The sequence below is a fragment of the Polypterus senegalus genome, chromosome 1 (genome assembly GCF_016835505.1).
Source record: "Polypterus senegalus isolate Bchr_013 chromosome 1, ASM1683550v1, whole genome shotgun sequence".
In the NCBI taxonomy this organism is placed as follows: Eukaryota; Metazoa; Chordata; class Cladistia; order Polypteriformes; family Polypteridae; genus Polypterus; species Polypterus senegalus.
Window position 1 is genome coordinate 126154926 of NC_053154.1, and position 72089 is coordinate 126227014.

The window sequence follows — 72089 nt, forward strand, 5'->3', positions numbered from 1 at the left end:
TGATCATAGTTATGTACACCATGTATCCCATACAGAAATCTAAGCTTTTAACATATCTACTTTGCCCCCCACATCATCAGAATACAAAAGTGCGGTTGACTTATACTGACCACTACTTTTAAGTAAAAGTATAAACAGTTTCACAGCCACCGTATCCTTACCTTTACACTGTCCAGTTATAAGCTGCTTACAGCTTATGCAGAAATGCAATAGACATTTTCATCAAAACACTCTCAAAATCTAGTAATTTAGATTAAAAGAAGTGAAAATGTTCTGTGTGGATTCCTTAAATGTCTGAAATTCATGACATTGGTAACTGGTAAAAGCCTCCAAATTTTATTCAGGACCTTATTGTTAAACATCAATTTACAAAATGAATTTCTTTCATGTTATAAAGTTGCTTCAACATATTCCTTTTTTAGCAGCATCTTTCTGCAAAAATAAAAACAGAAATCTAACAATGTTTTAAATATGTCTTAGTATGGAACAGAGCAATCAGCTGAGTTGGAGCAGTTCTTAAAGGATAAGTTTGATATTTTTCAAGTCAAAATTATTTCTTCACAAACATGTTATATATGCATGTGTCATGCAAAATTTTCTAAAGTTAAGTGTTTTTCATACATTGTTGCTTTACAATGGAGGCTAATGGGGCATGGGGCACTGTGAAGAAATAACTTTTATTTGAAAAATGCCAAATGTATCTTAAAGAGTTCAAGTGTTGCAAAGTACTGTATATAAATAAGAGAGCATACTATGGCAACCATTCAGTTTAACTTTGGGACACATGCATTGTACATGCCAGCTTCAACAGAAGCCACACACAGACACTAGCTTAGTCTTTTCTTCTTCACCTTTATTAAGTTGTATGCTAAAATGAGTTGTTTTGACTAACCACATTTGATAAAAAAAAGCTGTCTCATGTTCCATCTTCAATAATGTAAAATAGGTTTTATTTGTGTAGTTATGACAAAAAAACAATTCGAATTTTTATATTTTTGCCACGCATGTGTATTTGCATACCCATCTGCCCATCTGTGTGGTAAATAAATGCTAAGGCCTTGTAAATTATTTTACATTAGTATAACACAACAAAGTGGGTGTTATCACATTGTAACTTTGATGCATAGATGAAAATAAAATTAATTAATTAAGATTAATGAGGAAAAGTGTGGCAAATATCTTAGCAGTACTTGTTTTTGCATTTCAAGCATAAAGGAATTAAAACTCCCATAATCATTTACAGTCTTTTATATATGCATATAAGTAGCACGAAAGTATGTGTAGTCTGCCTTTCAGATCAGAAATCTGTTGTCCCCAAACATCACTATTCACTTCAATCAATCAATCAACATTTATTTATATAGCACATATTCATACAAAAAAATGTAGCTCAAAGTGCTTTACAAAATGAATAGAAAAATAGAAGACACAATAAAAGATAAACATAAGTCAACATTAATTAACATAGAATAAGAGTAAGGTCCGATGGCCAGGGTGGACAGAAAAAACAAAAAAAACTCCAAGAGCTGGAGAAAAAAAATAAAATCTGTAGGGGTTCCAGACCACGAGACCACCCAGTCCCCTCTGGGCAATCTACCTAACATAAGTCAAACAGTCCTCTTTGCATTTAGGGTTTTCATGGAAGGACCTGATGATGATGGTCACGTAGACTTCTGGCTTTCAGTCCATCAATGTTGGTGCATCATGATGCTTTGAGTAGGTGGTGGTGGCGCAGGCCGCCACCACAAAGAAACTGGAAAAAGAAACAGAAGACAGAGTAGGGGTCAGTATGGATTTTGGAGCCACTGTGAATAATTATTATGAAGTATTGAACAAACAGAGTATCAGTATTAAGTTAAAGTGAAGTTATAAAAAGGCCATGTTAAAGTAATTGTAGCTCATCACACATCACTCTTTACTACTCAGTAGTCACTCAACACTTATCATTACTCACTCATCAGTCTTCATTACTTATTTTATTTTCACAACTTATTTTTTGTCATACATCACTCATCACCGTGACAAATGATGTGTGATGAGCTACAAGCAAATAGTGATGTGTGATGAGTGACTACTGAGTAGTGATGAATAATGCATGATTAGCGACTATTGAGTGGTGACGAGTGATGTGTGCTGAGTGCCTACTGACTAGTGATATGTGATGATCTATATGCGAGTAGTGATGTGGGGACAAGCGATGTTTGATGACTGGAGAAGTGAAAAATGGCAATGTCCTGAAATGGATAGAGTACACTGTCTTACATATGGTGTTCAGATGGAGTTTCAGTAATTTATCCTTACTAATGTTTGGAAAACAAAAAGTATCAAATTCTCTAGCAGACATTCTGAAATATTTTGTGAAGTAGGTTTTTTCTTGCCATGAACGAATCAATGAAGTTTACCAAGTATTTTTCATTTTTTTATTTCAATAAGAAAAATATCGTAAATTCCTTAGCATTGTCAATGTTACGAGTCAACTGATTTTTTCATGATGCCACAATTTTCTGTAAACCATTAGAATATACTAAATTTGTTTGTAGAGTATGTTGCTACTAAAATCAAAGTCCGTAGTAGCTTTTAAAGTGTTCTTTATATACATTGTTTTTATCTTGAATTCCAATGTTTGCCTCATTCTTCTCTGTTCTGTTGAACAACAATAACAGACCATAAGTCTTGTCAAAATATCATATAAATTAAGATATGATCAGCTTACTTTCCACCTGTTAGACATATCTTTTGAACATTTTTCTGAGTAACTGCATATAATGTGTCAGGATAAATTGTACAGAAAAGTTATTATTATTATTAATAATATAGTGTAGTGTTTTCCCTTTGTTTTTCATAGTGTTTTCTCTTGCATTATATATTTTGCATTACAACTTTTTGCCACACTACCACACACCTGCATGCTGCCCCTTGAGCTTAACTGCACTGTTTTTTATAAAAATTTGCACTTCGTCTCATGATGTGTGTATTCCATATACAGGAATTATGAAGTAATTACAAAAAAGGTTCCTACAAGGTTCCAACTAAGACTCAGATCAGTTTATTCCATCTTTAAAACTGTAGGTTTCATATGAGGTATTATTGTTCTAATTGTTTTGGTAATTATTCATTTATAATAATGTAAACTACGAGGAATATCTTCATGGTGAATGTGGGTGCCAGCGAATAAAGATGTGCATTAGAGGTGTACACCAGGACTGGAATCCCATGAAACTCAACATAAATGTTGTGATAAATATGATAAATTGCCTATAATGTTTAATAATATTCGACTCAAAATGATATTGCTTAAATATTAAAAGTCATTGTGATACATCTGTAATGCATTTGTGTTCATTAATAACAAGTAAGCCAAAGTGAAACTTGGCAACTGAAGCAAACTGAACACCTTAAATAAATGGAAACGTGTTTAAATCATCAACACGTATCTTCGCTAGGAATCTTATTTTTGCAATGGCTAATCCTCCATTAACAGATTTTAAGTTGCTGTGCAGCAGACAGGAGAAGTCAGAGTATCTGTGTGAACATGATTAAAAAACAATGCAGTGCACAGCTCTAACACACACAGACACACACACATATAAACATATATACAAATACATATATACATATCTACATATACACATATCTACACATATACATATCTATATATATATACATATACATACATACATACACACACATATATACATATATACATTGTCACAAAACGAGACAAAGACAGAAAAAGGTTTGGGGCAGCCACCCATGTAATTCGGTATCCCGGCTGCAACTTCGTTTTTCTTTTAAATACCAGCACTGAAGTGCTTACAACAGAGTCCAAAACAAGACTGACACAGAAGGGAAAAGGGAAGGCTTTTAAAGGGGGAGACAGGAAGTGAGGTCATAAGGGTCGGGCATGTGTTCATCGTTCATTGGTTTAGTCCCGGATGTGACATCAGGGGGGCCGGAGCTGGCAAGGTCTGTCTCCATTGGCTCGGTCCCAGAAGTGACGTCCAGAGAGACAGGTGGAACCTCCCGGGTTAGGTCTACAGGGAAGTGAGAAAGAGAGTTAGTGCGCTCTGCCACATCCCGGCATGGCTCAGAACTGCCTTCACTCGAGCCCTTTAGCTGCCTCCCATGCGCGCGTGTGTGACAACATACATACAGATAAATATACATATATATACACACATACACATACATATATATATATATACACATACATACATACACACACACACATATATATATACACACACAGACACATATATACATATATATACAGATCTACATATATATACATATCTACATATATACACACATATATATACATATCCACATATATATACACACATATATATACATATCTACATATACATAAAAATATATACACATACATACATATATATCTACATAAATATACAGTATATATATACTGTATATAGCAAAATCCCGCGCTTCGCAGAGACGAAGTACTGCTTTTAAATTTTTATTAAGAAGAAAAGAAAACCTTTTTAAACTGAGGGAAAATATACCAATAACTATCTGTTAAGGATCTCTTTGTATACCACATTGTCAGTTCAGTACTCCGGTTGTAATATGACCACGCTGTGCACTGAGCTTACTCTAGAGAATGCAACGTATAGTTGTCCAGGAGAAAAGCAATGTTGCCTCAAATCAATGGCAACCTTTTGTAGTGTCTGTCCCTGAGACTTATTAATTGTCATCGCGAAGCAGAGCCTTACTGGAAATTGGAGGCATTTGAATTGAAATGGGAGATCAGAGGGTATAACAGTGATGCGAGGAATACATTCAGAGTGTGGCGCTCTGCTGTTTTTTTGTGTAGCTGCCTTCACACAGCTTCTCCACTGCTTTATAAACGAACGCCATATAAGGCCATCGTTTCTCCTTGCTTTGCGGTTCTGTACTGTTTTATTGTTCATTTATTACGATTGTTATAGTTCTCTTTATATAGCACGTTGTCAGTTCAGCACTCCGGTTTTAATATGACGAACCTGCGCAAGCTCACTCTTGGGAATGCAACATATAGTTATCCAGGAGAAAAGCAATCTTGCCTGAAATCAATGGCAACCTTTTGTAGGGTCTGTCCCTGAGACTTATTACTTGTCATCGCGAAGCAGAGCCTTACTGGAAATTGGAGGCATTTGAATTGAAATGGGAGATCAGAGGGTATAACGGGGATGCGAGGAATACATTGAGTGTGGAGAAACCCTTAGAGACAGCGTGTGTATTAACTTGTGGATTTTTCTGTGAGTATTTGGTGGCAGCGTGATGAAGTTGCTTCCGCAAGACTGCGTTAGCTGTGGAGCTCAGCTCGAAGCTTATTCTTTTCCTACCTTGTCAATTGTGTAATGCGTTTTTTGAACAGGTTTGATGCATGGAAGTGATCACTCGTACTGCGTTCAGTCAGTTCACGTGAGCTGCTCTTTTGTGTGATGTTGTGATGTCCACGGCTTTATTTAATGTTAGCTAAGACCCAGCACTTAAAAGTTTCTCGCTGCAGCAATTTTAACTCCGTTACAAAGTGATCCAAAGTCTTGTTTATACCTCGTGTCTTCTCATTAAACTTGTATCTCGTGAATAAAGTATTCGACGAAGGCATGACAAACGGCAGCAGGAGCGTGTCCATAAACTTAATTGAAACTTACGGTTTACACCGTGCTTTGTTTCCGCAGTAGCTGCACTTTCTACGTACTGCGTTCACAGTCAGTTCACGTGATTACGTGGGAGGCGTGATGATGTGAGACCCAACTCCGCCCCCCACGGCCATTGAGCTGAAGTCCATTATAGTATAATGAGAAAAATAGGTTCCAGTTATGACCATTATGCGTAGAATTTCGAAATGAAACCTGCCCAACTTTTGTAAGTAAGCTGTAAGAAATGAGCCTGCCAAATTTCAGCCTTCTACCTACACGGGAAGTTGGAGAATTAGTGATGAGTGAGTGAGTGAGTGAGTGAGTGAGTCAGTGAGTGAGTGAGTGAGTGAGTGAGTCAGTCAGTCAGTCAGTCAGTCAGTCAGTCAGTTAGTCAGTCAGTCAGTCAGTCAGTCAGTCAGTCAGTCTGTGAGGGCTTTGCCTTTTATTAGTATAGATATATGCCTTGGTGCTACACTAGCAATTTCTCACTCCATAATTACATTTGTGCTTAAATAAGTTTAAGAGAGAGGTTGGGATCATGCACTGATACAATGTGTTGCTGCACCTACCACATCACGAACCACCTCAGGATCCCAAATTAGAATGTGAGTGCAGCCGCGCAATGGGTGACACCTCAGTACCACACTAATGGAACAGTGTGAGGTTTTTTTTCTTTTTTTACAGTGGCTGGAGTGTCATTTCTGTCACCATACCACCAAGTTATATCCTAAAAGTTGGAGGACCAGGATGAAGTTTAATGTTATACCCATGACAGAGCAATTTCAGGTTAAGAGCTTTGCTGAAAGACCCAGCGGAGTGAAATCACTTCTGGCATTTACAGGATTCGTACTGGCACCCTCTGATTGCTGGTGCAGATCCATAGCATTAGAGCCACCACTATGACTGCCTGTGATTTCATGTGGTATATTTAAACCAAACTACATGTGTAGTTGGCAAATCATTGTGTGTTTTTATTAACATGTTAGCTACTAAAACTAACTGATGTCAGGCTGGAGTTCTAGTTCTGCTTATTATCTGTCACTGAAGTACTGGGCTCATAGTTGTCAACTGCATGACTCTTATTGCGGCTCACAGCCTTGTGTAAATGTAAAAGGGTATTTGGCACTGCATTTTTTTTCTCCATGCATTTGTCAGCATACCTCTTTACTGCATGTTTAAATCTTACTACCATGAATTGTTTCACTTTTAGACTCAAAACAAAAATCATTTGCGTGTTGGTTTTTAAGAAAGATATTTGGTACATTGCATTGTTTAAAAGTCAATGATAGGGAATAGTAGAGATAAGAGATAGGAATATCATTTGTGATGAATAAATGATAAAAAAATAAACTACTGGGGTGCACATGGTGGTGCAATAGTTTATTGCAGCCACTTCATTAATCTCGTTTCTCGAGCTTCAATCCTGTCCTTGGTCAATCGTGTAGAGTGTGCACATTCCCCTCATTTGTGTGTAAGTCTACCTTTGAGTACTCCAGGAATTTACAAATTGTCCCTTATGTTAGTGGGGATGCGGGTGTGCATGTGAATGACATCTGTAATGGACTGCTGCCTTCCACTCACTGCTGCCAGGATAGCCATTGAAATTAGAAAATATTAGAGGGAGTCTTATTCCTTGAAATGTTAAGAAAATCCAAACTACTGCTAAGTGTATAAGCACAGAAATGACCACGCTGTATGAGTATGAAATTCTAAGAATCATAAACAGGACACAGCCAAGTATTGACACAATAAAGAGGAGACAGCTTAACACCATGGGTAAGACATTACATCCTAAAATAAAACCTTGGAGTGAAGCCCAGTGAGGTATCTACTATCTTTGAAACATCACTGTAACGCCTATAAAAACTTCAACAATTAGAAAGCAACGTGGAGACGCAGTGATTAAGGTTTATATAGATAATATTTTCCATTAATTTTGGATGTAAGATTTTACTGCTTGTTGTACATAAAACATTGAAATAGTAATTGAAAGACCAACATATATCTGAACTGTTTTGCTGACTAGCACAAGCAACCTACATCTTCTACGTATAATTTAACTCTGACTATTAAATGGCTGCAGTAAAAAAATGCTTCTAAGAGATGAAACAGTTACCATTTAAATACGTCTTCAGTAAACTCTTGTTGTTAGCAAAATAACAACTTATAGCATGTTAGGAGAACATAATTCTGTTAAACTGTAGCTTATGATGTATATCCATAAGCTCTTAAATGTATTATGTTGTGTAAGAAAACTTGAAACTTCTTTATATAAAGTTGGTTAAGATATTTTGAATATTTTAAAATATATGACAATTTTTAATATAAATAATTTATATATAAAACTAAAACGCAATAGTCCTGTATTAATGTTTTTTTAAATTTTTCAATATATAAGTTTTTAATATAAATAATGTACATCAAAAGAAATTTTTAAAACTTTAATATTCAATTGATATTATTCATTTGAATAAATTCTTTTATCTCTTGTTGATGTTTGAAAGACTAAAATGACTCAAATGGTGAAGATGAAGAAGAAAAATTATAGTATTTCTGAAAGATATTTTTCACATAATCATAAATAAGGAACCATTAACAAAATGAAAGTATTAAAAAATCAACAAAGTAATTAAAGTAAAATGTTTTCAGCAGAGTGTCTATAAAAAATTCTTTTAATTTCCCATGATACCTTAAGCCTAAGAAGAGTTCTTAAAACAAAGCACAGGAGCAACTGAATTAACTATATAAACTTGGTGCTCTTTCTCATTTGCAGAAACAGATCGTTAAAGTCATTTAGAAATGATTATCATTGCAGCTCTGCTACTATTTTTAAGCATAATGGCAGAGGAGAATATATGCCAGATACAAGGGAAACCAGATTTTCCACTGTTTTCAAAAGATGGCGATGTAATAATAGGTGGCATTTTTTCCTTACATACATCCTTTATTCCTATAAAGTCCTCTTTTAATGCAGTTCCAGGGTCTTTGCAATGCAAAAGGTAAATTTAACTTGGAAATGTTTGGATTTATTTCAAATGTATCCAAATATTTTGTCCGTACAACCTTACTTGTGCATTATTTAGAATAAAAAAATATTTTTATTGAAGGAACCCTTTTCTTATAATAGTTGTAAATGCTGTGTTTTGAATTTAACCAGAGGTAGATTTAATTGTAAAGGTTGTTCAATGTCAAAAGTGCCCATGTTTTTATGTACCAAACAAACCATTTGCAAAAGTTAAAAAAAAAATATGTCAAGAAAAGACATTAAATATGTAAAATGAGACTTCTATTCCAGTAATGTTGCTTCTACAAATAATGAATATTGCTTTTCTGAGATGTAATATGGAGGCAATGTTCATCTATGAAGTTATTCAAAAGAGGATACATTAACTTTTTTATTTTCCATACAGTTTAAACTTTAGGGAGTTTCAATTTGCAAAAACAGTCATCTTTGCCATTAATGAAATAAATAATAATACAAAGATCATTCCTAACTTTAAACTGGGCTATAAGATATATGACTCCTGTGGGTCAGTTCTGCAGTCTACAAGAGCAGCAATGGCTTTAGCAAACGGACAGAAAGGGTTTTTCTCTGATGAATCCTGCACCAAGCACTCTGTTCATGCAATAGTAGCACAATCTTCTTCTTCCCAAACTATTGCAGTGGCTTCAGCTATTGGACCCTTTGGAACACCTGTGGTAAGAATGACATTTTTTTCTAGTTAAAACAAATATTATAAATCTATTTTAAAAAAAATGTTTAGCAAGCTGGTTTCTTTAAAGCTGTATCGAATGCAAGCTTGTCTTACTCTGTGTTTGTAATTCTCTCTCTCACACAAACACAGCAGGTCTATTTAGTACTTCCCATGTTTTTAAGAACAGAAAAATGTCCTGGTGTTGATCCCAGAATTTCTTTCAAGATTAACATTATCACGGTAAATCTACCTTAATAGCATCATGGTTTAACTTGCTTTGGTAATCACAATGGAGATCTTTTCAGATTAGGGAAACAAAGATTTTGAAGTTCTACTTATTAATTATGGCATCTATGAGTGATAACACGTAACATGTTGATTCGCTTGTGCGAGTAAGAGTTTCACTATACACTGCACAGTAACAGCCACATACAGTATATTAATTTTAAAAATTAATTTTTTACTACTAAGGTGTTGCCAAGTCATTTGACTTGTTTTTAACAACAGACTTTGTCATGGATCACATTTAAACATGTAAGCTTGTGGTTTAAATTTCACCTACGTAAAACAACAGTGGGGTTTTATTTTTAGTTTCCACTGATTTTGACAGGTAGATGTTGAAAATTAAGTATAGGTATGTGAAAATAACGACATTTACTTACATAGCACATTTTCAATATGAAATAACAGTTAATTGTTTGTTATTTTATGTCCCAGGCAATGGATGCATTTTATAACCTTCTATTTCTCCAATTATTATTGTCTTCCTCTTCAGAAATGTGAATATTTTGTAGTTAAGCAAATAACTAATAATGGCATAGTCAAAAACAAATCAAAATACTTTGCTTTGCATACGTATTTTATGTAATGAACACTATCCCCCTTACAGGTAAAGACCTACAGTGTAATTTTTTTGATTTTTAATTTCAATTGGCAGGTTAAGCAATTTACTCAGGGCCACAGAGAGAGTGAAGACTTTTGGCTAAACGTTCATCATCCATTAGGTTATAATGCTCAGATGCACAGACAGACAGACAGACAGACAGACAGACAGACAGACAGACAGATAGATAGATAGATAGATAGATAGATAGATAGATAGATAGATAGATAGATAGATAGATAATTTCACAAACAGCAATAGTAATATCAATTAAACATGTAAGCTCTAGAAATTAAGTACAATTTTGCTATGAGTTTTCCAGTACCGGATTAATTAACTATTTGCTACACTATATCCACAGATCAGTCACCTTGCGACATGTGCATGTCTCAGCAACAGACATGAGTTTCCTACTTTTTTTCGAACTGTTCCTAGTGATTATTATCAAAGTAAAGCACTTGTTCAGCTTGTTAAATACTTTGGTTGGACTTGGGTTGGAGCAATCAGAAGTGACTCAGATTATGGCAATTTTGGAATGGCAGCATTTGCTCAAGAGGCCCAAATGGAAGGGATTTGCATTGAATACTCAGAAGCATTTTTTAGAACTGATCCTAGAGAGAAAATCCTTAAAATTGTGAACCTAATCAAAAAGTCGACTTCTAAAGTTATTGTTGCTTTTCTGGCTCATGGAGAGGCATTGACTGTGTTGCCAGAACTGCTGCAGGAGAATGTGACAGGACTCCAGTGGATTGGCAGCGAATCATGGATTGCTGATAAATATCTTGGATTTCATGAGGTCCTAGGTGGAGCACTTGGATTTGTAACAGGAAATGCTAAAATCGCTGGTCTCAAAGAGTTTTTGTTAAATGTCCATCTTTCTGATGACCCAGGAAACGGTTTTGTAAAGGAGTTCTGGGAAACAGTATTCAACTGTAGTGTCTCAAGTAAAAGTAAGACTGATCTCAACTCCTGCAAGGGCTCTGAGAGTTTAATTAATATTGATAATCAGTATACTGATGTATCAGAGCTGAGAATTTCCAATAATGTTTACAAAGCAGTTTATGCCATAGCTTGGTCTCTGCATAATCTAGTCTCTTGTGAAAATAATGGAAGACTGCAAGCCAATGTGACTTGCTCAACGAAGATGCAAATTGAGCCACAGCAGGTAAGAAACTGAAACAAGTTTATCACTCATGTTATGAAGAATGTGTTTTCCTTACATAATGAGGAATTAAAAGTAAAATATGTGTTCCATTTCCCAGTTACTTCATGAATTAAAAAATGTAAATTTTACATCATCAAATGGAGAGAGGGTCTACTTTGATGAGAATGGAGACCCTGCTGCAAGGTACGAGTTAGTTAATTGGCAGCTGAATAAACAGGGATTAATTGAGCTTGTTACAGTCGGACTATATGATGCCTCCTTATCAGCAAGACAGCAGTTGACCCTGGGTGACACCAACATCATCTGGTCAAGTGGAAGTAACAAAGTAAGACCTCTATGCATTTGAAACTTCTCTCTATACATATGATGCCACTGTGATACAGTCGTTAGCACTGCCGCTTCACATTTTCATTGACCTGGATTTAACTTCTCGTCTAGTTATTATCTGTATGGAGACTGCATATTCTTTCTGTGTCTAAAAAGATTTTCTCCAAATAGTCCAGTTTAATCCTAGACAGATGTATTTTAGGTTAATTGTAAAATCCAGCTAAGTCAATTATAAGTGGGTGCTGTTGTGTGGCTGAACATGAGTCCCATTAAAGCTACTTTGTGTTGTACACCAGATATCCACAGACAATCCTCATAACAAAAGGAAGTTCAAGAACAATACTGTTTAAAAAAATACATTAAAAATTGTTTTACAGTACAGTCAAATTTTAGACTGCTTTGATGTTACTCCAAATAACTGATATGTTCATATATAAAACAGTATTCAATTGCATTTCAACATTTTCTTTGACAAATAACAGATTTTGTGTGTCACTTTAAAAAAAAGTCTCTTTCTTTAAAAGGAGATCCTACCAATTTTATACCTGTAAATTAAATTTTATTTGGGAATCAAGTAGTATTACAGAAAAATGATTCAAAAATATACACAAAAAGTATACACTTTAAAAAAATTGTAAAAACACAGCCAACCAAAAACCTTGAAAGTGACAATCATTTACCATATTAAAAAAAGTAATTTCTATTATGTCATTCATTTGAAATGATACTCTTTGTTTTCTCAATTAAATGTCTATTAAAAACATGTTTTTCATATATTAACATGTTTTAAATATTTCAAATTGCTGCCTTACTTTTTACAATATTTTTATGAATTTTTTACACTGTATATACCATAAAGCTACAGTATATAAAGTAAAATATTTTAGCAGAGGATTTGTTTTTTTAAAAGGTTCCTAAATCAGTTTGCAGTGAAGAGTGTCCACCAGGAACTCGGAAAGCTGCTCAGAAAAGACGGCCTGTCTGCTGCTTTGACTGTATATTATGTGCTGAAGGAGAAATCAGCAATGAAACAAGTAAGGTCCATACTGTCTGGAGAGAGCTGTGTTTTTTCCTATTGCCTTACAGATATGGCAGAATGGCTTAAAATCCTTGTCTTGTCTGTGTGGAGTTTGTATGTTCTCCCCAGTCAACTATGCTTTTTCTCTGAGTGCTTTGGTTATCCTGTCAAGTTTAAAATGTGTACATGTTACAAAAGGTCAACTGAAAAATGTAAATGTAAAAGGTGTCCTTTTTTGAGAGTTTAATATTTACCTGGAGAACAACAGAAACACTTGGAGGTGCATTTTTTGGAAGAATATTGTAACATTAGAGACCAGCATATTTTGTATCAAATTAATGAATTGATATCAGATTTATTAGCAAGTCATGGATTAGAGATAACAACAACAACAGTTTATTTCTTGTACAGCCCAAAATTACTCAAGAAATGCCTCAATGAACTTTAACAGGCCATGTTTTTGACAGCCCAGTAACGTTGACTCTATAAGAAGACAAGAAAAAAAGAAAGGTTTTCTGTAAGAAAGGAATCAATAATCAGCCAAATGCTAAAGATGAGGCTCATTTTTTTTATTCTTCCTGTACAATCATGGTTGCAAAACATTATCATTTCAAGTCCATTACTTAAGTCAGTTATCAAATTTGAATACTCGTAAATGCCATAAAGTAGCATCTAAGTGATGAGGCTGTATAGTCTATTCTTAGTTCTCTAAAAGTGCAATCGCAATCTGTTATATCCTGACTGTATTTAAAATAATAACAATGCCTTTGTGCAGTAATAATTTTATTTATAGATTTATTTGTAAAACAACATTAAAAACAATAATCAAATATGTATTTATTATGCTTTTAGATTCTGCAGATTGCTTAAAATGTCCTCCCGAATATTGGCCCAATGAGGGAAGAGATCAGTGCATCTTGAAAAAAACAGAATTCCTCTCTCTGGAGGAGACAATGGGATTGTTGCTTGCGACTTTTGCATTGGTGGGTACTGCCATAACCATATCTGTGGCAGCAATCTTTTTTTATTTCAGAGATACACCCGTGGTGAAAGCAAATAATTCAGAACTAAGTTTTCTGCTTCTCTTTTCCTTGACTCTATGCTTTCTTTGCTCTCTTACTTTCATTGGCCAACCCTCGGATTGGTCCTGTATGTTGCGCCACACAACATTTGGAATAACATTTGTCATGTGCATTTCTTGTGTCCTGGGAAAAACAATTGTGGTGATAATGGCCTTCACTGCCACACTGCCGGGCAGCAATGTTATGAAATGGTTTGGGCCTGTACAACAACGGCTCACTGTTTCTGTTTCCACATTAATACAAGTGTGCATTTGTGCAGTTTGGTTGATGATTTCACCTCCTTTTTCCTCAAAGAACTCAATCTACTACAAAGACAAAATCATTCTTGAGTGCAATCCAGGATCTGTAGCAGCTTTTTATATTGTTTTGGGATACATTGGAATTCTTTCTATTCTTTGCTTTTTTCTAGCATTTTTGGCTCGTAAACTGCCAGATAATTTCAATGAAGCAAAATTTATCACTTTTAGTATGCTAATATTCTGTGCTGTATGGATCACTTTTATTCCAGTATATATCAGTTCTCCAGGAAGATTTACTGTAACTATAGAAATATTTGCAATTTTGTGTTCAAGCTATGGGTTACTTTTCTGCATTTTTGTTCCCAAATGTTACATTATATTGTTGAAACCAGAGAAAAATACAAGAAAACTGTTAATGGGTAAACGGCATTGATGGATCACTGTATCTCTCTCAGTTTTATTATCATTATAGTCATTAAAAACTAGATAGATAGATAGATAGATAGATAGATAGATAGATAGATAGATAGATAGATAGATAGACTTTACTTTTCAAGGGGAAATGAAAGGTTTAGAAAAGCTGAAGACTTCTAGCTTGAATAAGAGAGATGCTGCTGCTGTCAGTCCCAGGCTTGCAGTTGGGAGTAAGATGTGGTCAGATCTGCTCAGTTGCACTGTAGGTTTACATTTAAAGGCATTGACATTTAAATGCAGCTTGTCAATGTCTGGCTTGTTGTAATTGAAGTTTGTTTGCTCCGACATCTCTGTGATTAGGTAAAAAGCATTTCAGAATGCTTCATTCATTAGAATTTTAGCATAGAGTGAATCACTTCTGTTCCTGAGTTAACATTAATCTGAATGTAACTTATATCTCTAGGCAGCAGTCAGTATTTCAATGACTAGATAACACATGTTAGTTTTACAAAAATTGTAATGTGCTTTTTTGCCATTACTTATTCACTCATTTCTAGTCCCCCTTCTGCCTTTTCCACTCTGATCGTATCAGGTAAACACTGTCCAGCATTAAAATAGCATATGAAATATGAAGTTTAAGAGGGTTCTCTACCATAAATAACTGCCACAGTACCTGAACTCGCCATGACTCAACATGACATCTAAAAGTTTATCCAACTTATTTAAAATGATTGAACATTCCCCATTATGGAGACAGATCAGTCCTGAATACTTTCCACCTTACTTTTATCCTTGCTCTGTATTCTTTCCATTTTTGGATGATCTACTTGTGCAGTAAGGTGCAACAGGCAGCGGTGACCACAGAGCTACCAGCAGAGTACTGAAACGTTTAATATATATCCCACTTTATGTTGTCATTACATTCTCTGATGTTATAGCCATCACATTCTTCTGATCCTCTTCACTCAGTCTGTAACAATTTTCCAGCTCATTTAAAAAGCATTTGAAGACAGCTCGGGTCTGTGTCTACGATGAAAGCAGCATATCTTTGATTTAAAAATTAATATATTATTAGTAGTAACAAGCCAGAGTCCAAACCTTAATATTAATAATAATTAAATAAATTGGTTAATAATCATACATAATAAGAAAATTATATATAGTACTTAATTTTACATTTTATTGTGGAGTTAATGCTTATCTTTCAACCCTTAATAGTCATTTAAACTATAATCTGTCACAATTAGGTAATTAAATAATGTATTTACAACTGACATATGCATGTAATAATGTATCATTGTTGGTGAATGTCTTTTTATTGATTTCATGATCAGAACATTATTTAACAACAATACTTCATTAAATACTTTCAATACTTGGACTGAAATATTAATGCATTAAAGACTATATTGTAAATATATACTAGTAATAATCTGAAAACTCTGTATTATTGATGTACATAGGATCTGAAGTTAAATGTCAATTTGCCAGTTCATTCCTTATGGATCTGAAAACTAGTTTATCTGTTTTATTCAAGACAACCAAACATTTTTGCTGATAGACCACACAAGGTAATACAGAAAACCTGGTATTATGTATCTGAAGTGAATGTCAATGGAACATTTACTTTGATTTTTCTTGCCCAGAAAGCCTGTTTGGATTGATCAAGTAGCATGCATGAATGGACAAACTTATGTATGAGTCAGAATCTTTAGCTGAGATGAAAGCTGTCAGATTATAAAAGTAAAAATAACAATAACCTCATAAAAATCCATCAATAACCAGTGCAGTTAGCAAAATGTAAGTTTATAGTCTTTAACGAAAACCTCTAGTTATGAATGAACATAACATCAATGGGTATTAAAAAACAAAAGACTGTAAAGTATTAATAGATGGATGCATAGGTATGTGCTTGAAATACAAGACTTTAAGTGGAAAATAAGCTGTGTTTTTGGAGAAAACAACAGTTACTTAATGATGTAAACAATAACATATAGTACAATTGTCAAGTTTTTATAGATCCCTTGACAAAAAGTACTATTTGTACAGCAGAACCTCGGTTCACGACCACAATTTGTTCCAAAACTCGAACCGAAGCAATTTCCCCCAAAGGATTGTATGTAAATACAATTAATCTGTTCCAGACCATACGAACTTTATGTATATATATATATTTTTTTAAGCTTTTAAGCACAAATATAGTTAATTAAACCATAGAATGCACAGCGTAATAGTAAACTAAATGAATAACACTGAGAAAACCTTGAACAACAGATAAAACTAACACTATAATAGCTTGCACTATAGCGCTACCAACCGCTGGCTAAAAGCACTTTTTTAATGAGTTTTAAGCACAGGGAAAAAATGAACATTTGAAAAAATCCGTAATTTAATAAACCACCAAGAAAAATAATATTGCAACAATGCACGCTACGAACCAATCGCTGGAAACAGAATTGAAAACAAAATCAAGCCCAGTGCATTCTTTAACTGCCTTCCTACCTTAATGCGTCCAGCTCTCTCTCACACTGCCTGTGTGTGTGTGTATGTCTGCGCGCTGCCTCTGTGTGTGTGCGCTCTGTCGTGCGCTGCCTGTGTGTGTGCGCACGTGCCTCTCTCGTGCTGCCTGTGTGTATGTGCGCTGCCTGTGTGTGTGTGCTGCCTGTGTGTGTGTGTGTGTGCGTGTGCTCTCTTGCTCTCTCTTGCTCTCTCTTGCTCGCTGCACAGGAAATGCACAGGGAGAGACTAAACATGTACAAACCGAAAGGGAAACTGGCTTGTTCGTATACCGAGTGTGTGGTCGTGAAACAAGGCAAAAGTTTGGCGAACTTTTTGGTCGTAAACCGAGTTATATGTGTACCGAGACGTTCGTGAACCGAGGTTCCACTGTATTTTGTTTTAAAGTTTTAAATGGGATGTTATTTTCATTGGTAATTTCAAAAACGCAAATATAAAAACCTAACAAACAGCAGAGTGCAAACATTTCATTTGCTAAGTTTAATTTTTCAGATCAATTATGTCAATGCATTAATATTTTGTAATAAATCCAGAATCTACAATAGAGATTAGTGAATCATTATGATATGGTGATCAGAATATAAAAAATTTCATAATATTTTGTTAGAATACATTGCCAAAAAGTAAGCCTATTAAATTGAGTTTTTAAAAAGGTGTACATCAGTCAGTTAATAACACATAAAAAAACTACATTTGTATTGTTGGAGTACAATTGTATACTTCAGACCAATCAGGATTAATTCCAGGACTGAAAGCAGTAGTAATGACAAAGTATCTCTTCCATGTCCTTGTAAGGAGACATGAAGGAAATCAACACAGAGCAAGCAACTTGATAAAACATTTCAAATAAATAATAGCAACTAACACTTTATTGAACACAAAGGCAAGGGACAAAAATACTGGCTCTAATGCAACAACTAACAGGATTCTTCCAGTGTCACAGCAGTACAGTCGACACAGATATAAGCATATTAATTAAAGCAATACATAAATAAAATACTCAGTAAAAGAAAGACATAGATATTCTAATTTCATATTTTCCTGATATTTTCGCCCACTGCATAAGGGGTTCGGTATCTGTTGATGATGCTTAAAAAAACAGGAAACAAAAAAACAACAACTATACAACTTGTTAATTGGAACAGACAGAATTAATCAAACAGACAATAGCACTTATAGAAAACATTTTTTATGTTTCGTATACTACTCTAAATAAGCCCTTTATTAGGAACTGTACTTTTTATGAAATCACAATTTCCTAATGATGGAAACTTAGTCAAGGTTTTATTGTTAATTTGGCCCTTGATTTGTCCAATGCCCATAACTGAAGTTCAGTAAGCTTAATGTGCTTAACTAACAAATACATGGAAACATTTTTTAATGACAGAGTAGCCAACCAGAGGTAAGATAGATGTGTCAAAATTTTGAAAGGAAAATATCATGTTTCAATAAAATGTTTTAGTTTATAGTGCTGTATATATCAAAACCATATAATAGCTCATCTCATGAGTAGTGATGAGCGAATCCTGTATAATTTGCTTCATCCTGAGTTCAACGAAACTGTGGACATGTTCCGAAATTCCAGAGAACTCAGAGAAATGCAAGGAAATCAATGGGAATTGAGAAGTGAACTAGTTTTGAATGGATTGTAATAGTACAATTATCTTTTAAATACCCCTGAATGCTAGAGATGCATCTGCCAACTATGCTGGACTGATTATTTTGGTCAAAAATGTGACCTGAGATGTGAAGCAGGAGTGCTAACCACTGTCCCACCATGCCTCCCTGAAATAAAATTATATTCCAAATCCTATATATCTCTCTGCATGTTCCAGGTTCCTAAGTCTTTGATACAATATATCAGCATAATATACTTGCGGGAATGTCCATGTTGCCAGCTGATATTTGCGCATAGCAAGGAACATAACATGCTTAAATTTGCTTTAAAGAAACAACATACAATGAATCTATAGAACAATGAAGTAGGTTTATAATATTCTCATTATGGTCAGCAAATGTACACCTCAAGTGAATGAGTGTATATAGTTGTTATGAGCTGAAGTCCCAAAGAACATAGTCCCAAATCCTTCAAGATGTCACACTGGCCTCTCAAAGTATAATAGGATGATGGAAAAAAAAACTTTGCCAAAGTCTGCCATACAGCAAATTTTCAGGGAAATTTCAACCAACAAGGTCAGCGGCAAAACAATCAAATTTGTTGCCAAAAACATTTTGCTAAATTTCAACCAGTTAATACTACTCATGAGATTTTACAAATCAAGATATAACTGGCAGAAATTTACTGAGTAGTTTGTTGGTGGACATTGACTTAAGTACAAAAAGTGACTCCTTATGATAAAATAAACGTGTTCAGAAATACTTAATGACAAATTTGAGCTTCTCTGAAGTAAGAATTAAGACAGATGTAATTTAAAAAAATACATTTTTATAAATAATTTTTAGAAAAATAAAAATATGTCATTATTTTGTTACATTTTCACATTAAACACAGTGGACTACAATAAAACCCTCTAGCTAGTGCAAGTACCAAAATAACATTTAGATATGATTCTAGCATGTCATTTAAAGCGCATATTACAAAGTTGTCCAAATCATGTTTCTTCCATTTTAAAAATGTTGGGAAATTAAGGCGCTTTCTAAATAAACAGGATTCTGAGAAATTAATTTATGCATTTATTTCTAGTAGGATTGACTACTGAAATGTGGTGTTCACTGGATGTTCAAACTTTATGTAGCCTCCAGTTAATTCAAAATGCTGCTGCAAGAATTATTATAAGAACAAGAAAATACGAACACATAACTCCAGTTCTTAAATCCTTACACTGGCTGCCAGTTAAGTGGCCATTAAATTAAGAATTAAATGGCCAAGGTCCGGCGTACTTGTCTGAATTTATCATGGCTTACAAACCAGAGCGCACATTAAGATCTCAAGATGCTGGTCTTTTTATGATTCCAAGGATTAATAAAATAACAGTGGGAGGTCAAGCTTTTAGTTACAGAGCCCCTAAACTGTGGAATGGTCTGCCTGCTACTAAGAGAGGTGCCCCTTCGGTCTCAGCTTTTAAATCCCGGCTGAAGACTCACTACTTCATTTTAGCATATCCTAACTAGAGCTGCTGATTAACTGTACAGACTCTGAGTGTGCGAGCAAGCGAGCGAGACAGAGAGTGCGAGTGCGCGAGCAAGTGAGCGAGAGAGAGAGCGTGAGTGGGCGAGCGAGAGGGAGCGTGAGCAAGTGAGCAAGAGAGAGCGTGAGTGTGCGAGCAAGCGAGCGAGACAGAGAGTGCGAGTGCACGAGCACGTGAGCGAGAGAGAGAGAGTGCGAGTGGGCAAGCAAGCGAGCGAGCCCAAGCAGAAGAAGTTTCCTCGTGTATGACGGGCACATCTCCTCGTGTTTGACGTGCACCTGATTTTCTAATGCTAATTTTTGGGAAAAAATGTGCACGTGGTGTAAATATGGTATAATTTGTTACTAACCCTTACCTATTCTGTTTCACTTCTCGGTAGTCAAATGTGGCATTTGGTGCCACGGCCCACCTGCCAAGTTGTTTTGCCTGCCTAAGGTAAAGTCATCCCTGATGGAGGATCGCAGGGATCGTGGGAAAGAGGGGTCCTTTCATCGGATTGGCTGGCCCAGCGCTGTTTCAGCTGTGGAATGGCCAAATGGGGGAGGCAGCTTGATGGATGAGGTCTCCAGGACTCTAAACAAATCCAAATCATATTATGTGATATCATCTACTGTTAAATTCTGCTCCATACTTGTAAAATTTTCATTTGTATACTGTATTAAAGATTTGTTCTGTTTTGCGTATTGTATTGTGATGACCCCCTTCTTTTTGACACCCACTGCACGCCCAACCTACCTGGAAAGGGGTCTGTCTTTGAACTGCCTTTCCCGAGTTTCTTCCATTTTTTCCCTACAGGGGTTTTTTTTGGGAGTTTTTTCTTGTTTTCTTAAGAGAGTTAAGGCTGGGCAGTTGTCAAGAGTCAGGGCCTGTTAAAGCCCATTGCGGCATTTCTTGTATGATTTTGGGCTATACAAAAGTAAATTGTATTGTATTGTATATGGACAGCATCTCCATTGTTTTGGACTAACGTGTGAGAACCAAACAATGATGCAAAATTTTTTAAAAACTGCATGAAATCATTAATTTCTCATAACTATAATTAAAGTACACTGTTTGCCTTTAAAGTGCCGTATTTCATATTCTGAACTGCCGAATTCTGTATTTCAGCCATACCCTGCTCCTCACATGGTTTCCTGGAACATCCTGATTCAAATTTGCACAATTTCATGGACAGACTGTTATTTACTAAATGAGAGAAGCGTTTCGGCTTTCAAATGACACCACAATACACTTTCTACATTTCAGGGTTTTTTTGGTTTTTTTTTTTTGTAAAAATGCTTTTGAATCTTGTAAGTGTTAGTGTTGAAATTTGGATGCACAGTATCATTTCTTTGCCAACTATATAAACCCTGACTTGGCCTTCAATAATGAATATGTAGCTACAAACACTAATTTGAAGACAGGTGAAGCTTTAAAACACTAAAACTAAAGATATTGCTTGTAGATATTTCATCACATTTTCAGCAGTTACTATTAAATTGATTTGCTTTTGTTGATAACTATATTAGAATGCTTTGAAATGATTCCAGAAATCCAGGATTGTTATTGTATTCAAACATACTTCAAGAAAAAAATATTATATAATCACTGCATTTACAAATATAATGATCTAATGTATTTCTCAAACTTACTTTGGGAATTAGTGCCATATATCAAATTGCATTTACTTAAAACACAAGAGACGTAGCAAACTATATAAAGCATGTAATCAGAGGCTAGTTTTCATATGCAAAGCACCGATGCTAAATGGAAATGATATTCTTGGCAGTTGTATTACTTGTGCTGTTAATAAGAGCAGAAGAGCCATTATGTAGGCTACAAGCAAATCTCAGTTTCCCTCAGTTTTCCAAAGAGGGAGACATTATGATTGGAGGAATCTTTTCATTACACACAAGCAATAATCCAACAAAACCAACTTTTAACTCCTTTCCAGAACCTCTTCTATGCAAAAGGTAACATATATAATTTAACATTTTATCACCACGTTACTTTATAATATAATTTATAGTAATGCCTAACATGCCTAGAATATCAATTCAAATCTAAATGGTTCTACTAATAAATGTTCTCATGCATGAAAAGTAACCTATATTAAACTTTTGTATTCAATAATTCAGTTTAAATTTCAGAGAATTCCAGTTTGCAAAAACTATGATGTTTGCAGTTGAAGAGATTAATAACAATACCAGCATTCTTCCTAACATTTCATTGGGCTACAACATATATGATGCATGTGGGTCTGTACCACAGTCTGTAAGAGCAGCCATGGCTTTAGTTAATGGACAACAGGAAACAATCTCAGACAAATTCTGCACCAAGAGATCTGTTCATGCAATAATTGCACAATCTTCATCATCGCAGACTATTGCAATAGCCACCACCTCTGGCCCTTTCCGTGTGCCTGTGGTAAGACCTGCTTTGTCTACTTTTAATGTTAATTTTGTTGTCTTAAGTACATTTGGAGTGATAACATTGCATGTAAAGGGCCCCGTTGTTATAGTACTTCAGTTTCAGTATCTGTATCTAAAAGCCCCATCTAACAATTAAAGCCAAATTTTCACAATCTGTACCAATTGAAGAGTAATGGTCATTGCCCATCTACATATATATATATATATATATATATATATATATATATATATATATATATATATATATATATATATATATAATATATAATATATAATATATTACTTTTTTCTTATAATCCATTCAGTTTGTCTGTTTAGCCACTCTGATATTCCAAAGACATGCATGGTAGATTAATTGGCAGCTGTAAATTAGCAGCCGTATGGGTGTGGGTGAGTGTGATGGACTGGTAACCTATCACTCCCAAAAAAATATGTTCTGGTAAACAATATTTTTTCCACGTGGTGTTATTTTACTTTATAAATGATATAATGTTTCTAAATTCTAAAAACTGCATAAAAGACTTTATAAAAAGGAAAGAATGGATGAATAAGATTAAACAAATGCACATATTTTAGAACAGAGTAATCAACTTTATGTTCTTCACATATGAATTTTAATGTTTTTATAACTAACCTATCATTTTTATATAACAGATAAGTCACTTTGCAACCTGTGCATGTTTAAGCAATAGAAACGAGTTTCCAGCATTTTTTAGAACCATACCAAGTGATTATTATCAGAGTAGAGCAATGGCCCAACTTGTAAAGCATTTTGGATGGACTTGGGTTGGAGCAATAAGAAGTGACAATGATTATGGAAACTATGGAATGGCCACTTTTGTACAAGCAGCTCAACAGGAAGGAGTCTGCATTGCATATTCAGAGGCATTTTTTAGAACAGACCCCAGAGAAAAAATTCTTAAAATTGTTGAAGTGGTTAAAACATCCACTGCAAAAGTAATTGTGACTTTTCTTGCACAAGGAGATATTATTGTTCTGCAGCGAGAGCTTTTGCAGCAGAATGTAACGGGGCTCCAATGGATTGGAAGTGAATCATGGATTACTGATCGGTTCCTGGCTTTGGGAAATGGTTATAAAGTTCTTGGTGGTGCAATTGGATTTGCAGTAGGAAATGCTGTAATACCCGGCTTAAAAGAGTTTTTAATTAAGCTTGGTCCAGCTGAGATAATGAAGAACAATTTTGTAAGGGAGTTTTGGGAAACTGTATTTAGCTGCTCTTTTGAAATCCAAAACACATCTGAAAATCCTAATATTTGCACTGGATTTGAAAATCTGAGTAATATATATAATCAATATAGTGATGTATCCGAGCTAAGAATTTCGAATAATGTCTATAAAGCAGTATATGCTATAGCATGGTCTCTCCATAATCTTTTCTCATGTCAAAATTATCAAACTAATACTGGAAGTTGTTCAGTCAAACTTAATATTGAACCATGGGAGGTAAGAAACAAAATTATGATTCTATTTATATGTACAGTATTTATTTAAAGGTGCTATAATGATGACGCGACCAATACTGCTGCTTTAAAGCCCTAGTAGTCTGGTTTAGAAAGCCGGCTTGATCACTGCATGGTTAAAGTGTGCTCATTCTTCTCAGTCTGTATGTGTTTCTTTTATTTTTTTAATTTTTTTTATAAATGTGTATTTTTCCTTGAGATATTTAAGTTTAGTTCCCCACCATTCCTTCTATCATCCTACGGATGTCAAACTGAGGTAGAGTGTCAAATATTGATTGATCTAGTAGAGGTGAGAGGGCCCTTAATGTGTGCCATTCCATCTGTCTTGTGTTTAGGGCTGCTAAAATAAGCCTAACATTGAATTAAGGGGGTGCTGTAAGTGAATGAGTGGATAGTCATACACGTATATTAAAATTAAATTGTCTTGTTCTTTATAAACATTCATTTTGTTAATGATTCCTTCAGGTTTTAGATTACATTAAAAGGGTTAATTTTACAACCAAGAATGGAGAAAGGGTATATTTTGATGAAAATGGAGATCCAGTGGCGAGATATGAGTTAATAAATTGGCAGCTCACAAATGAAGGGTTCACTGAATTCATGACAGTTGGATTCTATGATGCATCATTACCTTCTGATAAACGATTTATCATGAACAATTCTAAAATTGTTTGGGTAAATGGCAGTGTTAAGGTAAGAGTTAAATTCATATGAGATATAATGATAGTGTTATTTAATCAGTTAAGGCATTATTAATTAGCAGCATTATCTTGCCTAAGAGTTAATATCCATCCATCCATTTTCCAACCCGCTGAACCCGAACACAGGGTCATGGGGGTCTGCTGGAGCCAACCCAGCCAAACACAGGGCAGGAACCAATCCTGGGCAGGGTGCCAACCCACCGCAGGACACACACAAAAACACCAAGTGCCAATCCACCTAGCCAGCATGTGTCTGGACTGTGGGAGGAAACCGGAGCGCCCAGAGGAAACCCACACAGACATGGGGAGAACATGCAAACTCCATGCAGGGAGGACCCGGGTCTCCTAACTGCGAGGCAACAGCACTACCACTGCACCACCGTGCCGCCCTGTTTTTGATATATACGTCTTAAAATATATAAACACCTATTACATTTAGCAGATTGCCTTTTCATATCAATATGTTGTAATGATGGAAAATTAATGCGAGGTGCATCACTTTCAAGATTGGTTCCTTCCTTGATCCAAATACTACTGGGTAGATTATCACTCATTTTATTCTTGTAGAGTGTTTTTCTTGTAAGTATAAAATTGTAACAAAAATATGACAAACTATGCAAAATGTTCATATATGTGAATACATATCTAAATGGAATTAAATATACATTTTTACATAACATATGAACAGCTTAAAATTTCATCCATCCACCTTTCCAATTCATCAACCTGTTGTGCCATAAAGAGACAAAGTCTATTCTAGAAGCAAAGGTCAAAAGGCATAAGGCAACTACAAATATGAGGCCAGTCCAAAACAAGGAAGCATCCTCAAAAGTCATTTTCAAAGTAAACTATAATGTAGTTCAAAGCAGCAGAAGACCTTATGGTGGATTACAAAATAATTCAAATGTAAGAAACATTAGTGAAAAATCCAGAGACACTGGTAAAAACCATCAATGTTATGTTGATTGAAAGTTAGAATTGATACCACAGCAGTCTGTAACTTTATAGTTGGTACAGTGGTATCTGTAGTACTAGTAGTAGTAGAAGAAGAAAACATTATAGTGACCTAGTCAGACATTCTCTCATAATATGAGGGAAGTAAATAAACATTTGCCAATAAATACCAAAACATCTCAGGTGTCTAACATGTTTATACGCTCAATATCACAACTGAGATATTAAATCAATGACAGTTACTAAACTAGATACTCCAGTTTTCCCCTTACGTCCCATATATGTGTGTTTTACAGTAGAACATTGATTATTGAAACTATCTAAGGACAAGTTTGGTTTAGCTAATTAAATAATTTGGATAATCAAAGATACATGAGAATACCTAGTTTATACAATACAAAGGGTGATTAGGCCTACAATTGCATTTTTATACACTGTTACTACTGTATTTTGAAATATAAAAAAAATAAAAGTTTATTTAGGAAGAGCTTTGTAAATAATAACCAAAATCTTCTGAAGAGACAATGTATACTATATTATTTTTATTTTAAACTTAGTTAACTGCTTTACAATAACCTTTTTACATAAACCACAAGAAAAAAATAAAATGACACAATTAATTGCATTTAAATAAGATTATATTGAATACTGGGAAAGTTTTTTAAGTACTATATGTAAACTTGAAATTTCTTTTTAAACATTTTTTTCGCAAAAAGTTCTCTCATCCTTTTAAACAGCAGCATCTCCTTAGGAATGTATTTAGACTGTTGTTCATATCATGCCATTCCAGTTTTTAACAATATACCATTATACCATATATGTATATTTGTACCATTTTACCATTTACTGTAGTTGTGCCTCATCTGCAGGCCTTTTCTCCATGTGCAAAAGCACAGGGAAATGTATTGTGGTGCAGAATGGTAAAAGGGAGTGGAAATAGATTGCACATACCTGCATGCATTTCAAGGGCACTTCTTTCCTGCTAAAATCCACTGGCCTTTTGTTTGTGGCCATTGGTGACCCTTAGAACAGTGATTGTTAAACTTGTTTTTCTTGTGACGCAATTTTGTCTATCGCTTGTCTTCATGACCCGTAACTGCTATGGAACAGCGGGCTTTTCCCATAACATTGCTTTGGGGTTTCCCTGTGTGGAGAACCACCACCGACTATCATCTGAGGGATGGGGCACCCTTGAAGATTCACAGATATACAGCACCCACAGGTTTGTTTCAGCCTTGCAAGCAGCAACCCATCGCTGCCCTTTCCACAAACATTTTGCAAATCTTTTGTGACTCTTTCTCATTCACTTCAATTGTAAATCACAAATCAACATGACCTAATTAGAGATATCTTGTTTATGAAACACTGTTGTAGAAAGATCCTGGCATGGATCAGCTTACAGAGTTAAGGAAAGTGACTGCTGATGGTATACCTCTGACATTAAATGACCGTTGTGAGGTCATGTAAATATGCAGCCAAATAGAAGCGGGTGTGGAAAATCGGGAGGCGTTGGAGGGCCTGGCTGCAAAAGAATTCTTAGGGGGCAATGTTTTTTCACTCAAAACAACTTTCAGTGAGTTTTACATTTCACAACTGGAAAATTGAATACAAAATGATTTTTTGGAAGAAACCTCACAAAACTATATGAGAAACAAACCTTTGCTGTTTCACTCACCACAAACTGTACTGCATTTATCTTCAAACAAATAATTGGAAATTAATGCATTAAGAAGCAGGAGTAATACTTTAGCATAACAACCAGCACACTAAAAGTAGATACTGTAAGTTTTTATTTATTTTTTTTTTGAGATTGGCGATGCTTCAGATAACTGGCAGCTTGAATGACTGATGTTTGGCTAGTCAACATTCTGATACATTTTGTTGGTTCTGAATTGACACTGTGATTAATGGGCCCTGTGGTGGACTGCCATCCTGTCCAGGGTAGGTTCCTGCCTTGTGCACAATATAGCTGTGATAGTGTGTGTCCGCCCATGACCCTGAATAGTAGGTTTGAGATCATTACATTATCACTTTGATTTTGCTCACAAAATAATACTGTAATGGCAGCATATAGTTACCAGATGCAGCAAGAATTACTTAAGTAACATTTTTTTAACACTAGAATCCCTGAAGCCTATGAAAAACTCGTAATCCCGGGACACCTTAAATTCCTTTCCTCATCAGCGTCTTTTGTTTTGCAAATGTGTCGATCAGCACAAGCAGCAAGTAGCCTGCTACCCCACCTCTACCCCCAACCTGCCCTCCTGATGGAGCTGAAGTCAGTTGCAAACTTCTCCCAGCTCAAGTCTCTTTATTGTGGTGTGAGGTGCCTGGAGTAGTATAGGGTAAATAATATATTGTTATTTGGAATACATACATTTCATGTGTGTTCTGTGTCTACAATGATCTCTGTAAGTGTAGGATGAAAAGAAATGTGAGGCAGGAAATGCTGCAAACATACCTAATTATTATTAATACTTAAGTGAAGTGTATAATGTGTGAAGACTTTAGTCCAAATATCAAATAAACATGTGCGCTTTTATTCAAGAATATAACCAAAGTAAAAAAAAAAAATCATTCAATTTATATTATATTGAAAGAATATGGAAACAATTTTGAGAAGTGCTATTTTAAATTACTTCAGTGCAAACAAGCACTATTAGATATTACTTCTGATATATGTCCTTATTGTTTATTTGTTGATCGGATAGATCTTACATTTGTACCATTGTAATTTTCAGGATTTTAAATCAGGTTTTTAAACAGTCTTGATTTCTAATCAAAGATTAAAAAAGAGAACTAAAAAAGACCTGTATCCTTCTGTTTTTAGGTGCCTATATCAGTTTGCAGTGTAAGCTGTCTCCCCGGAACCCGAAAAGCTATTCAAAAGGGAAGACCTGCTTGCTGTTTTGACTGTTTGCCATGTGCTGAGGGTGAAATAAGTAACACAACAGGTACAAAATTTTATATTCTAGAAAATAGAAAAAATGTTTACATATACAAACTATAATGCTGGTCCATGAAAGACTTCAATTAAAGCCAAGGCCACCAATAACATATCATCATTCACAACAACCCACTAACAGCCATCATCATCATCATTCTTATCAGCCTCAACATAATCATCATTATTTTCATATCTTGATGGGGATCACAGTAGCCACATGCTGAGTTGAGCTGACTAGGCCACCCTATCTTTACTAACTTCTTCATAAACTTCCTGGGGAATTCTAAGATACACCCAGACCAAGTCATCAGTCCAGAGTGTCCCGGGTTTGCAACAAGATGTTCTTGCAGGGGGCTGTGCTTTGTACACGTCCCATGGTAGGTGCTAAAGGGGCATTGTAACTACATGACCAAAACACCCTTTTATATGGAAGAGCATCAGTTCTAATCCAAGGTCATCATGCTTAGCAACCCTGAAGGAGGAGCAGAAGAGATGCCATCCTTAAAGTCCCAATATGGAGTGTATCTTAAATCATGAAAGGAGAGAAATGAAGATGAACCTTTAGTGGAGTTCAATGCCCATGTTAATTGGATGAAATTAATGTGGGTGTACTCTATGTGATTTTTACTTAAATTATGACTTTGAGACATTTGTATTGTATAGTAGTATAGTGTATTGTATAGTATAATGTAAACATGCAAGCAACATTCAGTTTTCCTCTCTGCATTTTAAAGTTGAATTGCGATGAACCTTTCAACAATGGTAACAAGCTCCAACTGTGTGGCTGGTAGTAGGGGAAGTGTGAGTATCCCTACAGCTTGCTAGGGCATCTCACATGTGGCATCTTCACAGAAGGAGAGAAACCTATTTTGATCATAAACTCTAGTTCCAGTGTAATTACTTTATACAGAGGAGTATACCCGAATCCGGCTCATGACTGGAGGGAGGCGGCCCCTTTTATTCCTACCCCGACGTGCTCCAGGTGCCTCCTGATGAGCTTCCTGTGGCACTTCCGCCACATGAGCATCCAGAAGCACTCCGGTTGTCTCTGGTAATACTTCCGGCAGCACTTACGGGTTTATCGGAAGTGCTGACGTCCAGGGCTCCTCATTTGTATGGGCAGCCCCTGGCGGTAGCCATGGGCCCCTATAGGGTTGAGCTTCCATGCATTCCCGTGACCACTTACCAACCAGGGCGGCTGCCCTCTTGTGGTCTGGGGTAGGCGTAGACCCTCTCCCAATCCTTCTAGGTGATCCATCTATATATATATATAATGTTAAGCTGGTATTTTTCAAGAAGCTCCGCGCAGCATTTTTGGACTGGGTCCGAGTGCACAACTTGTGTGACTCTGCCACCAGGCCCAGATCTAAGAGTTGGTTCTATGTCCCTGTTCTGGAGGGGCTCTATGCATATCTTTAGAAAATATTGTAGTTCATAATTCTAGGGTGGGCATAAGCAACCAACTTAATACAAATCATAGTAGTGTTATAAACAAATAAATCATATTAAATAGTGAGTGACATTGGATAATTTCAAAGCATGTAAGTATTTTCAAACATGTGTCAACTTGCTTTTTTAATCCTGTTTCAGATAGTTCTGTAGCACATTGACTGCTAACACTGTCATCGCATTTCTCCAAAGATCAGGGTTTAATTATTAACAATGCCTCTGTAGTCCAGTTTTCCACATAGCTTTACTATGAGTTCTGTGATTTCACAGCACATGCCTATGATATGTTGGTTAAGCTAACTGGCACTGTAACTCTGAATCTTGCTAAGGGAGACTGATTCTTCATGACACTCTAGTGGAAAGTCTAAGTTCAGAATATGGAAGGATGGATTTATAGTGGAAACTTTGTGCCTACAATGAGTCAACTAAAATGTTGAATACAGTTTAGTGGAACTGAAGTGCAACTGTTTCAACTTTAGGCATACACTGACTATATGGCAACATGTTGCATGTTCATAGCACATGAAAGTAAAATTTCTTTATACTCTGTACATGTGATATTAATGACTCTATAAGCCTATAGAAAATGACATATATTAACTTACATGACATACTACTTACTACACAGTAAAACAGCCTTGATTCCAAACAGGAAATGTATTTTTTAGTTACAGATTAATCATTGAAGGATTAAAATGCAACTTCCAAAACATTTAAAAATATACTACATTTGAGGTCACTAAATTTGTTTAAACATTATGGGTAAAAAAAATAATAAGTAATTTGTTTTCATTTTTTAACAGATTCTGTTGATTGTTTGAAATGTCCTCTTGATTTCTGGCCAAATGAGAAAAAAGACCTGTGCATTTTGAAAAACATGGAGTTCCTGTCATTCGGCGACATCATGGGAATTTTGCTTGGAACACTTTCACTCCTGGGAGCGAGCGCTACCATGTTCATCACACTGGTCTTCTTTTATTTTCGGGATACGCCTGTTGTTAGAGCAAATAATGCAGAACTAAGTTTTCTTCTCCTCTTTTCCTTGACCCTGTGCTTCCTGTGTTCTCTAACTTTCATTGGTCAACCCACTGAATATTCCTGTATGTTGCGTCATACAGCATTTGGCATAACATTTGTCATGTGCATTTCCTGTGTTTTGGCAAAAACAGTAGTTGTATTAATGGCTTTTAGAGCTACACTTCCAGGTAATAATATCATGAAATGGTTTGGTGTAAACCAACAGAGAGCCAGTGTTTGTACCTTTACTTTAATACAGGTCCTGATTTGTTCTCTATGGTTGGCTACTTCACCTCCATTTCCCTCTAAGAATGTTAAGCTTTATAAAGAAATTATCATTTTAGAATGTGACTTCGGGTCTGCAGTAGCATTCTGTACTGCATTAGGATACATTGGAATTCTTTCTTTAGTATGCTTTTTCCTGGCTTTCTTGGCTCGAAATCTTCCTGATAATTTTAATGAAGCTAAATTTATCACATTCAGCATGCTGATATTCTGTGCCGTTTGGATAACTTTTATTCCTGCTTATATCAGCTCTCCGGGGAAATTTACAGTTGCTGTGGAAATATTTGCCATTCTAGCATCAAGTTTTGCATTATTATTCTGTATTTTTATTCCTAAATGTTATGTTATTTTGTTAAAACCAGAAAGTAATACAAAGAAACATTTGATGGGAAAAATAAAATAATTGAATGCTTTTTGACTCTTGAACGTGTGAAATCTAGCAAAAACATGAGAGTGGATGGTGCACTGTGACATACAAGTAGTGCTAACAAAGGTTGGAAGTGCAAATATTATTTTTTTATATACTGTACTAACCCATCATGTACTATTTGCAAAATGTGTACTAAATTTTCTGCTGCCTACAATTTGACACTGTCTACAATTTCATGAGAAAGTCAGTTATCTGATGTCTTACTAATGAAAGCAGAAAATGTCTCAGGATGCTGTTCAAATGTTTCTCAGAAATGCTCAGTTTATTTTTTAATTGTTGACTGCATCCTCATTTTTTTATCTGGCTTCTACGCATTCATAAAAAAATGGATGTCTGAAAATACTACTGATGGAGACATAGTAATCCTAAAAGATTACCCCCCTAGTGGGGCAGTCGATTAATGAAACAAATTAGGTTACAAGGGAGCACAAAGAATAATTCAGCAATGATGATTATTTTCAATTCTTTCCACATGATGAATATACCTATATTATTCCATGCAAATGCAACCCATAATATTATGAACCTTTCATGTTTTGTGGTCAAATACTTGTGACAATAATTACTTTTCTTTTCCATTTCATCACACTTGAATTTATTTATTTACAGTAAATAAAGTGAAGATGGATTCAAAGCTACCCAGCAACCCTGCTCTGAAATAGTGGGTTTGGCAGATTGCTGGTTGAATGGATGGATGGATATTAAAATTTCTTAACTGCTAAATAATTACCTGTTTAAGTTTCCTCATTATCATTAAAAGCATTTATTACAAAATGTAAAAAGTGGCAAGTGCAATACAATTCAAATATACTTTCCTGCTGCAAAGTTAAAAGTTTGAAAATGACTTCTCACCATGTACATTAAACCTGTGCTTACAAACTGTTTTAAGATGACACCTCACACTGCAGGAGAATGTGCTTCTAATTACAAATGCCCTTTGCTGATGATGTCTTGTTCTCTGAGTTTATTACCAATCTCAGTCCTGTTAATGTTTTTAGTAAAATGTCAGCAATCAACATTTATTTATATAGCACATTTTCATACAAAAAAATGTAGCTCAAAGTACTTTACAAAATGAAGAATAGAAAAATAGAAGACACAATAAAAAATAAACATAAGTCAACATTAATTAACATAGAATAAGTAAGGTCCGATGGCCAGGGTGGACAGAAAAAAAAAAAAACTCCAAAGGCTGGAGAAAAAAATAAAATCTGTAGGGGTTCCAGACCAAGAGACCGCCCAGTCCCCTCTGGGCAATCTACCTAACATAAGTCAAACAGTCCTCTTTGTATTTAGGGTTTTCATGGAAGGACCTGATGATGATGGTCACGTAGACTTCTGGCTTTCAGTCCATCAATGTTGGTGCATCATGATGCTTTGAGTAGGTGGTGGTGGCGCAGGCCGCCACCACAAAGAAACCGGAAAAAGAAACAGAAGAGAGAGTAGGGGTCAGTATGGATTTTGGAGCCACTGTGAATAGTTATTATGAAGAACTGAACATACAGAGTATCAGTATTAAGTTAAAGTGAAGTTATAAAAAGGCCATGTTAAAGTAATGTGTTTTCAGCAGTGTTTTAAAGTGCTCTACTGTATTTGCCTGGCGAATTCCTATTGGCAGGCTATTCCAGATTTTAGGTGCATAACAGCAGAAAGCTGCCTCACCACTTCTTTCAAGTTTAGCTTTTGGAATTATAAGGAGACACTCATTTGAAGATCTAAGGTTGCGATTTGGAATATAAGGTGTCAGACATTCCGATATATAAGATGGAGTGAGATTATTTAAGGCTTTGTAAACCATAAGCAGTATTTTAAAGTCAATTCTGAATGACACAGGCAGCCAGTGTAGTGACATCAAAACTGGAGAAATTTGTTCAGATTTTCTTTTCCTAGTTAGGATTCTAGCAGCTGCATTCTGCACTAGTTGTAAATGATTTATGTCTTTTTTGGGTAGTCCTGAGAGGAGTGCGTTACAGTAATCTAGTCTACTGAAAACAAAAGCGTGAATTAATTTCTCAGCATCTTTCAATGATATAAGAGGTCTAACTTTTGCTATGTTTCTTAAGTGAAAAAATGCTGTCTTAGTGGTCTGATGAATATGCGATTTAAAATTCAGATTACAGTCAACAATTACCCCTAAGTTTTTACTTCCGTCTTAACTTTTAATCCTACTGCATCAAGTTTATTTCTGATAACCTCATTGAATCCATTATTGCCAATTACTAAAATTTCAGTTTTTTCTTTATTTAGTTTGAGAAAATTACTATTCATTCATTCAGAAATACCAGTAAGACATTGAGTTAGTGAATCGAGAGAGTCGGAGTCATCAGGTGCTATTGATAAGTACAGCTGTGTGTTGTAACCTGTGATAATCTGACCTAACGGAAGCATATAGATTGAGAACAGCAGCGGACCCAGGATAGAGCCTTGTGGAACACCATATAGAATATCATGTTTAGAATAGCAAGTTGAGGCATCTTTGTCACTGAAACACCACAACAATAATCACTGTCATGTGGATATTTTATCACTATTAGTAACTAGGTTTACAGAACAATGGATACAAGCCCTTGATTATAGAGTAGTGTTACATGCTTCATTGATGCAGACACCACCTCTTTTCAAGGTACTTTGACTTAAATATTATAATCTTTTTTTGGCACTCCCATATCATAAATGTGGACTTGATTCCTGCAAGCAACACTTCAGTAACAGGATACACTAGTCACTATTAGGAATGAGTTGATCTACTAAAACACAATGATTATAATAATAATATTATTAATAATATTAATAATAATGTGATTCCTCACCCTTCTGCGTAAATCTAGACAAAGTGTACATGTATAACTGACAACCTTTATGTGAAGTTTATGCAAACTGTAATGCTGCTTGCATTAGAGAAACAAACACTTATAAAGACTTTTATTATTGTGAGGCATGGGATGTGTTAGGATAGTTGATAATTCAGCTGATCCTTTAGCTAAGTCATCCTGTTTAAGTAATAGAAAGGATTTATACAGAAATTGTGCCCAATGGCACATATAAAGCTAAATAAAGAGCTGTTGTCACTAACTGGTTGAGAGCTCTAACTCTATCGAGCATTGGTCCAGAATGTGACACCACCTTCTGTGAGCACTTCGACTATATAGTCCTCTGAGCAGAAGGTGTGGAGTCAGTTGTCCACATCAGGTGTCTTTTCTTGGTTGTGGGAACAGAAAGAGACAATACTGTTAGTGACAGAGCCCCCTCTCACCCTGGGGTTGAATTGCTCAGAAGGTTGCTGCTCCAAATCCTGTGAATCCCCAACTTGCAGGGAAAACTTGGGGGTTAGCGGCAGCATTGGCACTCTAGCCACCATGCAAAAACCTCCTACTGTTGCAGTGTGGTGCTGAGGTGTGACCCATTACACATGGGTCCCAATCTGGGTGGTTTGTCGTTTGGTGGTTGTATTAATATGCTGTATCAGCACGTCCTCACAAACTCCTCCTTTTCCTATATATATACTGTATAGTGACTATGTGGGTTCTGCTCCATGCTTCCGCTTCTCCTCAGGGAGCCTCTCGGACCCAACACCGTCTGTAATATAACCGGATGAACTGGACAATGAGGGCACCAAACGAAGCAAGAGGGTTGTGGAAAAAGGTGTAAGTGCCTTTATTCAATAAAAGAAATCCAAAAACAAAACAGTGCCCACATAAAGTGCAGTGCTTCAAGTGTTCATAAATAAATAACCCATAAAATCAGGTAAAATCCAGATGTTCAAAACAAGGCTAAAACAAAATTAAAACCTGCGGCAGACATTTGGGATCACACCAGCCAAGCACAGCTCCATCTCAGTCTCTCCAGCTCACCCAAGAATTGCTCAGCAGGAGAGACTTCAGCCACCGCAGTTCTCACACTACCGACCCCCGTCTTGGCTGCCTCCACCAGTGTCTGCCAGACCCCTTGGGGTCAGTTGTACTTCCATCTTCCTTCTCGCACTCATAGTCATCCCTCAGATCCCTAGGGCAGACTTCTGCACTCCTCCAGCACCAAGGGTTATTGGTGCTCTCATAGTTTTGCTGAAGCCAGTCACATAATATATACATCTGAAGATGGCCATGAGTGAATTTTGCTTAAAAGTGGGTGGTAGAATTAGACAGCTCACTGAATGTCTCATTTCTAAACAAATCCAACACCTCACAAAGGCGGCAATCAATTAGCAGCGGTGATTTCAAACTGCAAAAAGCAGTTTTGCTCTTGTTAACTTTGTCCGACAGAGCGCAAGCAGTGGTTTATGATGAACCATTTGCTGTTAAAAAGTATCCTAAAAAAAACTATAAGGCATACAAATGTGTGTTGCCTGTGCAGCGAGTACATTGCACATGTTAAGAATAAACAACCTATTACAAGCAAAAAAATTTTATGTAACATCAGATTATACAGTGGCATTCAAAGACATCAATGGGCGAGTTGTAAACATGAAGAATATGTTGTTGTAGTGTGGTGTGTGCTTTCTGTTGTTTATCATTACAACAATGGTGTAGGAGTCGAAAGAATTGGCAGCTATGCTTGTGAAAACATGAACTGCAAAATATGCATTTGAAATAAACGGTGCGTCACACATCATCAAAAGGACTGCCGCTACAGAGCTGATAACAAAGAGCCACAGTAGATGCAGATTTCAGTACTCAAAACACCAGAATCATCAAATTTGCCTAACAACAACAGTAAACCACTGACAAGGCTGGAGGAATTAAGGGTGGGTGTTTCATGAGGAAGCCCTGTGAATGTAGCGATTGCAGTGCCAGATTTTGCTTCTATTCACAACAAATGTTTTGTCCTCAGATGTGTATTCACTTTTACGAAACACATCTGTCCCCACAAGATAAGTGATCTAAAAATTAGAGAAAGAGACAAAAGAATTAATCTAGCAAAGAATGAAACTGTACAAAGAGTAAACATAAGGGAGATATAAATAAAAACAATGTACCAAATTAATAAACAGAAAACAAATTGATAAGGCCGTTTTCATTTTAGAAGTTTTCCGACAACACTAATGTTTTCAGATTATTTTTGAAATTTGTCATCCACATTAAAATGCTAAAAATCTGTACCGTAAACCTACCCTATTGGGCATGCACAGACAAGCACTTGGTTTGTTTATGGCGCAAACTCAAGTTAAACTAAAATGTGTAAAGAATGAGAGAAAAAACCCTAAACCTAATTCTTTGTCTAAACACAAAAAGAATTAAAACTGCTTTCAAATATTACAAGTGAGTGTGCAGTTGCCATGGCCTTAGAAAATATAGATTGGGAGTCCCGAGAAAATAGAGCAAAATATTGGAATATTTCAATGCAAAGTACTCATTGGCTGATGCAAAGATATCAGGAAGGGACTATCTTCACAGTAAAGATGGGATCACAGAGGGTGTCATCAGAACAAGCTGAAGTCAGTGTCTCATTACAGGCTAATTATATATAAACATTTATTTTATTTTTATCTATTTTTCCCATCCACACTGCTACGCGAAACCCTGTGTTTTGTAATTTATACACTTTTGGCTGCATTTTCAAAATTATCCAAAAACACTGTTTCAATGTGAATGGAAAGCCAATCCAAATAACAAAATATGCCCTTTCAAATATATCTCTGTTGGTTTGGACTAGGTCTATCTTTAATGCTTGTCGTCCAATATATTCAATGGGGTTGCTTATGCACTTGCCCCTTCACCTGAACACTGTGCCACAATGTCAAAAACAGCTCCCCTTTTCTTTCCTCTTGATGACTCACTCTATCTATTAGCCACGGCCTTTGTTTTGTTTTTCGTTGTTCCTGTCTAGTACTTACCCATAACACCTCTACACTCCATATTTAGTTTACCTATACCCAAGGACCAACTGTATACTGAATTCGTGATCTGCTTTTAAGGCAGTTCTCCAAAATCACTTTCAGAGTCCTGTAGCCTTTTACCCAGTGTTGCCCCTGTTAGACCCATGTCTCTCTGTATTCCTTGGTCCCAATGAACTAGGTACACCTGGTTTATTCATTTTCTTCCTCATAAAAGAACATGTGTCTGCATTTGTACTATATCATTACATTGTGCTTCCACCTGCAGTTTCGGGGAATTTACCAAGGCCTTCACCAGTCCAGCTCTCTGGTCAGAAGGCCAGACATAAAAGATAACAGTGAAGTTGCCTGTCCTCAAATACAGTAAATGGCAGATGGCCCCTTGTCAGCTATCATCCCACAGTAGTATTTAAAGGGTTCTCCTATTACAAGTGTAAGTTCTTCTCCCAAAGGGGCTATACCGTGCTTGCATCTTTTTGCTCCCTTTCTTCCTGGTATCTCCTTTCCATGGCAACACTTCTTATATAACATAATATAAAATAATGTAACATAACTGACTCATGCATGCTGTAGAAGATGAAGACAAGAAGTCAGTCTATTCCAGAGCCCAATTAAGGACAATCTCATACTCTAAAGGGGTCTGTTTGGACCTGCTTATTAAAAGAATATGCACATCGTTAAGGATGTGGGGAGTAAAACCAGAGTATCTTGAGGACAATCCAACCAGATGTAGGGAGAATGTGCAAACTTCACATAGACAATCACTAGTGACTAAAAATGCAAACACTTTGCCTGGCTCATCAAAAGAGTCTGAGCAATAAATGGAACCTTTTTAAAAGCAACAACAGAGTCTGCTAGCTCAGTCTTGTGTCTCTTATTTTCTTACATTCCTGAGGCCTCTAGAAAGTTTAATTCAAAGCGGTAGAGCAACAGAAATTTCTTGACCTCTAGGCCCTCAAAACAAATGTCTTTTACAAGGTACTCTATTGTATTTTGGCTAGCCTTCATTGTTAACACCAACATGATGGACTTATCTTGCCATGTGTGTCTTTCAGGACATTGCAGGCTATGTTGTAAACCAGCTACTGGGAATTCCAAAGTCTTGATCCAACACTGAGGACATTATTGATTTTTTATTGATCTCTGGCTCCCAGGGTGGGAGTGCCTTCTTATTTGAAAAACTATAGTCAGGTTTGATGTTCTTGTGTGAATGCACATTTTCTTTTCTTGTTTTGAGTTTGAAATAAAGTATGGGGTTGCAATCACAAAAAGGAGTTCCATGTGAAATTTTGAGCACCACAGAATCCTCTGCAGCAACAGTAAATATCTAACATTCCCAATGCTGTCAGGATAGGCCCTCCCATAACCCTACACTGGAGGAAGCCTGTTTGAGACCAGTATGATATGGAATTAAGTAATTATTTTTAAGACTTATATTTTTATGTATTTCTTTGCTTTCTGCCCATTTTCCAGCTGTATTTTGCAGACAGAAAACATAAATATAAATTTGACTGCATGATGATCCATGAAAACACATGATGGAGATACATTATCTACTTGGCAAGAACAAAGTTTTCATGATCCAAATATTCCTCTGAACCCCCCCAACTCCAGCATGCTCCACTTAGCTTTATCCATAGCCCTTGGGGGAACAGTGTTTTTGTGTATGTGTACAAAGAATAGGAATATATATAAACACTTAAAAAATAAATATATTCATTTACAAAACGGGCTTTAAAAGAACAGTATCTAAGGTTATTTTATCCTGTAGTTACAATTTAAAATGCCATAGATGAGAAACAGCAATTTGGTTACTCTTTTTTGTTTATTTGCTCTACTGAAGCTGATTAAAACTGTATTACCTTAGAGATTTACTGCTTTTAATCAACATCACTTTTTGATACTTACTGAGACTTGCAGTAAATATAGTATAAATAGGCCAATGGAATAAATCCTAAAATGGGATCACTTGGCAATGTTGCTCTTTAATATACTTTTGCTTGCTCTTGAAACAAAGGCAAAAGAACCTGAGTGTATCTTACAAGGAAAACCAGGGAATCCACAACTTTCAAAAGAAGGTGATGTTATTATTGGAGGAATCTTTTCATTTCACAGTAGTTGGGATGGCATAAAGGCTAACTTTACAACTATGCCAGAAGTAGTGAAATGTAAAGAGTAAGTACAACCTTCAAATTAATACAGAATGCTATGCACAGAATGTTGTTGTTGGAGACTGTATACATGTCTGTAAATGTATGAGTGTATATATATATATATATATATATATATATATATATATATATATATATATATATATATATATATGAAAAAGTCATCAATGATTTGTAAAAGTACTCATTGTTAAATAAAAATAATGAAAACAATAGTAATATTAATAATGTACCACATTTAATTTAGGAAAATTGTAGCTGAAATTCCTTTTTTCGCATTGAAGAAAACATTTACAAAAAATGATAGTGGATTTAAAACATTTTTTATCAAATTACTACAACCAGACTTCACATTAGGGTAATATTAGTAATGTGGTAGATTTAATAGGTTACTAAAATTATAACCAAAAGAACATGAAAAAAAAGTTACCAATTATGAGGAAGTCGAATTATTATTTGGTCTTATATTCAAAACTTGTTCTGAATTTTCTCTCACTGTTTATTGAGTAACTGTGCTAAAACACTTACGGGAATATCGGAACATCTTAAAGTGAAGGTCTCTACTTTGTGATTTTTTTTACTAATGTCAAATGATGATTATTATGATTACTGAAGAGGAGAAATGTCAGAAAATTGTGAGACACTTACTTTTTTGTTAATGTTCCATTATGCAGTTTTATGTATTTAAAATAAATATTAGCTAGCAATTAAAACTTGCACTTTGACGAACCAATAAAGAATTCCTATTAGATATATAGGCTTTTCCTGACTTTATATTTTAACTCTTTTACTCTGTTTAGTGCCACTGCATAATGCCAACTATTAATGCACCTTGAAAATACAGCATTAATGGTGTCTGTTTAAGTTTAAATTTTAGAGACTTCCAATTTGCACAGACAATGATCTTCGCAATAGAAGAAATAAATAACAGATCTGATATACTACCTGGAATTTCTATAGGATACAACATTTTTGATTCTTGTGGTTCAATAACACTGTCGATAAAATCGGCAATGACTCTAATGAAAGGCCAGGAGGAAGAACAGAGCAATATATCATGCAAAAAGCAAAATACTGTTCATGCAATCATTGGAGAGTCAGCATCTACACCTACTATTGCGATTTCATCAACAACTGGACCTTTTCACATACCAGTGGTGAGAATTCCATTTTATTTTTTGTAGCCTAAAGGGATCCATAAATTTATTAAGTGCACATTTCAAATCTGTGACATGTTTCCTGTGAAACGCAATTAACTTGCAGTAAATGGCACGGTTTAGGTAAAATAGATGCCTGATTTAATGTTTATTTGCTATATGCCTTTACATCTTTACTGTGTCCTGTTTTTGGATTCTTGTGCTTTTAAATTTCATTTTCACATTTTGACTACAATCAACCTAGCAATTTCACAAGTTTTTTCTTATTGAGGTTTTGTTCTACCTAACCCGATGTTTTAGACTAATTATTTTGTGAACTTGTTTTGCTGACTATCTACTTTCCTTTTCGATTTGTATTTGTCTCATTTTCATCTAGATGTAATTCTTAATATGGCACAATGCATCAAATCTATCACTAGCTGCTTCATTTGTTTCATTCTCAGCCATAGGAAGTTGTAGCTACAAGTGCTTATGAAAGATTAAAATCTGACATGGATAGAGAAAAGTGTAATACAACAGACTCAAAAATACAATATTTTTAGAGCAGGATTTTGCTTCAAATCACTTTAGCTACATATTGTGACTATAGGTCAAATCATTTTTATCCCTAAACGGTGTAATATTTGCAAATAAGATACAGTATAAATGGAGATCACTTTATAAGTTCACTCTGGTTTATTGTGTGAGCATTTTAACCTCTGATGTCTGATCACATTTTTATTGAGAATAGAACAGTTATGGAGATTCTTCAGTCATAGACAACTGAGACAATTAACACAAATGGTAACCTGATGCCTTTTGTGGTATGTGTGTTCTTCTTCATGGTTCTACATAAATAAATGAGTGTTCAGTTTTGTTTTACCTTTTAAAGTTTCTGTTTCTGTATGCTCCATCTGCACAATGATTACTGCTCTTTTTTTTCCTTTTGGTTCAGATCAGCCATTTTGCTACATGTGCATGTCTTAGCAATAGGAACGAGTTTCCTGCTTTTTTCAGAACTATACCAAGTGATTACTATCAAAGCAGAGCCTTGGCACAACTTGTAAGACAATTTGGATGGACCTGGGTAGGAGCAATAAGAAGTGACAATGATTATGGCAACAATGGAATGGCAACATTTGTGCAGGTTGCACAACAAGAGGGAGTCTGTATCGAGTACTCTGAGGCTTTTTCCAGAAATGAGCCTAGAGATAAAATTCTAGCACTAGTAGAAGTCATCAAAAAATCATTATCAAAGGTTGTGGTTTCTTTTACATACCATTTAGACATGGCAGTTTTATTAAAAGAGTTATCCCTACAAAATATTACTGGTTTACAATGGATAGGCAGTGAATCCTGGATTACAGATAAATATCTTGCATCTGGAGATGGTTTCAAAGTTCTTGGAGGAGCAATTGGATTTTCAATTCCCAATGCTGAAATATTAGGCCTGAAAGAGTTTCTACTTAAGGTTCATCCCTCAGATTCACCAGGCAACACTTTTTTGAAAGAGTTCTGGGAAACCGTTTTCAAATGTACTCTGCCCAATAAAAATGAAACAGATGTTATTAACCCCTGCTCAGGTTCAGAAGATTTGGGAGAAATAAAAAATCAGTTCACAGATGTTTCTGACTTGCAGATTTCAAACAATGTATACAAAGCAGTATATGCCATTGCCTATTCTCTGCATCATCTGTTTAGTTGTAAAAATTATGATACCCGTCCTGACAATATGACTTGTGCAAATCAAACAAGCATCCAGTCATGGCAGGTGAGAAATTCAGGTTAAAAAATTTGAAGTAAGGAGATCAAAAAAAGACCAATAAAAACAGCAAGTGATTATAAAATTCTAAAGGTAATCTGTGTTTCTCATTACATTTTAGGTGTCACAGTCTTTACAAACAGTTAATTTCACTACAGCAAATGGAGAAAGTGTCTATTTTGATAAGAATGGAGACCCTGCAGGCATATATGAACTAGTAAATTGGCACTGGAGTAAAGATGGAGGGACTGAATTTATCACCATTGGTTATTACGATGCATCACTGCCAAAGGGACAAGAATTTAAAATGAACAATAAAAGCATGGTGTGGGCTGGAAATCAAAAACTGGTAGCTATCATCCACTTTCTACAATACTTTTTTAACTTATTGATACCAACAGGGCCCAATTTAGAAAAAATACAGAAGCACTCTATTTGAAATATCCTGTGTTAAGTTGTCCACAAGAATTAATAACGCTGCAATTTAACTGAGACAATCATTCTTATCTGTCCTATTAGACACGTTTAATACAAAAGCCTAGAGTATCATTTCCTAGATTTTAGTTTGAAATGGTTAGGGTGTAGTTTCTGTTATTCCTGTCTTATTTATTAGAGCAACATTTTCATATAATAAAATTGAAATTTACTTATGTTCCATAAATCTTAGGTGAAAGAAACAGTGTAAGTGCTGCTACCTCATAAATCCAGCATCCTGGATTCATAAATCCTGACCTCAGTCACTGTCTTCATGGGTTTTGCTCCGGACACTATAAGCTTCTTCCCACATTCCAAAAAAAGCATGTGCTTGGTGAATTGATATTTCTGATTTGACCCCATGTAGATGTGTAGATGTGTGTGCGACAGGGTGTCCAGAACCGGTTGAAACATCTAGCATTTCATTTAAACCACATAAACAACTAACATCTACTGCATGGCAAAATGCTGCCATGAAAACTTAACAGTTTGTACCAACAACACATGTAGCTTTAATCTTGAATTAACAATAATAACATCTTGGCTGTAGTGGCAGTTATAACTGTTATAATATCCTAAAGGCACTGTCATTTTCTTTTAGGTGCCTAAATCAGTGTGCAGTGAGAGCTGCCCTCCAGGAACTCGAAAAGCTGTTCAGAAAGGAAAGCCAGTCTGCTGTTTTGACTGTCTACCATGTGCTGAAGGGGAAATCAGCAATCAGACAGGTACTTCTTTTATAGAAAAAGATATGAAACTAGAAAAATGTTTCACTATTAACTGAGGAAGATAGTAATTGAAAAAGAAATTGTTTTTATTCACTATTTTGACGAATAATCTACCTTTTTGCAAGCTTTTCAAGCAATGATATTTTAAAAGTTTTAAAAGACTTAAAACACAACACATTATAAATTCTTCTATAATGAACTAAACTGACTCTGCACAAGTGAGTATGCCATTTGTTGGACTGATACCCTGTCCATTGTTGGTGGCAATGTTGCAGCTGGGGTTGATGCCAGATCCATGTGATTCTGAATCAAAATAACTGAATAAGAAAATGGAAGAAAGAAACATTTAAAAATAGGATTTATTATATCATTTAATGATCTACATACGTGGCAAATTACATTTTTTTTAAGATATACCTCATGCATTAACTAGATTAAACCTCCTGCTTTCTTAAGTATTGTGTTGCTACGAGTGGCTGTCTGCTCCAGCAACATATGGAATAAAGTAGAGTCCAACTCTGGGTTGGCACCATTATATTGCAAGGCACATCCACATTCTCACTAATATCCAGTCAACTTAGGTAATTAAATAAACATAATTTGCCTGCCTTTTGAATAGTGGAAGAAAACTAAAGCATGCAAAGAAAATTCTTGCACTTAGAAAGCACCCAAGATCCACTTACAAAGTGACCAGGCCTGGAGTCAAATCCAGGTGCTGAGATGTGAAGCAGAAGCACTAACCACCATGGTCAACAGGCTTTTTCATTTTTTTAAAAAACTTTTATTAGCTCAACATTTTAATTGCATGTGTGTGGTAATGGTAAGATTAATATTACCTTTTTTTTTTTTTCAGATGCCATTGACTGTATAAAATGTCCTATTGAATACTGGTCGAACAAAAAAAGGAGTCAGTGTGTCTTCAAAGAGATTGAGTTTTTGCAGTTTACAGAAATTATGGGCATACTATTAGTTATACTCTCTCTGCTTGGTATATTTTTAACTATAATTATTGCAACTATATTTTACTACTACCGTCATACTCCAGTGGTAAAGGCAAACAATTCTGAACTCAGTTTCCTTCTTTTATTTTCATTGGCTTTGTGTTTCCTTTGTTCTCTTACTTTCATTGGCCAGCCCTCTGAATGGTCCTGTAAGCTACGACATACATCATTTGGCATAACATTTGTGTTGTGCATCTCTTGTGTTTTGGGGAAAACAATAGTAGTGTTAATGGCATTTAGAGCCACCCTGCCGGGGAATAACTTAATGAAATTGTTTGGACAAACCCAGCAGCGTTTAAGTGTTTTTATTTTAACACTTGCTCAAATCATTATCTGTGCTGTATGGTTAATATCATCTCCTCCAATCCCTATCCAAAATATGAAATATTACAAAGAAAAAATAATTTTAGAATGTCATGTAGGATCTGATGTTGCCTTTTATGCTGTTTTAGGGTATATTGGGGGACTTTCTTTACTTTGCTTTGTTCTTGCATTTCTGGCTCGTAAGTTGCCAGACAACTTTAATGAGGCTAAATATATTACATTCAGCATGCTGATATTCTGTGCTGTTTGGATCACTTTTATTCCAGCTTACATCAGCTCACCTGGTAAGTTTACTGTAGCTGTAGAAATATTTGCTATTTTGGCTTCAAGTTACAGTTTGCTTTTTTGCATTTTTTCACCAAAGTGTTATATAATCCTTTTACAACCTGAAAAGAATACAAAAAAACATTTAATGGGTAAGACTCCATAATAAATATAATGAGTTTCAGTTAAATTTACATCTCAACTGAAAAACAATACTACATATTGCATACTATATAGCTATTGAACCTGACCTGAATATACAGGTTCGTAAGTAATGTTCATTAATATCAGATATTAGCAAATACCCTTCCAGTGGATCTCAGGAAAAACATGTCTCAATGCTAATTCTGTAATAAAATTAAAAATACTGTATAATGAGTAACACATTGCTTTAGATGTTGAAACATCATTATCATCATTATAATACACAGAAGTTGCAGAGTTTGGGTTTGAAAATCATACACCTTAGTGGAAACTTCCACCTGGACTGAGTACTGTGATTGTGATTATCCTTTATAATTTAAATTAAGTGAAATGCCTAGAAAAGACTAGAAACCAAAGCTAAGAAAGAGAAAGTAAAAAAGCAACCAAGATAAGATAGAAAAGGGTAAGTACAAGATCACAGTTAGGAATAGGAGTCTAGACCATATTGTTTTTAAACTCAGTACTTAGTGCCCAGCTGGGAGGCAGATACCTCAGAGGTTACATTGGAAAAATGAGCCTTTAAAGGTTCCATGGGGATCAGAAGTGAAGGGACAGTGTACCTGTAGTCAAAGTGAATAGCCTCAGCTTCACCTTGAAAGTGGTTTCAGGACATTCCCTAGCAAGAGTCCAAGATGGGATTCTATGAAGCCCTTTTCAGGGCAAAAAGCTTACTGCTGGGAGGCGAGTTTGGCAAGAAGACTTACTGAGATGAGGAAAAGGAAGGACAGAACATCAGTGAGAAAGAAAGACAGTGGGAGACAGAGATGAAAGGCTTAAAGTGAGTGCTTTGTTTAATTCTTAGTAGGTTGAACCACACCTATAAGGCAGTGACACTGCATGTTGAAAAAAGCCTAGATGGACATGTTTTATTATGTGTATTCTTTATTTCCCTCCATTTCCTCTCCTGTTGTGTATTTAATTTGCTAAGCTAAATACATTATTTGATCTACTTTGCATCATTCCTCATGTGAATGGATACCATAGAATGATCAGTTGTTAATGAATAAATAATTTATTTCATGTTCAAAATTGCTCAAATAAAGTACAAATTAAAGAGTTCCACTCTGGAACATCACTTCAAAATGAAGCAAAAACAGCTATAATTAAAAGGGACACAGTGAAAATAGAGATTTTCTAGAGATTTGTATTGGTAAAAGGACCAATCAGAAACTGTGCATCCAGAAAAAAGAAAGAAAGAAAAACTGAATGTCCTCCTGTGTGTGTGAACACAGACAAGTGGCCAAGAATTCCTGGCTTCTAGACTGCAGCACATTAGCACATCACAGAGGCAGTGCTGAGGTGATAATATTTGGTGTATTACACTACACACATAAAATAAGCAATTCATTTTATGTAAAATATAACAATAAGAAATTGTTTGTGTTTTCATAAAATATATAACTTTAGTCACACTTTCTTGAATATTTCTCATTTAAATTGTTTTACACACACCTACCAGAAATAAAATATTTTAACAAAAATACTTTGTGCTACAAACTATTTTTCTTTAATATTTTTCTATTAAAAAAACATGTCTTTTGTTTAAGGACCTAACTACATTTCTGTTAGATTTTAATAAATATATATTAAATAAAGTGCCAGACATTTTTCCCAAAAACTGTATTATCCATCCTTATTATTCTTCCTCTGTTTCATTCTTAATCTTCTGAATTTACAATGATGTTTGTACCTGCTCATTCTGTTTTGTATTACTAGCCCTTCTTGAACTTACATACATGTAAAAATGAAAATTAAATGATTTTGTCTTTGCATTTTGTTGTAGTCTTTTCTACTTTATTGGTTGCAATTTAGTCTTTAGTCTACCCTCTCAGTATAACGTGTAAACTGTCACAAAATCAGTAATGCAACCCACAACACCACTGGATTTTTTAAAATTGTTACAAAGCACCTGACAGAGGCTCACTACCCCAAAGGCTTCATTAAATCTCATCCAGATTATTCAATCATTGTCTGGTGATTAGGAAGGCTGCTGCATAAAGCTAAAAATGAATTCATACTTCTGGATCCATCTCATAGCTTTCCTCATGGCATAAAGCAGTGTTCTCCAACTATGGTCTTGGATGGCTTCTGTGGCTGTAGGTTTTCATTCTAACCCTTTTCTTAATTAGTGACAAGTTTTTGCTGCTAATTAACATTTCTTTCCTTTATTTTAAAATATTGACTTGTCCATTTATTTATTTTGCTTTTGCTTCATTTTTTCCTTAAATAGCACCCAAACAGAAATGACATGTTCAGTGAGACAACAGATGTCCAGCTAATTCGGGGCCACCAACGATTTTCTTAATTAAAAGCCAATTCTTATCATTAATAAACCCATCATTTAATTCCAAGGCTTGCTGCTGCTCTCATTCTGCCATAGCAGAAATTTCCAACTCTATTGTTTTTTTTTTTTGGTTTTTTTTTGTTTTAAGAAAACCATCAACATGTTTTGTGGACCTGAGCAGATCAACATTACTGAGACTTTCACCTCTCTTTAGATATTTTATGATGATGCCGGTCATGTTTTGGCTCATTTTGTATCTTGCTACTGATTAATGAAAAAGAATAATTAAGGGGTCCGAGTCTTAAATAGCAAGTCAATTAAAATTAAGGCAAAAAAGTTAATTAGCATCAAAAACTAGTCACTAATTTTAAAAAAGGTTAGAATGAAAACCTGCAGCCTCAGTAGTCCTTCAGGAGTTGGACACCCCTGGCTTGTTATATAGGAAAAGCAAGCATACTAGAGAGTAAGAATGGTTCCATGAATGGATGCACTTATTGGCTATAGTTTTTCTTTCGATTGATTTCTTTTTGAGAAGTAATTAAGTACATTTTTGATCAATGTAATGGTTTAATTTTAATCTCAGTTTTAAGGGGATGTGCCTCTCAGCTCTCTGTGCAATTAGCTTTCTTTCATGGACTGGTTTCAACCTTGCAGGTTGTTTAAACCTTTTCAGTTTGTTTAATTTCAGTTTCCTTTAATGTTATTCTAGTACCTATTCCCTAGTTCACTTTAATTAATAAAGCCATGTGGCCTCTAGTTTGACTATATCTCACAATTGATCAGGAAACTATGAGTCCACTCTTAGGGAGATTCTTCAGCTGACCTTTGCCGTAGTTCCCAGTTTCTCTGGATTGGTCCTTAAGTGGTTTTTAAGTAGTATCATTTTGTTTGGGTTTCCTACTTTAGGCATCAATTTTTTTTTCAGCTTAGTTAGAATTTTCAAATAAAGAAATATGCTAAGTGATTTCTGGCTTTAGCCATTCTGTTATGAACTATTTTTATCTGTAATTTGTTATGGAAATATTGTTATGTTTCACCACTATTTTTGCACCCCACTAAGGTATTGAATAATGAAGAATTAATTTATGTCAGTGGTTGTTTATACTGACAGGTATCTGAATGGCCTAAAATGATTTTGTAAAATCTTTTACACAATTTTCTTGTTAGCAAAAATAGAAGACGATGAAATTATGTGGTGTATTTGTCTAAGTAATTCTTTTATCTTGAGGGTACAACATTACACTGCCTTTGACTATGCTGGAATTAAAATCCAGTCTCCTGTAAGACAGACTATTTTAAAAAGTAGGAACAAACAGTAGTTAAGTAAACATTTTCAAAATGAGCTGATCAAACTCCAAAATCATAAACTGGTAACACATAAAAGAGAAATATAACTGTAATATGATATATTCCAATACATTGTGGGTCATGACAGCACATCTTATTTTCTCTCTCTTTGATCGTTTCTTCCTCTACATGCCCTTAGTTAATCATGGAATTCTTGGATATAAATATACTGTACTGCGGTGGGTTGGCACCCTGCCCAGGATTGGTTCCTGCCTTGTGCCCTGTGTTGGCTGGGATTGGCTCCAGCAGACCCCCGTGACCCTGTATTCGGATTCAGCGGGTTAGAAAATGGATGGATGGAAATATACTGTAGTCTAGCCTTTTTGGTATAATATACTTAACTATATAAGCATATCAATACTTTTGTTAGTTTTCTTTTTCATACCCTGCCTTTCCATGCAAAGCAATTTCTACTTTCCTAATAGCACAAATACACCTTGTGTAAGGCATGAGCAACTTGTATGATAATCATGATCTTGTCCTCTGCTGGAATACATCCTAAGCTTTTAAAATGCCAGCATGTGCTTTTAAGAAGAATTTCTTGTCATTATCTACATTGAATAGTGACATCCAACACCTTTTTTAACTACATAAAGTTTCCCAAGGACACTTGGCGTATTAGTATAGTAATTACCACATGCAAGTAAGAATTTCATTAAGCTCTGTACATGTGCAAATACTAACACAAACTAATGGTTTCACATATTTATCCACAATTTATTTGTAGCAAACAAAGTACCTGCTTCACACAGAAATTATGAGCAACTTTTCTTGCACTTGTATCCTCCATGGATGTGCCTCAATCGCAACATTAACCATGATTTGGCCCTCAGAATTCCTAAGACAAGCCAAGCGCATGTTTTCAAGATTACAGTCCACCCTGAAAACCCAATTACTTAAAGGCTGATTGATGTCCAAATTTTGCTTATCTGACATTAAGTATTAATTGATGGGTAATACTGGGAAACACTTTAAAGAATAAGAATTGGGCTTATCTCTCCTATTTCATGGGACACACAGTTCATATGCCTACACATATAACAAAGCAATTTGAAACAATTGCTGTAATGTTTATACATGTGAATTTTGCCACTCCTCAAAATCACCTGTGTGCCTGTCATTGGTTAACTGATGGTGTTTAGTCATCCAATCCCCTAACTGTATTAGGGATGTGTTTGTTAAGCACTTTGAAGAGAAGGTAGAGCTGAAGACTACCATTCCCACATGCAGTACTTGTTCAACCCAGCTTCATAAAATCATGTCTCAGCTAAGGATTGGGAGACTTCCTTATGCTAGTACAGTAGTTCTTAAAACTTTTTACTTGTAATCCATTTTTGCCTTTTTTGTGTTTTTGAAATACTGCCGGCACTCATTCCATGTCTGGTTAGGGGTTGTTTCCCTTGGGGAATTGTTGCAGGTATTCTCCCTTTGCTTAAACTGCCCACAGCAATCCATCCTAAGACAATCTGCAAGCTGTAATGATCACAAATCACAACTCTGCATGACCCATGTGAAACGTATTTTGTTTTAAATTATATATTACATGTATTTGGTTTTCAGTGAAATCATTGTCTTTGTGGAGTTACACATTTTCTTTGCAGCATGGTGCCCACAGAAAAAAATCAGACCTGAAAGTTATACCTTCCATGTCCATTCTCTTATAGGAGTCAAGACATGCAACACTGTGTAACATGATAGGTATGACCACCTAAAAATAAAAAATATATATACACATATATTACCTTTTAAATTAAATGGATACTTTATATAATCAGCAAAAAAAGAAACGTCCTCTGACTTTCAACTGTTTTTACTTTCAGTAAACTTAATGTGTAAATATTTGTATGAACACTAAAATAGTCAACACCATAAGACATAAACTAAAAATGTTTCACAATGTGTCCCTGAATGAAGGGAGGCTCGAAATCAAAAGTACCAGTCAGTATCTGGTTTGGCCACTAGCTGCTTAAAGTACTGCAGTGCATCTCCTCCTCATGGACTGGACCAGATTTGTCAGTTCTTGCTGTGAGATGTTACCCCACTCTTCCACCAAGGCACCTGCAGGTTTCTGGACATTTCTGGGGGGAATGACCCTAGCCGTCGATCCAAATCAATCCCACTCCAGGGTACAGGCCTCGGTGTAACGCTCATTCCTTCAACGATAAACACGAATCCGTCCATCACCCCTGGTGAGACAAAACCATGACTCATCAGTGAAGAGCACTTTTTGACACTCCTGTCTGGTCCAGCGAAGGTGGGTTTGTGCCCATAGGCGGCGTTGTTGCTGGTGATGTCTGGTAAGGACCTGCCTTACAACAGGCCTACAAGCCCTCAGTCCAGCCTCTCTCAGCCTATTGCAGACAGTCTGAGCACTGATGGAGGGATTGTGTGTTCCTGGTGTGACTCGGGCAGTTGTTGTGGCCATCCTGTACCTGTCACGCAGGTGTGATATTTGGATGTACCGATCCTGTGCAGGTGTTGTTACACGTGGTCTTCCACTGCGAGGATGATCAGCTGTCCTTCCTGTCTCCCTGTAGCGCTGTCTTAGGCATCTCACAGTGTGGACATGGCAATTTATTGCCCTAGCCACATCAGCAGTCCTCATGCCTCCCTGCAGCATGCCTAATGCACGTTCACGCAGATGAGCAGGGACCCTGGGCATCTTTCTTTGGGTGTTTTTCACAGTCGGTAGACAAGTCTCTTTAGTGTCCTGCGTTTTTAGAACTGCGACCTTAAATGCCTACTTTCTGTAAGCTGTTAAGGTCTTAACGACCATTCCACAGGTGCATGTTAATTAATTGATTATGGTTAATTGAACGTGCATGGATAACATTGTTTAAACCCTTTACAATGAAGATCTGTAAAGTTATTTGGATTTTTAAAACATTATTGTTGAAATACACAGTCCTGAAAAAGGGACGTTTCTTTTTTTGCTAAATATATATTGATTTGTAGGAACATCCTTGCTTTTTACTTGTCTATAAAGACTGTGAAATGGGAGATTGATCTTAAGGTTTTTAAAAGAAAAAGAGACTGGCCTATCAAAGCACTGACATGAATTACGCAGAATCTTAATTAAGGACTAAGGGTCAATAACATAAAGACAGCACTGAAAGAGCTGAAAACAAATCCCAATATGGAAAATGTAACTGAAATCAAGAGTACAAAGCAGAAAGGTACTAACACTAAATTCTCCTTAGTGGTGCCTTTCAGCTTTATTTAGCACTAATAAGATCTGATGGATCTGATAGCAAGTTTGATCCAAAGAGAGAATGCCTAGAGTTACATACCACACTCTTAAACAACATGAAATCAAAATATTCCAGAAAAGGTGTCACAAAATAAGCATTAACAATGATAATATCATAAAGGAATATACCCAGGATAAACCATATTTAGAGAGGAAAGACATGTGTAGGCAGTATTACTAGTTTTAATGAAGTAATACATTGGTGAAATAATACAATTAAAATATTTCAGTGGTGGGATTAACACTGGAGGAAAAAAAAAACGTTTAAAAAGACCTATGGTAAGATTCTTTTCAGTAAGCCTGTGCAGCCTGGTCATGGTTGTGATTCTCCATCTGGTGGTTATTTTTAGAACTGCCAAATCTGTGAAAAAGAGCACTTTAAAAAAAAAATGCAGTGTTGTGGGTGGGTTATGTAGCAATGAGGTAAGAGGGAACAAAGAGCAATTAAATTTCCACGACAAAGTGCATCATTACTATAGACCCAAATACATAACTTTTTTTTTTTTTTTAATGTCTACTGCTTCTGTAAAAATGACTACTGAATTGTTTGAAGGACTGGCATGAAAAACCATTTGGAAAGTAAAGGTTTGAATAATTACATAATTATATGTATGTAAGTTACAGATTGTTTACTTGTTGCTTCAGAATGATATATTGTGTGTGTGTTTGTTTTCTAAAAAAATAAAAAATATATGACTTCGACTACAATACTTGTTTTGAGAGATTCTTTAGGTACAAAATACTAAAGGTTTGAAAAAAATGGACACAATGTTTCCCAAAAGGGGGACACCTTGTGCCAATGAGTATAACTTTGGAATGTTATTGGATATAAACTTGGTACAGGGATAGCTGACAGATTGGGGCACAAAATAAAATTGTTTCCAGGGTTGTGCATCATACAAAATCTTGGTTGTATACTGTAAAATCCATTTTTAAAGGAAATATCTAAAACACATTATTTGTATTATTTAGTTGATATTGGTGTAAACAAGGTTTTTTTCATCATGTAATTACTTTCTTTAAAAAAAAATGTTGTACATTGTGTTGTACTCATTATTCTTCGACCATTTGGAGTGACTTACTTAAGCAGAATAATAGCAATTTATGTTTGGGTGTGTAATTTAGGTTGCAATAATGCCCAAAACCGCTTAGTGCGTGGGGTGGGGTTAATGAATTTTAATGTCTGGTGGAGTTTTTGCATTTGTACATTTTGAACATGTGTCACAGATAAAACAAAGCACTTGTCATATAGTAGTTCAAGTATTAAGGTTTTTAGGAAACATTAAATTCATCTTCTCCATTGTATCCAATAACAGACAAAAAAAAAAAAAACACAGACACAAAAAAGTGATAGAACATACTTGATTAAAAGTTTTAGAAAAATTCTGAAATATTTATATCACTTGAAAATCCAGTACTTTGTTACCTGCTTCCATTAGTTTGACAGTAAATTTTACCCTAAAGAAATTACACATTACATATAAAAAACACTACTACGAATTTTATTATATTGGATATTTCTTAAGAGTTTTCAGTACTAGACATATAAACAAAAGTTAATATGTGCACTTACCAGTTATACCTGTAGATGTTGGCAACTCTCCTAGAGTAGATGAAGGCACAGTGTGTTTGCTGTACTGCATATCAGCCTAATCAGCACAATAAGTCTTTCTACTAACTTCTTTTTCTCTCTGTGTTCAGAAAAATTGTTTACTGTTTACATAGGTTTTATTACCATTTCAACAAGAATAGGGTCACTGAATAGTAATTTTGTTGTTTAGAATTCTTAATGAATACCATCTCTCCAGGTATGACAACAATAGGTTTACTATTAGAAAGTGAACATCTCATGCAGTTAATCCAGTGGTGGCAAGTAACCAAGTATGTGAATTTTGTGCAAGAGCATGAAGTATCTGCTGAAATAGAAAAATGCTTGTTCTGTTGAGAAAGAGTTAGACATTTCATGACTATAGCTGCGTTAGCTGCAACACAGTTACTTGTAGGTAGGAATAAAATCTGAACTTTCTAGGGCATAAAACACAGGTCAATCAGTGACAGCAGATGAAATCTGAAGTGATTCTGACCTCCCAGTCCAGAGTTGGAGGGAGGTTTGGTTAATTTTAGCAGGGGTGATATCAATGTTCTAAAATCCAGTAACAGTCGAATAATATTTCCTAACTAAAATATAGATAAATGTGATTTTACAAACAATATAGGCTCTCCTAATAGTATGACTGAATTTATCAGTAGCACTTACATATTTGCCAGAAGTGAGAAGTTAAGCAAAATGACACCTTTTATTGGCTAAATTTTCTAAACTTCTCAAACAATACCCTAGTATTGCTGAAGAAATCAAAAATAATACCTCTGGGCTTGGGTGACTTACGTGCATGCGGGAAGAGGGGGGTGGGGGTCATATTTCGGTATAATGCCTGCATTTCTTTTTTCTCACTACGTCAGGATGCACACCCAGGTCACCCTGATGGTAGATCATTATCCATCCATGAGCTAAAGAGAGACAGTTATGCTTCACATTCAACTGTATTGACGTTTACCTTTTGTCATCATTACTTTCTATGCAGTATATTCTCCATAGATTTCTTGGCCTTTTCAGTAGGTCGACATGAGTAACATTTACAATAATGATTATTTAATTATTTTTATTACATTTACATGATGATGTTCTTTTTTGTGCCCTTTGTTGGCTGGGATTGGCTCCAGCAGACCCCCGTGACCCTGTAGTTAGGATCAAGTAGGTTGGATAATGGATGGATGGATGGATGTTCTTTTTCCCCTTGCTCTGTCCCTATAAATTGATTGAGAATGGGCAAGTCGTTAATGGCTGGCATGCCATCATTAATGGGCAATCAGATGTAAAGCTGAGCAAACTGAGTAGAAATGAGAAATAACAACAATAGTTGCTTATTAGTTAAACTTGGTATTGATCTTAATTCACTGTTTACTGCAACAGCATTTAGACCTTAGAATCATCTCCCCTTAGTACCATACTATGTAGTCTGGTCTTGATTCATAGCTAGTGTTGTGGAAAAACTTTCCTCTATTTTCAAAGAAGACAGTCACGGAGCCCAGATGAAAATGCAGAACACTTCGCACATTTTGAACAAAGATACGCACAAATGTTTCGGTCCATGGAGTAAGCAATCAATTCTCCAATTCATTTGCTTTTATTATTTTCTATTATCATTATCTCATCTAATACATCACATCATCTGACTCCTAATATGCATAATATGCAGAACTTTATTATTCCATCCAATCAACTAGTACTACCAGTATTTACTGACTCCTTTTAACAGTAGAATTAGCAAAGCCTATGAAAACCACCTTAAATCTGTTCGCACCTCTCCATCAGCGTCTTTTGTTTTGTACTTATGTAAATCAACACAAGCAGCAAGTAGCCTGCTATCCCATCCCCCCAAAAAAACGCAGAAAGGGCAGAATGTTCTCTCAGCTCAAGTCGTCCCATGGGAAAAAGACTTTCCGAGACTAAGGTCATAAAGCTTATGAAACCGTTTCTGGACAAAGGCAGAACCGTAACAACAGTTACATGAAGGTTCCACTTGCAGCTAAAGTCACTTCAGTACACATGTAATTTGTGAGCATGACCGTGTTGATCAAAAAGGGGAAGCTCTGCAGTCTATTTGTGACTTTACGCTGTAGGAAGATAAGAAAATGAAAGGTAAATTCCATTTGGTCTGACTTTTATATAAGTAACATATAAATGTTTTTTGTATAAAGGTCATCACAAAACATAATCATAAACAGGACTTTGCATGATACTTTTGCAAGCTCTGTAAGTGCTGCTTTTTCTTTGAATGACAGGTGTGGGGCAGACTGACTGGCAGGATGACGTCCGACCTCTTGTGCATCCAAATGGTACCATCTTTCGTCTTTACACCTGGTGCAGCTGCATTGTTCTCAGCGTGAATGTGACTGAGAGAATAAAAATGAATAAAAATAAAAAAAAACTAACCTTTACAAGTACCATAAATTTACACCGGCTGTTACAGACTCAAATCAAATGTAAATTTTTATTTTATAATAGTAAGAATAAGAGCAGCTCACTACTCAAAACAGAGGCATCCGGAAATCAAACCCCGAACGTCTTGATTACGAGTCAGCAGTTCTAACCCCTGCACCATCAAAGCGAGCATATTAAGGGTGTGTCAATGTTGCACCCTAACACAAGTCCTTTTTCCTGCAGTTATATTCTTGAATAAAAGCCCACTTGTTTTGTTATACTTGTACCTTTTGTGAAAGTGTTTATTTGATATTTGGACTTCAGGCTTGACACAATATACACTTGATGTCTACAATTTGTCAATTATTAATAAAATATGAAAATGTTTCTGTTTTAATGATCTGTTTATATAGATTGTTGTAGACACGGAACACACATGAAATGCATGTGTTCCAAATAACGATATATTATTTACCCTATAAAACTCCAGGCAACTCACACGCGGGTAAACAGACTTGAGCTGAGAGAACTTTCTGCCATGTCTGCATTGGTGGGGGGATGGGATAGTAGGCTGCGACACATTTACAAAACAAAAGATGGCGACAGAGAGGTGCGAACGGATTTAAGGTGGGCCGGAATTACATGTTTTTTTGGTAATTTTTTGTGTTATTTGATAATTCTCATTTACCTGAATGCCGCCTTGTTGACAGGGGAGACTTAGTGCCACCTCATAGGAGCTTTAAGGCACGTTTCACTAACCCTTTAGTTACCTTCAGTCCTTTTACTTTTGTTTTAATAATTCATTGTTACAACTTTAATTAAGTATATACTTCTAATAAATTGTAAAATATAATTAATATTAATTAATATATATTAATATAACTAAAAATTCCATACTAGTACAGTACTATCTCAGTTAGGTGCTGCTGGGTCCTTGGAGGAACCTCTTCTGCCACACCTGGAAGTGCAGCCAGAAGAAGTTTGAGAAACACCTGGAGTACTTCCGGGTGTGCTATAAAAGGAGCCGTCTCACCACCAATCAGAGAGCCAGAGTCGGGTGGTGGAGGACAACGCTTGTGAGGAGGAGAGGAGGCAAAGTATAGAGAGAGAGTGAGAGAGAGAAGAAGAAGAAGAAGAAAAGACTGTGTTTATTTATATTTGGTGCTGTGTACTGTGTTGTGAAGGGGGAGCAAGAGAAAGACACTTCCCCACAGAAGAATAAAGGTGTGCTGTTTTGAATTTGTGTATTGTGTATTTATATATATAAATACATAGTATCTTCTTTAGATGGAGAGCTGAAACCTCTCTTTTCAGCATTGGATCAGAACAGAAACCAACCCTAGACATTGCACCAGTCAACTGAAAAGCATATTCCCACACACCTACACTCACATACAACTGGGCCAGGTCAAAGTTGTCAAGTAACCTAATTAACTCAGTTAGAAAACTATGCTATATAGTGTTAAATGTGCTGTTCCTAGCATTTATATCCCTGAGAGTTATCCATCCATCTAAGTTTGAAAATAGTTCAGGGTTATAAATATATGAAATGATACTGTATGTTGTGTGACAGATAGGGAGCGCTGTCATCCCCTTGAACCCTCAGATCAGTCGCCAGACACCAGGTAAAAGTCCAAATATTGACTTTATTATAATTATACAGTGCACAAAGCACCCTCCTCTCCACAATACTCATACAATAACCAATTAATCAACAATACACAATAATCCTCCACTCCCAGACGCATTGCCACCCTGCCACCCAGCTCAGCTCACTCGTCTGGGATCTTTCACAGTCTTTTATATTCCCTGACCCGGAAGTGTTTCCATACTCAGGTCAGATCAAAAGTTCTCTTCTTCATCCCGGAAGTACGTCATTTCCCCTGTCGCTGTGACTAAGACGTACTTCCGGGTTACAGGGCACGTAAGAGTCTCTGGGCCTTCCTGCAGCATCCTCTGTTGGCCCCCAAGGTATCCAGCAGGGCTGTAAAGGAAAACTCCAATGTCCATGATTCCCTGTTGGCATTCGGGGCACCTCCATGCTGCAGGGAGGGCTCCACCTGGTGGCCTGGGGGTATTGACCGGGATGACCGGCCGGCCTTAGTCCACAGTTGTTTGTTACTTTTTGTTTTTGTGTACATATTAAAGCACATTGTGGTATGGTGGAAAGTGGTATATAATGTAGCATTAAATACCATCTGATTGAAAGAAAGAAAGAAAGAAAGAAAGAAAGAAAGAAAGAAAGAAAGGCATATCAAAACTAAGGCACAAAAATATTACAATACATTATGATTTATTTTATGATATATTGCAATCATCACTAACAAACAAATTTGACAAATCAGATTTGAAAAATTCAAAGTTCCTCAGAGGTTTACCTCCATACAGTAGCAGAAAAAATACCACTCCCTTTATTTTTACACATGTGACACCAGCAAGCCTATAAATAACAGACAGCCTTAGATATTTAGGATAGAATTGTCAAAATAGCCTGAGATGCAGGTCTTGCATGTATTACTGTTTGCTCTTTTGACAAGAGCAAAGGAACCTGTATGTTCTCTTCAAGGAAAACAAGTATTTCCACAGCTGGCAAAAGATGGAGATGTCATAATCGGGGGAATTTTTTCATTTCATAGTAGCTGGAATGGTAAACTGTCATTGTTTGAAACAATACCAGAAGATATGCAATGTAAAACGTAAGTTTAAAATTGTTCTTTCATGATTGTTTTACTGTAATGGATGTTTGAACATATAAACAGATGACTGACTCTAACAAGTACAGATAGATAGATAGATAGATAGATAGATAGATAGATAGATAGATAGATAGATAGATAAGAAAAATAACTATATTACTATGTAGATACACATCATAAATCTAATAGTAAAAGAGCATGATTTCTTTTTGTTTTTTATTTATTTATTTAATTTCTTTTAGTTTAAGTCTGAGAGATTTTCAGTTTGCACAAACTATGATCTATGCCATAGAAGAAATAAATAACAATACTGACATTCTGTCTGGTTTTACTCTGGGCTATAAGATCTATGATGCTTGTGGATCTGTAGCTATCTCAATAAAAGCAGCCATGGCTTTACTGAATGACCAGAAAGATGAAAACTCTGATGTGTCTTGTGTCAATTCAACAACTGTTCAAGCCATCATTGGAGAGTCAGCCTCAACACCGACTATTGCAATTTCTTCAGCAATTGGACCTTTTCACATACCAGTGGTAAGATTTTTTTTTAACTGTGAGTGTACTGCAGCAGGATAATAATACTCTAGTAAAATTTGGAGTCATGAGATATTACCAATAAAATGTAATAATGTTTGCTTTTGCCAGATTTTCTGTAATGATATTCTAAAGGTATATTGACATGTCAATCTGGTAGCTGAGTCATGACAACTGGACTTCTTTTTTGGTAGGTAGATATGTTTTACTGCTCATCCAAGCAGCTTCGTCAGTCGCTGAACACAATGTCCTTTTTTTGTTTTACAGATTAGCCATTTTGCTACCTGTGCATGTCTGAGCAATAGGAATCTGTATCCTACATTTTTCAGAACCATACCAAGTGATTTCTATCAAAGCAGAGCTCTAGCTCAACTTGTAAAGCATTTTGGATGGACTTGGGTGGGCACAATAAGAAGTGACAATGATTATGGAAACTCAGGAATGGCTACCTTTCTACAAGCTGCTAGGCAAGAGGGCATCTGCATAGAATATTCAGATGCAATTTTCAGAACTGACTCCAGAGAAAAAATCCTTGCATTAGTAGAAGTTATTAAGAAGGCTTCCTCAAAAATTATTGTAGCATTTACTTCTCATGTAGATATGGAAGTTTTGTTGCGAGAATTATTACTACAAAATGTTTCTGGTCTTCAATGGATTGGTAGTGAGTCATGGATTACTGATAGATATCTTGCATCCAGATACGGATGTAATATTCTTGGTGGAGCCATTGGCTTTGCTATCCGCAATGCAGTTATAGATGGCCTAAAAGAATTTCTTTTAAAATTGCATCCATCACATTTACCAGAAAGTGCTTTTTTGAAAGAGTTTTGGGAGAGTATCTTCAGTTGTTCATTAAACAGTGAAAATAAGACCATGTCTGCAAAGCCGTGCACTGGCAAAGAAAATCTGAAAGGTGTAAATAATGAATACACTGATGTATCGGATTTGCAAATTTCAAATAATGTTTACAAAGCAGTATATGCCATAGCCTATTCACTACGTAATATGCTTACCTGTAAAAATGGGCAAGGTCCTTTTGCTAATAAAACATGTGCAAACAAAAAGAAGATTGAACCCTGGCAGGTGAGAACTGTTATTTATTCTCCAAGTGAATGACTTATATTTCATTGTGGGAAAAAAAAAATACTTGAGTAATGTGCATTTCATCAATTCCTGAAGGTCCTGCATTACTTGAGAACAGTTAACACCACATCTGGAAATGGTGAGAAAATCTATTTTGATGAAAATGGAGATCCAACAGCAACATATGAACTTGTCAATTGGCAGTCTAATAAAGAGATGACAACTGAATTTGTTACTGTTGGATATTATGATGCATCCTTGCCACCTGGACAACAATTTAAGATGATCAATACCAAGATTTCATGGACAGGGTCCCAAAATGAGGTATCTAAATATACATATCTTAAAATTCATGTTCTTTTGCAATCAGTTCATTTGATATATACAGTAGTATATACTATAGAAATATTTTTAATATCAAATTACAAAGCAAACTTTACCCTTTACTATGTCTCATAATCAATGTAGACATCAGTGCACCTATTGTAATGAATTTTGTAATGCATGTAGTAATAAAATGCATTGCATTGGTCATTCCAACAAATGCCACACCACAAACTTTTGCCGTAATAAAATGCATTATTACAAATGTTTGTCATACTCCATCTGTTTGAATGACTGAAACATAGCAATTGGATGGACACACAGATAAGGTGGATTAGGCCTGAAAAAAGGTAAGCATTGTGACTTGTCAGTTGAGATGCTGATCTGCTAACTGAACAGTTTCTCATTCAGACCTTACATGTGATTTACTGTTTTATCCACTATGTACGCGTATAACAGATTAATTTACCAATAATAGAAATATGTCCCTTTATGATATCAGTTTGAATAAAATTACATCTATCTATCTATCTATCTATCTATCTATCTATCTATCTATCTATCTATCTATCTATCTATCTATCGTGGCATGCAAAAGTTTGGGCACCTTTGCTTAAAACATCTCTTACCATGAATAGTTAAGTGAGCACAAAGTTAAGGCATAAAGTTAAAGATAACACATTTCTTTAATACTTCCATCATTCACAGGTACAAAATACCAAAAAAAATTAAAATGGCCTGAAGCAAAAGTTTGGGCACTTGACATGGTCAGTACTTAGTAACACATCCTTTGGCAAGTATCACAGCTTGTAAATCCTTTTTGTAGCCAGCTAAGAGTCTTTCAATTCTTCTTTGGGGTATTTTCATCCATTTATCTTTGCAAAAGGCTTCTAATTCTGTAAGATTCTTGGGCCATCTTTGATGCACTAATCTTTTGAAATCTATCCAAAGATTTTTCAATGATGTTTAGGTCGGAAGGCAGTGAGGGCCATGGCATAACCATCAGCTTGTGCCTCTTGAGTTATTCCATTGTACATTCTGAGGTGTGTTTGAGATCATTATCTTGTTGTAGGACACAACCTTTTTTTAACTTCAACTTTTTTACAAATGGTATGATGTTTGCTTCCAGGATTTGCTGAAATTTATTTGAATCAATTCTTTCCTCTACCAATGACATATTCCCTATTCCACTGGCAGCAACACAAGCCCAACGAATAATTGATACACCCCCATGCTTAATAGTTTGACAGGTGTTCTTTTCCTAGAATTCAGCACATATCTTTGCAAATTGTGGCCAAAATGTAGTATTTTGAATCAATCAGTCTACAGGACTATATTCCAAAATGCATCAGGCTTGTTTAGATGTTCAATTGCAAACATCAGGCACTAAATTTTCTGGCTAAGATGCAGGAAAAGTTTCCATTTGCAGACTCATATTTGTTCAGGTGTCACTGCAAAATAGAATCTTCCTGAAGGTCTTTTGCAGTCAAACAGGGGCTGTTATTTGCCTTTCCCCGAATCCAATGAGCAGTTCTTTCAGAAACCTTTCTTGGTCTTCCAGACATCAACTTGACCTCCATGTTCCATTTTTTAATAACATTACAAACTGAGGAAACAACTACCTGAAAATGCTTTGGTATCTTCATGTAGCCTTCTCCTACTTTGTGAGCATTAGTTCTTTTACTTTTCAGAGTGTTAGGAAACTGTTTAGAGCAGTGGTTCTCAACTTTTTTTTGGCCATGCCCCACCCAGGCCTCTCTAAAAATCATGATGTCCCCCACTGTTACATACGTTATTATTACCTATTCAATAAGTGAACTGCTACTCACGTGGAGGAAGCCCATAATGTCATTAATTTGGTCTAATCAAGCTTGGAAACAAAAGAGGGAAAGGATAGTTGGAATACTGACAAAGAAATCACTAAGAAATTGTTAAAAAAATAATATAATATGAAGTAATATGAAAATATAGCAAATACAGTTTTGGAAACATACAGTATAATAAGAGACGTGATAATCATAAATATAAAATAACTTTAATGACAGCTTTTTCTGTAATATTTTGATCATTTTATATTTTTGTTATATTGCAAAATTTAATAATCATTGTTACGATTCATATTATTTTAATGGTAAAAACAATTTCTAAATAGAAAAACGCAAGCCGGTTATAAAATCATAAAGTAAAGGGTCCTTCACCATCCCTTCAATGTATTTATAAATATATAAATGTCTCTGTAACAAATAAAAATTATTTGTTTATTTTTTCTATCATTTTTAACAGTGAATTTTTGCTTTTTCATTTTCTAAACAGTTTAACATAACTAAATTCTTGAATTACCCTCCTAAAAAATCAAACTGCCCGCCAGTGGGGCGTGTGCCCCACGTTTGGAATCACCAGTTTAAAGGATCCATTACCTGCTGATTGTTGGGACAAGGTTTGAGGAGCCAGAGAATTTATGAAGCTTTGCAATTTGCATCAGGTGCTGTTTCCTAACAATGACTGTGAACAAGCCATAGCCCTAATGAGCTAATAGAGGTCTGAGACCTTAGGAAAAGTTTTCTGAGACCTCAAATATTTGTATAATTTCGCATGGTGCTTCTTTCCTTTTTTCACTATACAATTGTAAAAAACAAAAACAATACAATAATCTTGCATAAAATGCTGAAAAGAAATGTGTCTTCATTAACTTTATGTCTTTTGGTGATCATTTCATCTTCTGGTCACTTAACTATTCATAGTAACAAATATTTTAAGCAAGGGTGCCCAAACTTTTGCATGCCACAGTGTCTATGTATTTATATATAATGCAAAGTTCACTCACTCTTTTACACATCAACAAAAACACAATTTACCATTTACCTGTAGTTATTTAGGAGTAAAACCCCTCCTACAATAGAAAAACTAAATACCTCAAAATCACAAAAATGCTTGGAATGAATTGATTGATCATTAAAAAAGAAAATTATCCAACTCGTGTTTTTTTAATTAAAAAATATATTTGTCTCTATTTATTAATATTATGCTAATGTACATGCTCTTTGCTGCACTGAGAGTTGGCTTTATACAAATGAAGCATGTGGCCCTAACCAATAGGGTGGACGAATGACTAAATAAGGAGCAGTGTCCTGGATAGGAAAAAAGAGACATGATCACATTTGGTGTGTACACTCAGGTGTGAAATGAAAGGAGAAAGTCCGGTGAGGCTCAAGAAGATGCAGGAGAATTATAAAGCTACAGTAGGGTGCCAGACACTGTGGCTGTAAACACACATGTTGTTTTGCTAGAAGCAAAAAGGCAGGGAGACAGAAGCTTAAGTGGAAGTGGTGTCTTCTGATCCAAGACAAGCCAGGACAGACGGTGGCAGTTTAAACTTAGCAGGTCTCCTACTCCCTACTCCAGTGTAATATACTTTCAAATCTATGGACTTTGAAACTGGATTCCCTACCCTGACCTCTATAATTGTTTACATTGACATGCACATCTGCGTACTTTGAACAGAGATCTCCCAAGCCCCTTTTCATGTGCTGTACATATGTGTATGTACATATACATTAGCATCTATGGACTTTAAAGGGGGACCACATACAACTGACTAAAAACATGAAAATAAGTACTTGAGTTTAACAATGAAAACAAATAGAAATCATAAACATATAATATTAATAATATAACTCAAGTGATGTTCATTATTCCTACTGATTACCATTTTAATTCGAAAGTATACATTTTTGTGTACATTTTGTGTAAAATTTTGTTTTGCAATGACCAGCAACAAAAGCCATGTCATTAGGAGAAACAGAAATTGAGCAACTGCAGGAGTTTTTGACTTATGGACAATTGTGTACAGCATGTTCAATTTTAAGCAACTCCAGTGACCTTATCCAATTATTATTGTTACTTGACTGGCACGTTTATTTGATATGACTTACAACATTTTAGATACAATTGGTTACATTTCTTTTGGATTTTTCAATTGGAGCACAGGCAGGTGAAGTGACGTACTCTTGGTTATAGTGTATGTAACAGGATTTGAACCCACAACCTTGTGTTGGATGACCTTAGTCCAAAGCCTTAGCCACTACAGCACACTACCTGCCAATTAATTCCATTGGTATCAAAAAAACCAAACAAATGTATATTTTATACAGAAAAGTATTCATCTTGTTTCATAGGATTTCTCATAACCAACAGCACTATAACAGAAGCATATTGTTTTATGAATTTTCCCAGGCAAAGCCTGGTAACACGGCTATTTTAGCTTTATTTGTAAAATTAAATTTCTATAATAATTCCTTGTTTCCCTGACAAAACCCTGAAAAAGAGCGAATGTATAAGTTTAAGTTTAGATACATAAGAAATCCAAAAAAACATTTTTTTTGATTAGTAAAATTTTAATTAATTCAGTTTGGTAACTTTTTAAAAAAACAGAAAAAAATGCTTTGTTTTAAAAGGTGCCATTATCAGTGTGCAGTGAAAGTTGCCCTCCAGGGACCCGAAAAGCAGTTCTGAAAGGAAAACCTTCATGCTGTTTTGACTGCATATCGTGTACAGAGGGAGAAATCAGCAATGCAACAGGTTTGTACTTTTTTCACATTTTCCAAATAATAAAAAATATGTATATGTAAGCTTTTTACTGAGGACTTCAAATTGTTAGTCAGATTTGGCATTCTTACAATTATAGCACATGTAAAGACAACAGAAAAACAAGCCCCTACACCTTTACACTTTTGTCACCAAATCAGACAATGATTTTGTTTCTGAAATGACTATACGCTGAAATCTGTAATACGGATGCAATATTTCCAAAAGGAGGGACTGAATTAACCCCATTTTTTTTTTCTTTTTTACGTCCCAGGTTGAATAGATATGCTCATTTATTAACTAATATAGTTTTAAACATAATCAGTCAATCAATTCAGCAACCAAATTGTTTTTATTTTATTTAGTACATTTACATCAGTTTAGATTGATTTTACAATCATTGTATTTTATAGCAGTTAATGATCAGACAAATTACTGAACGACCCGATGTCATGCAGTGGTTATGGGTGGGATTAAACCTTTGACTGAGTAGTTTATGTGCTTTTAGTGAAAGATTACCTCACCATGCCAGACACAAAAATGATAACATAATATTTTAAAATTCTTTTAATCCCATTTAGGGTCATGAAGAAAACAAAAAACAGATAAATATTATTTTCATATTCAACAAATAAATGAAAGATGAGACAACTTGATGAAAGCTTTTTGAAAATTTTACAGCATGCAAATAGGTTTCATGTTTTACCTTCTGGGTTTTTTTTAGATACGTTTTAGCATCTGCATTGTCTGCTTTATGATGGCCAATGTAACTAATTATGAACATGCAACATCTCCATGAACCATATTTGTAGCAGTTTTCTTCACTTATTTTCCTTTTGTCTCAGATGTAGTCATTACCCAACTAATTTCACTGAACCTGATGTACCATATAAACTGTTGTAAATGAGTCATTTCATAAATATTAGCAATATACAGTAAATTTCAGTTTTTCATAAGGGATTTATAAACTTCTATTTGTATGCGTGTAATTTAATTTATAAAAAAAAGACAATGTTTTCCTTTTTGATTTTTGTTTTTCTTTATAGATTCCATTGAGTGTATCAAGTGCCCTGAATATTATTGGTCAAACAGACAACAATCTCATTGTATCTTAAAATCAACTGAATTTCTGTCATTTTATGAAATTATGGGAATACTGCTGTCAATATTTTCAGTAGCTGGGGCCTGTTTAAGCATATCAATAGGTATAGTGTTTTTCAAATATAGGGACACTCCAGTAGTTAAAGCCAATAATTCTGAGTTAAGTTTTCTCCTTCTGTTTTCATTAACCCTCTGTTTTCTTTGCTCACTGCTCTTCATAGGTCAGCCAACTGAGTGGTCCTGCATGTTACGTCACACAACTTTTGGGATTACATTTGCATTAAGTATTACTTGTATACTGGGGAAAACAATTGTTGTGTTAGTTGCCTTCAAGGCAACTCTGCCTGGTTACAATATCATGAAATGGCTTGGGGCCACCCAACAAAGGTTAAGTGTATTTAGTATAACACTTATCCAGACAATAATTTGCACTCTCTGGCTAATTCTTTCACCTCCATTTCCATATAAAAATACAAATTCCTATAAAGACAAGATAATCTTAGAATGCAATGTTGGATCTGCAGTAGCCTTCTATGCAGTGATTGGATATGTTGGTTTTCTTTCTTTATCATGTTTCATTCTTGCCTTTCTTGCTCGAAAGCTTCCAGACAATTTTAATGAAGCAAAATTTATTACATTTAGCATGCTGATTTTCTGTTCCGTCTGGATTACTTTCATCCCATCTTATATCAGTTCCCCTGGCAAATACACTGTAGCTGTGGAGATATTTGCTATTTTAGCTTCCAGCTTTGGCCTGCTTACTTGCATTTTTGCCCCAAAATGCTATATATTGTTACTCAGACCAGAGCAGAATACAAAAAAACATTTAATGAGTAAAACACCATTAAAATAACTTTAGTAATAACTCTATTATACTTTTGCTTTCGTATACTGTCTATATGTGCCATTCAGTAATTACTAATAATTTTTTTATTTTGTTATTTTTTTAATCAAAAAAAGTTTTTAAAGGTAAAGAAAAATTAATTGGACTTCACATGAAATAACACAAATGTCTAAACTTCAAATGTAAAGTTTTTAAACATTTGCCCACATAGACCCATGTGTGATTGAAATCTATTGCATTATAATGATTACAGAGCCATACATTAAATTAGAAATCTGAAAATATTGTGGTAACAAGCCTGCTGCTGGATAAATTAAGAAAAGTAAGAAGGATGACTGAAAGCAAGCTTGACAAGAAGATGTCAACTGACCACTAAAAATAACATCAGATCTGTAAAAATAAGTTTAATGGAAATCAGAGGTTTTAACCATATTTAAACATTCAGTGTAAACATGTAAAACTGAATTTTTGTTTAACACAGAATTTTAACAACCCATACAAAGGGTTAAAATGTTGTCTTTTGCATTTTCTTTGTAATTATGTAAGTTATAAATACATATTCATAAACCATATGAACAATACAGAAATTTTGTGTGGAACAACTCTGTAGCTTCGTTTGAGTCTTTCCCATTTCTTCTAAAAGTGAATAGAAGCAGCAATGAGGTAAACGTTGTCTCAGTTCATTCAGCGCCTTTGAGCACAATATATATAAAAAAATCACGAATTAATGCATATTAAACATGTTAATGATTGCCCTTATTATTTTCATCATAACAAATGTACAAAATCAAGACAATAACTCAAAGTAGTTGCAGTAGTTGCAGTAAAATCGCAGTTTCTTTGTTATTAATTGGTGTCTAGGATTTTCTTGAATATATAACTGGTTTGGCTGTCTGCAAATTGCCAGCTCCTGGTGACAATGCTTGAGCCAAGTCAGGCTGACTGTACTGTAATCCGCCGCACAGCTATTGCGCCCCCGCTACATCGCGGATTTATCAATACTATTATTATTACTAGGGGGCTCCGCTCCCTGCTCGCTTTGCTCGCCCACCCCCTCATTTGGTTTACCGGATAAACAATTTAAAGAGATTGTTATTTTCATTGGAATTGTTACATATGCATTAATTTCCTTTTTACTTTAAAACTTTTGTAAAAACAATATTTGCCCTTTATTTCCTGCACTGGGCGTGGCTAAATATCTTTCCCGCGGCACTTATAACGCTGCTCATGTTGTGAAGGGGGGTCTGAACGCACGCTAAAGAGATGCGATCGGTTTAGCTGGTGTCTTGCTGCTGCTGCTGGCCAGCTGTGTGTGTTGTGCTTGTCGCGCTTTGCGTCAATAACTTAAAAGCTTGTACAGCAGCTGTCATTTTTCCACATTGCGTCTCTGCCGCTCGCTTTGTGAAGGGCGGAAGCTGAACGAATGCTAAGCAGAAGTGGACAGATCAGCTACTGGCTTTGTGCTGCTTCTGCCAAGATACATGCCTATTCTGTTTGCTCTGCGCGTTCTGAAGGAGCAGGAGGTGGAGTGGTTGACGGCTGAACGCACGCTAAGGAGAAGTGCTCTGATCTAGTCACGATCTCTTCGCTCAAAACCCCCCGACCCCCTCCCCCGGAGGCGCGCTACGCTCCTGCCACTTCATCTTGGGAAGGGGGGAGCTGAATGTACGCTAAGGAGAAGTGGACTTTGTGCTGGCTCTGTGCTGCTTGTTTTTCAGCTTGTCACTCGCTCTGCGTGTCAATCATTTAAAAGCCTCTACAGCAGCTCTTATCCTGTCTCATTGTCTTGTCTTGCGTGAAGTTAAAATGTTTTATAATAGAGGGATGTTACTCATATACTTAGCCCAACATCCACATATCATATGTGTTTACAAAGTGTGTTTTAATAAGTTTACAAGTGTTTAAAGCATGTGGGATCGGTATTTTAAGGCTTAAACTAAAAAAAAATGTGGTCTTTCTATATCGCGGAACTTCACCTATTGCGGGTGAGTCTGGAACGTAACTTCCGAGATAGGTGGGGGAATACTGTATCCACATTCTGTACATGCTATTGTGTGTTACATGCATTTGCTAAACATTAAAATGTTTTGGTAAAACCAACAGCAGAAGAACTGCCTGTATAACAACTTGAGAAATTAATATACTAATATACTGTATATAAAAAGCTGGTCCTCGAGGCATATGTCGTCCACATTATAAATTACAGTTTATGCATTTGGAGCTGATTTAAATCATATAGAACAGTACGATGTCAACACATTGTAGATATGTGAAAAAATAAATTGCTTTAATTTTGTTAAAAAGATTTCCCACAGTGAATATTTTAAATGAGGTCTGATAACATTGCTGTATTAATACAAACAGAATGTATTTGTGTATTTTGATCAGTTGCATTTCTGTATTAAATACCAGTGGGACATGCCCCCATGAGATGCTGTGCAAAACCAGAAATAAGCTTCCCTTGGTAATTTAACTTATTAAAATGTTCATAACAACCCTCAACTTTGTCTGCTTAAGCAATGTTTTGTCCAATTTTTGTAACATATGGTCAACGTAATTATTACTTATCCAGAAAAATATTGCTGCTTGTAGTATATTAATTTTCTGTCTTGAGCTGCAAGACTAGACCAGGGTTTGGCAACCTGCAGCTCGTAAGACACATGCAGCTCTTTGACCACGTGGCTGCGGCACTTCTCAGAACGATAGACACATTCACATTTTCATGGCTTAACATATAATTTGATGATATTTTTGTAAAGATAAATAATTTATTTATGAGTTAATATTATTTTTTATTTAGATATTTCTTTAGGCGGCACGGTGGCGCAGTGGGTAGCGCTGCTGCCTCACAGTTAGGAGACCCGGGTTTGCTTCCTGGGTCCTTCCTACATGGAATCTGCATGTTCTACTCCTGTCTGCGTGGGTTTCCTCCGGGTGCTCCGGTTTCCTCCCACAGTCCAAAGACATGCAGGTTAGGTGCACTGGCGATCCTAAATTGTACTTGGTGTGTGGGTGTGTGTGCTGCCCTGCCCGGGGTTTGGTTCCTGCCTTGTACCCTGTGTTGGCTGAGATTGGCTCCGGCAGACCCCCATGACCCTGTAGTTAGGATGTAACGGGTTGGATGATGGATGGATATTTCTTTAGCTATATGTGAATCAGGTGGTCCAGTGTGTGCCTATGTCACTCTTAACCTCTTAACTGCCTCATCTACAACTTCCACAAAGTCATTCTCTTCAACAAGATTATGTCTTTGGTCAAATCACATCCTCTCCAGTGTTTTCTTCAGTATGCAAGATTGGAATTCATAATTATTTCATGTAGTTTTTGTTGTAAATTCTCACCACGCCTTCCCAGGTCTTCGTAAGCATTATTATATTTTCTCCTATTTATATATTGTAGCCAGCTGAGTTCGGAGTGGTGAGTACATTTTGCACTGCTTGGTCAGCACATTTACAGTAGTGAAGTGGAGAGTGAAGGGTAGACGACTGCAATACTGAAGTGGGGGTTAGGGTGAAGACTATCACTACAGAACTGAACAATGTTGTAGTATTAGTCACCTTTGCACTGTTACGTGTTCGAGTGATTTGAAACTGAGACATCCACTAATCAAACTGCAAAATGGCAACTAAGAAAAAAATACAACATGAATACAAGATGAAAACTGTGAATTTAAAGCCGAATGGGAAGAAAATTATGCTTTTATACAAAACTCTATGGGTCTTATAACATGTCTAATTTGCAATGAAAAGTTATGCAATAACAAAAAAATCTAATCTCAAACGTCAGTTTTTAACAAAGCATGACGCATTTGCAAAATAATATTCCATTAGGGAAGACAGAAAAAAAGTAGCGACAGAATTAAAGCAAAAAACAATGTCAATATTTAGCACCTGGATACAATCTTCAAGTAATGTGACCGGAGCACATTTTGCTGATGGAGAATATGTAAAATGTGCTTTTTAAATTTGACTAAACACCTCTACTGTGACTTCAAAAATAAAGAAGACATTTAAAAAATTAGACACTCCACTATCCACAAAAACTGCATGTTCGCAACATAATCATTAAGATGGGCAAGAATGTGACAGATCAACAGATTAAAGATATAAATATTGGCATCTGTATTTTCTTTGGCATGTAATGAGTCACTGCGGTGGGTTGGCACCCTGCCCAGGATTGGTTCCTGCCTTGTGCCCTGTGTTGGCTGGGATTGGCTCCATCAGACCCCCGTGACCCTATTCGGATTCAGCGGGTTAGAAAATGGATGGATGGATGGAATGAGTCATGTGACATGAAGGAAATCACACTTCTGAAACGGTATGTTTCTGATTAAGGTCTCCATGAAGAATTGTTGGCTTTG

General features: G+C 35.6%; 4 protein-coding genes across 4 annotated transcripts; all 4 read left to right on the top strand.

Annotated features, from left to right (window-relative positions):
* Nucleotides 1-7327: 7327 nt before the first annotated feature.
* On the top strand, nucleotides 7328-14487 carry LOC120533102 (extracellular calcium-sensing receptor-like). The gene is made up of 7 exons (XM_039759844.1): nucleotides 7328-7421; nucleotides 8443-8644; nucleotides 9056-9344; nucleotides 10585-11388; nucleotides 11486-11713; nucleotides 12626-12749; nucleotides 13586-14487. Exons 1-7 carry the CDS (start codon nucleotides 7328-7330, stop codon nucleotides 14485-14487), a joined length of 2643 nt encoding a protein of 880 aa, XP_039615778.1.
* A 7444-nt stretch (nucleotides 14488-21931) lies between these two features.
* Nucleotides 21932-31782, top strand: LOC120518300 (extracellular calcium-sensing receptor-like). The gene is made up of 6 exons (XM_039741027.1): nucleotides 21932-22086; nucleotides 22252-22540; nucleotides 23200-24009; nucleotides 24492-24719; nucleotides 28512-28635; nucleotides 30881-31782. The coding sequence occupies exons 1-6, from the start codon at nucleotides 21998-22000 to the stop codon at nucleotides 31780-31782; spliced, it is 2442 nt and encodes an 813-aa protein (XP_039596961.1). The 5' UTR covers nucleotides 21932-21997.
* Nucleotides 31783-39451: 7669 nt separating this feature from the next.
* LOC120518307 (extracellular calcium-sensing receptor-like) lies at nucleotides 39452-45662 on the top strand. The gene is made up of 7 exons (XM_039741041.1): nucleotides 39452-39481; nucleotides 39657-39814; nucleotides 40676-40967; nucleotides 41902-42717; nucleotides 42830-43057; nucleotides 43784-43907; nucleotides 44761-45662. Exons 2-7 carry the CDS (start codon nucleotides 39789-39791, stop codon nucleotides 45660-45662), a joined length of 2388 nt encoding a protein of 795 aa, XP_039596975.1. The 5' UTR covers nucleotides 39452-39481; nucleotides 39657-39788.
* A 13409-nt stretch (nucleotides 45663-59071) lies between these two features.
* LOC120533177 (extracellular calcium-sensing receptor-like) lies at nucleotides 59072-67738 on the top strand. The gene is made up of 6 exons (XM_039759953.1): nucleotides 59072-59259; nucleotides 59502-59793; nucleotides 60061-60876; nucleotides 60973-61200; nucleotides 65655-65778; nucleotides 66831-67738. Exons 1-6 carry the CDS (start codon nucleotides 59246-59248, stop codon nucleotides 67736-67738), a joined length of 2382 nt encoding a protein of 793 aa, XP_039615887.1. The 5' UTR covers nucleotides 59072-59245.
* Nucleotides 67739-72089: the final 4351 nt, after the last annotated feature.

Bases quoted from the DNA above. Each gene is read 5' to 3' on its own strand.
- LOC120518307 (XM_039741041.1), top strand. From the start codon at position 39,789: ATGCCAGAAGTAGTGAAATGTAAAGA. The intron at 40,968-41,901 runs GTGAGAATTCCA...CTTTTGGTTCAG, and splicing joins GACCTTTTCACATACCAGTG to ATCAGCCATTTTGCTACATG. The intron at 43,908-44,760 runs GTACTTCTTTTA...TTTTTTTTTCAG, and splicing joins GGAAATCAGCAATCAGACAG to ATGCCATTGACTGTATAAAA.
- LOC120533102 (XM_039759844.1), top strand. From the start codon at position 7,328: ATGACCACGCTGTATGAGTATGAAATTCTAAGAATCATAAACAGGACA. The intron at 7,422-8,442 runs GTAAGACATTAC...AAAGTCATTTAG, and splicing joins GAGACAGCTTAACACCATGG to AAATGATTATCATTGCAGCT. The intron at 12,750-13,585 runs GTAAGGTCCATA...TTATGCTTTTAG, and splicing joins AGAAATCAGCAATGAAACAA to ATTCTGCAGATTGCTTAAAA.
- LOC120518300 (XM_039741027.1), top strand. From the start codon at position 21,998: ATGATTGGAGGAATCTTTTCATTACACACAAGCAATAATCCAACAAAA. The intron at 22,087-22,251 runs GTAACATATATA...TCAATAATTCAG, and splicing joins GAACCTCTTCTATGCAAAAG to TTTAAATTTCAGAGAATTCC. The intron at 24,010-24,491 runs GTAAGAAACAAA...TGATTCCTTCAG, and splicing joins TTAATATTGAACCATGGGAG to GTTTTAGATTACATTAAAAG.
- LOC120533177 (XM_039759953.1), top strand. The intron at 59,794-60,060 runs GTAAGATTTTTT...TTTGTTTTACAG, and splicing joins GACCTTTTCACATACCAGTG to ATTAGCCATTTTGCTACCTG. The intron at 60,877-60,972 runs GTGAGAACTGTT...CAATTCCTGAAG, and splicing joins AGAAGATTGAACCCTGGCAG to GTCCTGCATTACTTGAGAAC.